This window comes from Lactuca virosa, chromosome 5, assembly GCF_052849685.1.
Source record: "Lactuca virosa cultivar CGN04683 chromosome 5, Lactuca_virosa_CGN04683_v6, whole genome shotgun sequence".
NCBI lineage: Eukaryota > Viridiplantae > Streptophyta > Magnoliopsida > Asterales > Asteraceae > Lactuca > Lactuca virosa.
In genome coordinates, this window is record NC_136430.1 from 396,243,590 (window position 1) to 396,315,678 (window position 72,089).

General features: G+C 37.9%; 1 protein-coding gene and 1 long non-coding RNA gene across 2 annotated transcripts; both read right to left on the minus strand.

Moving 5' to 3' along the window:
• Positions 1-22,650: 22,650 nt before the first annotated feature.
• Positions 22,651-27,578, minus strand: LOC145110863 (putative serine/threonine-protein kinase WNK5). The gene is made up of 7 exons (XM_079047180.1): positions 26,834-27,578; positions 25,345-25,610; positions 24,600-24,823; positions 24,362-24,519; positions 23,850-24,174; positions 23,372-23,752; positions 22,651-23,268 (listed from the first exon to the last, which is right to left on the minus strand). Exons 1-7 carry the CDS (start codon positions 26,921-26,923, stop codon positions 22,898-22,900), a joined length of 1,815 nt encoding a protein of 604 aa, XP_078903306.1. The 5' UTR covers positions 26,924-27,578; the 3' UTR covers positions 22,651-22,897.
• Positions 27,579-48,955: 21,377 nt separating this feature from the next.
• On the minus strand, positions 48,956-50,080 carry LOC145113281 (uncharacterized). The gene is made up of 2 exons (XR_013710756.1): positions 49,676-50,080; positions 48,956-49,144 (listed from the first exon to the last, which is right to left on the minus strand). It is a non-coding gene; the product is annotated as an uncharacterized LOC145113281 (long non-coding RNA).
• Positions 50,081-72,089: the final 22,009 nt, after the last annotated feature.

Genomic DNA, 72,089 nt, shown 5'->3' on the forward strand with positions numbered 1-72,089 from the left:
GTTTCTCCCGTGGATTTAATGAGTGGACTCGACGAGTCCGAGGAGAGGGACTCGCCGAGTAGGCGCTGATTAGAGAAACCCTAATTTCCGGGGTTTGGGACCTATTTAAAGGCACTTATAGCCTCATTTGCGGCCACCCTTTTCCCTGGAAGCAAACCCTAAAGGTCATTTGAGCTAGAAAGTGAGAGAGAAACTATCTTGGAGTAAACTAGTGCATCTTTTGAGGAAAAGGGGAGATCACCCATCAAGGGAGCTAGAGAATCAGTGGATCTGGTGTAACTTCGTGCAAGGGCTTGAGTAAGAGCTAAAAGCTTGCACCTTTCTTGTTGTTTTGCTTAGATCTTATAGATATGGAAGATTAGGGTTTCTTCCACCATTGTTGGGACCTTGTGTGCATAAGGTCTCTCATGAGGCCTAGACTTCAGATCTGGACCTTGTGAGGTCCAGAGAGTCCAAAGATTATAGCTTTAGTTAACCATGGAAGAGTTATTGTGGTTAATCATCCTTGTTAGAGTTATATTGGCATTATGAGCTTTATATGCCATGTTTAAACGTAAAGCTTGCAGCTTTACATGACAATCGACCCTCAGGATGGTAGATCTAGTGTTTGGGGTGATGGATCTGCCTTAAATCGTCTGAATGAACATTTGGTCTGAATGAACTCGTCGAGTCGATGAGCCGACTCGACGAGTTGGTTAGGGTTTGTCCCGAGGAACTGAATCAGGCGATAGCTCGACGAGTTGGGGGTCAACTCGACGAGCTGAGCTGGACTGCCACGAGATTTCTGAGGAAAGTAAGTAGACTCGACGAGTCGCAAGGGTGCACTCGGCAAGTCGGGTCAAACATGGACTGTTGACTCGAGTTTGACTTCTGTTGACTTTGGGGCTTGGATCAACATAAGTAGTAGAGACCATGGAGGGGTAAAATGGTCTTTTATCCACTTCAAAGAGTTAAAGAGAGGAAGAATAGCATTCAGTCATTAGAGTTGTGATTAGAGTATCACTTAGAGATATTCATCCCTTGTGTTAGGTGGAGGCTAGTTCGAGATTCGGGAGCAGGGTCTTTACTTGCTGCTGGTCAGGTGAGTCTTCTCACTATACTTTACCTTGAGTGGTAATTAGAGTTATGTGACGGAGTATCTTGTATGCTATGTATGTGATGTGTTGCACCGCATTATTTCTATGTGATTTATGCTGTGTATATTCCAGAGTTTACAGAGTTAGGACCGGAAGGTCCATAGAGTTAGGACCAGAGGGTCCACAGAGTTAGGACCAGAGGGTCCACAGAGTTAGGGCCAGTAGGCCCACAGAGTTATAGCCTCAAGTGGCTAATATGTGTTATATGTGGTATTTTGGGGAACTCACTAAGCTTTGTGCTTACAGTGTTATGTGTTATGTGTTTCAGGTTTTCTCAGGATCGCGGGACGGCACCGGCTTGATTGTACACACCAGAGAAAGAGTTGTATTTTGAGGGTCCTAGATTATTAATGGAGTTGTGTTTGTATTTTGAATAAACGAGATTTCTATACAATATGTTATGAAAAGTATGCGATTTTGAAATGAAAAATCTGTTTGAAAAATTACGTTGTTACAAGTTGGTATCAGAGCCTTGGTTTGAGGGATTCGGATGCGCCTTCGGGTAAATCTGGACTCAAACTGAGGATTTGAGAAGAATTTTCAAATAAATGATTTTGCTAAAGCAAACAAGAGTTTCTAAGAGGAAACGAGAAGGAGCAGTGTGTACAATCAGCCAGAGCCCGACGGTGATTTCCCAAAATACCCTCATTTTATGTTGTGATATATTCTATGAGATATTATGCATGCTAGAGATAGGCTAGCTATTTTATATTTTAGGACTAGAGTGGCCTGATTTGTGATGCCTTAGCCTAGGAGTTGCGGTTATCTGTGATATGCTTTCGAGTATGTGCTGAGTAAGAGTATCCGGAGGGAATCCTTTTGAGAGAGGGATTCAGTAGAAGAGTAATCTAGGAGAGATACCTGGATGAGCATTCGTGGAATCCTCTGAGAGGATAGTCATAGGCTCACGTGGGGTGAAGTTGCTTGAGTTCGGTGATATCCTACGAGTATGAGGAGGGCAAGTAGGATAATAGCCTAGAGAGGTTTTATGAGGTTATTTGATGCCCGAATGCTGCTTGCTTCGTGCTTTATGGAACTCTCGATGATGGGAGTTAGCTACCAAGTGAATATGACGATATTCAGGAGGTAGATAGCTGGCATCATTAGTAGTTCTTCAGCAGCTGATGGCGGAAAGGTGTGAGAACCTAGGAAGAGCCTAGGAAAGGTTGACCGTGGTCAGATGAGTGCGCTGACAAGGTAGAGTATTTCGCAGAGGAGCGAACACGCATGAAGGGGTTGGTGATTAAGAAGGTTGAGCAGCTACTTAGGAACTCGGGGATGGTCCGTGTGGAAAGTATGGGTAGATGTGGCAGGTAGTATGGTCCCGTACTACTGAAATCAGAGGACACATACTCGATACAGGGAACATTCTGGAGGTTTTAAGTAGCAGATCGAGAGGTGATTTCATAGTTCGAGTACCATGATTTGCAGCAGATCGAGAGGTGATTTCATGGTTCGAGTAACATGATTTGCAGCAGATCGAGAGGTGATTTCATGGTTCGAGTACCATGATTTGCAGCAGATCGAGAGGTGATTTCATGGTTCGAGTACCATGATTTGCAGCAGATCGAGAGGTGATTTCATGGTTCGTGTACCATGATTCGTAGCGGATTGAGGAGAGATAACATGGTTCGGGTACCATGATTCGTAGCGGATTGAGAAGAGATAGCATGGTTCGGGTACCATGATTCATAGCAGATCGAGAGGTGGCCACATGGTTCGAGTACCATGACCCGTGGCAGTTAGTGTCATTGGTTCTACCAGTTATTCCGTGGTGATTGGTTAGACCGAGATCAGAGGTGAAAGAGTATCGGGCTAGAGGGCTATGATGAACGAGTTTTAGTGGAGCATCCCTTAAAAGGGAAATCGAGTTAGCTCCGAGGGATTGTTGGTGAGATGCCAGTTGGAGTCGCAAGACTCAGGGATAAGTAGGGATGGTGCGTTATGGGAGAATATGGTCTGGGCTGAGCGACCGGCCGATGATGGAGATGTCATTTTCTGTTACCTGAGCGGTGCTATTTCTGTTCCTGTGGGAAACAGGAGGGGTATTGAGATTTTCGGTTTCCAAGGTTGGGGGTGAGCCCTGTGGGGTAGCTTTGGTTACGATCTTTCATCAGAGTATTTGGGCAGTATGTCTGCCGAGTGGTAATGTTAGAGCATGATCAGGTTGTCAGCGGGGACTGAGATGATTAAGGACAAGGATACACCCTAATTGAGCATAGTAGGGCATGTATTAGCTGCAGCGGCAGACGATCAAGAAGAGGATATTGGAGCGGTGGCTCTTATTATCTATGATGAGTATCGAGTGTGGTAATGAGGACTCTACTCTTATTACAACCCACGTGATGGAACGTTGGTTGAAGAGTCAAGGATGAGGAAAATGTTAGTTCGTTAGTTCAGACTGAGAGTCAGGGTTGCGACTGGACAGTTGAGATGTCCGGTAGTGGGACGGTATGAGATTCTGAATGACTAGAGGAAGTCACAATGAGAAGTTTCTGAGGATTTCATCGGAGATTCGGGGTATTTGGAATTGCTCGACCTCCATCGGGGGGATTATCGAGCATTGCGTATCACCTTCCAAGAGTAGGTGCGATGTTATTGGTAAAAACAGTTTGTGGGCTAGATGGTTGGCGAACCAATTGGTGATGTTTCGAACCCTGAGTGGGGGAGGACCGGGTACTTTTGAGGAGATCAGAGATTTGTTCAAGAACGGTTAGAGAACTGGATAAAGAGGCCTGCGGTGCGGATTCCTGAGACCAGGGTTATTGGTGGTCAAGGAGAGGTGCAGAGTGAGATAGGGCATGTGGTACGTGTTTAAGAAAGGATGAGTGTCTCTACGGCAAGTGGCCGTTAGTCGGAGACCTTGTGGTGGTTAGGAATCCTTCAAGGTTAAAATGGTGAATTCAAGGTGGTTGGCTTGCGAGATTAGTTCGGCGGTTGAGAATTTCTAGCTCAGAGTATGGGCTATTATATGCAGTATGGGAAGGGAAGAAGTTGATTGGGCAACCAACTTCAGGGTCGTTATGAGTATTCTTGCATGAGTTCTGAGCAATAGAGAAGGAAGTTTCGGATTGTCAACTTCGTGTTCTGAGTCGTTGGCAATTTCTTCGTGTTTTAAATTGGGGGATGGAGTATTCCAGGGTTACAAGTGGCACGAGAGAAAGACCGGTTGTGAAGTTCCAAGGAAGCAATGCGGTATCTGAGTATGATGCCATGAGTATGGGATCAGTGGTAGAGTCAAGACGCTGCGAGGCGTTGTGATGGTATTCTGGAGTATCCGAGTTTAATGTCCTAAAATCTCGAATTGTTTTGAGTTTGAGTTTGAGATGTCGAGTGGTGTATCAAGTGTCTATGGTTCCGGTGGGGGCCCTTCAGCTAATTGACATCAAATGGATTTATTTGAGAATATGAATTGCAGCGAGAAAAAGAGGTTTTGTCACAACGGTGGTCGTCCGAAGTAGTGATGCTTAGCCCGGATAGGTGTGTGTGTGTACCTATCTATGCTGGGCCGCAGAGCATGAGTTAATGATCGTAGTATGGTGTCAACCTGAGGATGAGATTGTAAAGTGGTAAGAGTAAGTGCGGTAAGACTGCAGGGAGCTGCAGTTTCAATGAGTCAGTGCAGAGAGGTGTGGTGATGCTACGGGGAGCCGTAGTACTCACTATTCAGTGAGAGGTTGTGGTGATGCTACGGGGAGCCGTAGTACTCACTATTCAGTGAGAGGTTGTGGTGATGCTACGGGGAGCCGTAGTACTCACTATTCAGCGAGAGGTTGTGGTGATGCTACGGGGAGCCGTAGTACTCACTATTCAGTGAGGGGTGTGGTGATGCTATGGGGAGCCGTAGTACTCACTATTCAGTGAAGAGGTCATTGTGATACTGCGGGGAGCCGTAGTACCCACTAGTCAGTAAGAGGGCGTCACGGTGCGACAGGAAGCCGCGTTATTTGTTGATCAGAGCATGACGCAGGAGAGTTCTTAGGCTTGAGTAGCCTTATTTGGGTTGAGTATTCGGGAGCCTGAGGGCCAGATCAGGAAAGAGACGGAGGTCTCTATGTTTGTCGGGAAACGTTATACTCTGAATTGAGTTGTGGTTATCGCAACCCAAGGGAATTGGAGAAGCGGTTTACGCATGAGTTGCGGGTCTGGAGTCATGAGTTGAGTGGTTCGTTGGGACGAGTGGTTCCAATTCTGTGTCGGATCAGACTCTTGAGTTGAGTTCGATTCTAGTGGTGTATTGAGTAGACGGAATGAAATTCCAGATTCAGAGATGCACATCATTTGGAAGGGGTATTATTCCATCTGGTGTCTTAAACCGGAGTGGGTCAATTCGTTGGTATGAGAAAACCGCGAAACACATGGAACTAATAAGTAGTAGATGGCAGAGGTCGAGAGCGAGTCGAATTCCGTACTCGCTTGAGGTGAAGCGAACTTCGTGACTCGTGTGTCACACAGAGCCGAGATAGTTGCATTAATAAGGAAGTCAGTGAGGCGTGTTGGTACACGCAATGGGTAACCTTTGGAGGTTCAATTGCTGGGTCGGGAGATGACCTGGCGCTCAGTCTTGAAGGGGATATTGAGAAGGGAGCTGAGGTTTATGCTTGTCAGATGTCGGAGGACGCTTCCGAACAAGCATAGTCATTGTTCGTGTCGGAGGACAGGGTGTTGAGGGTTCGTTGTTCAGAGGGGTTGTGATTGCAGTACAGTGGATGAGTCTCTGGTGTGATGTGATCCTTCCATTCCTTGGTATATGATCTGGATTGTTTATCATGCCTGGGACGAGTGATCGGTAGCCAGTTTTGGGCATGGACTTGTTTTATCGGTTCCCACTAGAGAATCAGAGGATCAGTGTGATCGCTTGAGTAGGCGGTCTGGCGGCAGGTCAGGCCACTAGAGTTTCCGGATAGTGGGGAGAAGTATATTAGCGACGGAAGAGTTGGTTCAGTTCTGGTCTAGGGAGTTTTGTGTGGTTTCAAGTGTCCATAAAGAAAGATATCGGGGTAGTATAAGATCCTTTCGGTGGTGCCTTTTGGGTTGATGATTTCATTATGTGAGTGGTTAAGGAGTGATTTCGAGGGCGAAATCTAATTCAAGTGGGGGAGAATTGTAACATCCGGATTTTCAGAGGTATTATGGTGTAGGTTAATCTTGTGATTAAAGGATAGACTCGACGAGTTGAGGGTCCAACTCGTCGAGTCGAGTCGGGTTTCTCCCGTGGATTTAATGAGTGGACTCGACGAGTCCGAGGAGAGGGACTCGCCGAGTAGGCGCTGATTAGAGAAACCCTAATTTCCGGGGTTTGGGACCTATTTAAAGGCACTTATAGCCTCATTTGCGGCCACCCTTTTCCCTGGAAGCAAACCCTAAAGGTCATTTGAGCTAGAAAGTGAGAGAGAAGCTATCTTGGAGTAAACTAGTGCATCTTTTGAGGAAAAGAGGAGATCACCCATCAAGGGAGCTAGAGAATCAGTGGATCTGGTGTAACTTCGTGCAAGGGCTTGAGTAAGAGGTAAAAGCTTGCACCTTTCTTGTTGTTTTGCTTAGATCTTATAGATATGGAAGATTAGGGTTTCTTCCACCATTGTTGGGACCTTGTGTGCATAAGGTCTCTCATGAGGCCTAGACTTCAGATCTGGACCTTGTGAGGTCCAGAGAGTCCAAAGATTATAGCTTTAGTTAACCATGGAAGAGTTATTGTGGTCAATCATCCTTGTTAGAGTTATATTGGCATTATGAGCTTTATATGCCATGTTTAAACGTAAAGCTTGCAGCTTTACGTGACAATCGACCCTCAGGATGGTAGATCTAGTGTTTGGGGTGATGGATCTGCCTTAAATCGTCTGAATGAACATTTGGTCTGAATGAACTCGCCGAGTCGATGAGCCGACTCGACGAGTTGGTTAGGGTTTGTCCCGAGGAACTGAATCAGGCGATAGCTCGACGAGTTGGGGGTCAACTCGACGAGCTGAGCTGGACTGCCACGAGATTTCTGAGGAAAGTAAGTGGACTCAACGAGTCGCAAGGGTGCACTCGGCGAGTCGGGTCAAACATGGACTGTTGACTCGAGTTTGACTTCTGTTGACTTTGGGGCTTGGATCAACATAAGTAGTAGAGACCATGGAGGGGTAAAATGGTCCTTTATCCACTTCAAAGAGTTAAAGAGAGGAAGAATAGCCTTCGGTCATTAGAGTTGTGATTAGAGTATCACTTAGAGATATTCATCCCTTGTGTTAGGTGGAGGCTAGTTCGAGATTCGGGAGCAGGGTCTTTACTTGCTGCTGGTCAGGTGAGTCTTCTCACTATACTTTACCTTGAGTGGTAATTAGAGTTATGTGACAGAGTATCTTGTATGCTATGTATGTGATGTGTTGCACTGCATTATTTCTATGTGATTTATGTTGTGTGTATTCCAGAGTTTACAGAGTTAGGACCGGAAGGTCCACGGAGTTAGGACCAGAGGGTTCACAGAGTTAGGGCCAGTAGGCCCACAGAGTTATAGCCTCGAGTGGCTAATATGTGTTATATGTGGTATTTTGGGGAACTCACTAAGCTTTGTGCTTACAGTGTTATGTGTTATGTGTTTCAGGTTTTCTCAGGATCGCGGGACGGCACCGGCTTGATTGTACACACCAGAGAAAGAGTTGTATTTTGATGGTCTTGGATTATTAATGGAGTTGTGTTTGTATTTTGAATAAACGAGATTTCTATACAATATGTTATGAAAAGTATGCGATTTTGAAATGAAAAATCTGTTTGAAAAATTACAGTGTTACATTGAATCTCACTAAAGATCAATAGTTGTTGTCCTGACGAATCCCCGAGCTATCAGCACAAAATAACACCCAGTTAGCACTTGGGTTCCAAACCATATCCATAAGTGCATATTTACGGTAAAAGACCATTTTTCCCCTAACCTTGATTGGTCCAAGACTAAGGTCCAATCCCACAATATAAAAGGCTTAAAGTCAAATAATCCACTAAGGCCCAATTTTGGCCCAATTTCCATTAGGCCCAATCCCTTCCCATGGGTCTTAACCCAAGGCCGAATAATGTTCCTGGCCCAAAACTCCCTGAATTCAGATAGCCCCATTAACCCCGACCTTTTAAGCCCAACAGATGGCCCAAACTCAAAGCCCAAAATCAAAAAAGCCACGTAACTGAGTACGCGGGGTGTACTCATCTTGTACGTCAAGCGTACTGTCTAAAGGGCTTGTACATTACGCGTACAGGCTTGTACGGCCAGCGTACTCTTCTAGTTTAGCCACCTTCTAGCTTCAGCTCTTAACCCATTAAGACTTCACTCCAGAATATAGATTTGACTTCCTCGAGCTGGATTACCACGTAAAGTTGCTAAATTTACATCCATACATGGCTAAATGAAGCTCTTAAGCTCAACAAGGACTTAATGCATGCATGACGCCTTATACTCCATAAAGTTGGCACCTTTATGCTTAAGGTGCCCATAAAACACCTAGATCTGAAAGGATAAGTCCTTAGGACGTCTTAACTCAATAATCCACTCAATATAGGCCAAAAACATAACAAATCATCCCAATAGGAGATCTAAACAACTAGAAGTCAAGATAAGAACTTGATACCTCAAAAGCTTTCCAAAAAGGGTAGTGATTCTGGATCCAAGACCTCCTCTCCACGCTAAGCAATTTCAAGCTTCTTCAACTCCTTCAAAATGCACAAAATGAACACCAAATTCCTTTCAAGGGCTCAAACACTCAACAATAGAGGCTAAGACTCGTTTCTAGGGTTTTGCGGCTTTAGAGGCTAGTAAGGAGGCCATCCCTAATGAATAAGGATGATTATATAGGGTGCAAAACCCTCAATTAGGGTTTCATTAAAGTCCACGTAAGCCCAACGTACTCATACGTACGCCTAACGTACGTGACCTGGGTCCCTACTCACCACCAACTCAGTACGCTAAGCATACCAAGTGGTACGAACCACGTACTACTTCTGGGACTAAAATACATTTTTTGTAAATAAAAGGGTCATAAGCTACAAACCAGGGTTAAAGTGTTACATATTCTCTGCGCGAAAATTAACAACTCTCTCTTTCTCTCTCTCTCTCTCTCTCTCTCTCTTGGCAATTTCTTCCAGTTTCTAAGTATTCACTTTGCGTTTATCATTTTCCATTGTTGTTGAAAAATCGAAAAATCTGCATTAAATCTTAGGGTTTTACTGCATTTCTTACAACCTAGAAGTGAAGAAAAAACAGGATAGGAGTCTGATGTGCGCAGTTTTACGTTCGTCGCGATCATCTACAAACAGGTTGGTTTTACTTTATTGTTTCATGTAACGCCCTATTCCGAATCCATTCCTAATTCGAGGATGTGGCCCGAAGATTGATCATCATAAGGCTTAGGGTCTTTAAAAAGGTGAGATCTAGACCCGTTTGGGTGCGAGTAATGTAATTGAAGTGATCCGGGTGTTCGGTTTGTGTTTTGGAGGCTAAGGGTATTTCGGTAAATTGTTAGTTCGGGTTTTTGTGGAAATTGGATTTTTGTTCGGAAGGTCTTAAGGTTGGTATGATTTGATAGAAGTGTAGGGCTCCTCGTTACCTTTCTGTGAATATAAAGTTCATTGGAAACTGACTTATAACGAAAAAGTTATGGCCTTTGGAAGTTTGGTGGTTTTAAGGTTTAGCCGGGTACGTGGGGCGTACACAAAGGGTACGCGGGGAGTACCAGTGAAAAGACCAGTACGTGGGGCGTACCGTGGCGTACGCTGGGCATACTGACAAGGATGGTCGCGGGTGCTCTTCGGAGTACGTTGGGCGTACCATATGTACGTTGGGCGTACTCCAATCAGACCCAAACCCTATTTTAGGGTCTTAGACCCTATTTAAGCTCCTTATCTCATAACCTAACCCTAATATCTTCAGCCTCCATCCCTCTAAACCCTAGAAATCGACCCTTAGCCCCCAATTGAATGATTTTATAACTTCAAAGTGACTTATATGTGTTTTGGTGCTTGAGGAGGAAGAAGGAACTTCTTGAAGAGTCATTGCTTGGCTTAGAGCTTTTGGATCCAGGTTTTGTGCACCTAGATCTGGATTCTAGAGGTATAAAGTCTCAACCTTGGCAACTTTTTCTTGTAGATCTAGCTAGGTGGCAATTTGTTAGAATTTTGGTCCCTTTGAGGTGGTTCTTGTGAGTAGAATTACTCCAGAACCTTTGAACTTCATATTTGGCCTTTTTTGGGAGTTATGGAGTCATAAATCTTGGATCTTGATGAGTATTAACCTTCCATGCATGATTTGGTAGTCTTTTGGTGAAGCTTGGGACTTTAGGTTTTGATTTGGGTTCCATTAAGCCATGTTAAGTCATAAAGTCAGGAACTTTATGACTTAAGAAGTCCCTTTGAATCAGATCTAGAAGTTTGGACTAAGGTCTTAAGGTATTAAGAAGTTTTTAAGACATTTTGGAGTGATTTTGACCTTTGGAGTTCATCTTTGGTGTTGGGCTTCATTAAGCAATGCAAAGGCTTAAAGCCTTCGACTTTATGGATCAAGTCACATATATTTAGCTATTCTGAGGTTTTGGACGTCTTGGCTTAATGGATTAAGAGCTAGAATTGAGATTTTGTCAAACATGAGAAGTATGTTGGGGGTACAATCCTGTACGCACAGCGTACAAGCTCTTAAGCCAGTACGCTTAGTGTACAAGCTGAGTACGCCCCGCGTACTCAGAAGTGTGGGATTTCGATTTTTGGGCTTCGGTTTGGGCCATCTTTTGGCTTTGTTGTTTTAGGCCCTGTTGGGCCATCAGGTTTTGGGTTGATACTTATTGGTGGAGGCCCACTATGGATTTGGTCCCAATTTGGAGAATTGGGCCTTGGGTAGTTTTTGGTATTTGGGCCTTGTGGATTATTAGATTTGGGCCTAAGTCTTGATCTAAAAGTAGGTGAGGGTTAAATTGGTCATTTACCCTAGTAATGGATTTATGGTTATGGATTGGAACCCAACTGTTGATTGTGTGTTGTTTTGACCTAGATAGTTCGGGGATCTGTCAGCCAGCATCAAGGGATTTTTTATTTGATTCGGCACTGCGAGGTGAGTCTTCTCACTATATCCATACGTCGAAGGCACCAATGACGGCCCATTACGTGTTATGTGGTATTCTAGTTGTCTTTGTGATACTTGCATGAAAGACCCTAGGGGTAGCCTGTGGCACATGGATGTTAGACCATGGGGGAGCCCATGGCATACCTATGTAAAGACCATGGGGAGAGCCCATGGCATTCCAGTTAAAGACCATGGGGGATCCCATGGCAACTCTATGTATGTTGCATGATAAATTGTGGTTGTATGTTGTATGGTATTTTGGGAAACTCACTAAGCTTTGTGCTTACGGTTTTCAGTTTATATTTCAGGTACTCCGGTTTTCAATTGGAAGAGCTCGGGATGATTCCAGAGCACACACCGCATGTTTCCGCATTCTGTGAATTACTTTGATTTGATTATATTATGTTAAGTCTTGGTTACCTTGGTTTTGTGGGAAAAATATGTGTTAACGATTCATTAATCTAAAAACAAAAACATTCTGATCAACAACGAATATTTACCAGTATTTAAATTAGTTTAAATTCATAGTTATTACATAACATCATTAACTATGGGTGTTTAGAATAAACAAATGTTAATCATGGATTATATATATATATATATATATATATATATATATATATATAGTAATAGTAATAATGATGAAACATTCATACCAAGTATATTAATTCATAACTTTAAATAAAACTATTTAATGTTCCAAAATCCAAATACTAAAATTTACAATTCAAAATAAGCTTCTAGTGAAACGAAGTCCAGTGTATAGAACATGATCACCATGATTAACACGAAGAATGAACTTTCTAAACAAATATACCTTAATTTAATTTGTATGAACTTTAAGAATTGTGATTTCATTTGTGTCGACATAGCTAATGTAATGGAATTTCCATGAAATATGTTATCTCCTTTTAGCCAATTTTCGGTCCTTTTGCAAGTACCAAAGCACCAACATTGATAGTATATCTACATAGGGTTTTTAATGTTGGGGACTACACTTAATTCAACATTGAAATTCCTAATCCAAATAGGTTCATGAGTTGCCTCTTAGGCTTTACTATACTATGATTCTCTTGTAGACTACACAACTAGGCTCAACTTTGACCTACTCTAATCCATTGTTCTTCTATTCATAATGAAGATATGGTTGATCAATTAGGATCAAGAATAATCTCAATTAGTTTCTAAGCTTGCATTTGTGTAACACTTTACATTGCGCTCCTCATCGCAACCTACATAAACGAAGAACATATATTTAGTCCTTTGTAAGTACATAAGAATATTCTTGACATGAATCTATTGACATTCACCTGGATTGATATATACTATTCATGCTTAAAGCATACACCACATCCAGTCGAGTACATAAGATGACACATATGATGGATCCGATGGTAGAATCATAAAGGACTCCAATAAACGTGTTTCACTTTAGCAGTTTTTGTTGGATTAGTGTCTAAGCCCATAACTATAATTGGTATATAATTGACCCGACCCGGCATGGTCCATTTGGGTTGCATGGCATCGGAACATTTGGATAGACCTTTTGTGAGAAGAGGATATTTGTGACATATTAATATATTATAAGTTCTAATATATTAATATGAAATCATATTATTTAATTAGTATTGATCAAGAATTAATTTGGAATTAATTTAGTGATCAAAAGAGACTAATTAAATATATGGGGATTGATTGTGTAAATCATTCATTCTTATATATGTGGGCTTATGATCCATGATTCTTTATGTTGGGTTTAACCCATGTGGTGACCCATGGATACTCCATGGAAGTTAAAATCCATGGAGCATAAGGAATGGGTAAAGTCATGAGTTACATGGTGTAACCCTAATAGCCACACTATATAAAGATCCCATTGGTTGGTGAAATTGGCACTAGTGAATAATAAGGAGGGAAAGCCGATTTCATAGAGTAACAAGACTAGTATCTTCTTCTCATGGTTATTCCAAGATGTTGGTGATGTTGTGTGAACCATTTGAGGTGTCACACTTCAGGCACTAGGCTCTTAAGCTCCATGGAATCAAGCTACAACAAAGAGGTATGTATTCTATCTAGTTTTGGTATCCTAGTACATATGATTGTATGCTAGTTAGGGTAATACCTTGGAAAGTTGATATTTGCATGTATAATAGAGAAAACATAGATCCAAGGTATTTAGGGTTGCATGTACACCATAAGAGTGTTAGAATGCTCAAAACCCAACAGTTTTGTAGGACATTGCTCAGGGTTATGTCATGATGCATTGACAAGGTTCTATACTTGGAGTCTTTCATATTGAATCATTTCAAGATTTTTTTCAATGTATTTATGTAACAGCCCAAAATTTAGATAAAATTTTTCATTTAATATTAAAAAATTACAACCATATTTGTTTTTCCAAAATTTCATTACATAAACTCATGTCCAAAAGATCAGAGTATCCAAAACAATAAGTGCAGATATACTGGAGAGTGCATGCTGCTCCATCAAGCTAGGCCCTATCCCTTAGAACCAGAGGTACCTGAAACACCCAACATAACTGTAAGCAAACACTTAGTGATTTCCAAAAATACACAAAACGTATAACCACATAATGCCATGCAACATATATACATAGGATTTCCATCGACTCCCTCCATGGTCTTTACCAGAAATGCCATGGGCTACCCCCATGGTCTTACATCCAAGGGCCATGGGCTCCCTCATGGTCTTAACCAAGTGTCATGGGCTCCCCCCATGGTCTTCACACAAGTCATAACATGCCAAATAAAAAACCAATGCATATCTAACTATTGAAACCACATATCAAGTAATAGGCCGACATTGGTGCATTCGACCTATTGGTATAGTGAGAAGACTCTCCTCAGTCTGCTGAAAACAATAGATGCTCGACTATCAATCCAAATTCTCACACTGTAAGAATATACAAATAGCCCTAATTAGGATTATGACACAACCTAGACAAGGGCCCAAAATCCTAAGTCCAAGTCCCTCCATGATGGCCTAAAGGTATCTCTTTCCTTAATGGGCCCAACATCAAAGTCCAAAACCATAATGGGCCACAAGGCCCAAAAGGCCCAATCATGCCAACTATAGCCCAAACTAGAACAAAAGTCCGATAACTCTGAATGGGTCCGGGTCCAAGGCTGAATAGGGCCCAATAAGCTTATAAGCCCAACAAAGCCCAAACTCATCTGGGGTGCGTACGCCCAGCATACCACATCATTACGCTTAGCATACTGAGTCCTTTGGTCGTACGCGCAGCGTACGCATCCTTACGCCCGATGTACAAACAGCCCATGCACAAAAGTCCATTAAGTGCTTAATACTTGAGATATCCATGTCTAGTTCATGATCTTAGTCTATTAAGATGTCCTAGGGCATAAAGTTGGCAACTTTATACCCTTAAATGCCACATGGGACCCCAATACCTCATTTTTTCCATTAAGACCACTTTTAAGACCTTAAACTCATGCATGGTCCCAATACAACCTTCAAGATGGCATTTTTATGCATCAAGCATGACCAAGGAGATTAGATCTAACAAATCTAGCCTCTTAAGTTGCTCAAACTCGCAAGAGAGGGTCCATGAACCAAAAATGGACTTCATAACAAACCCTAACTCAAACTAGCAAAAGAGATGGCAAGGTCTAGACTTTTTACCTCCAGAAGTTCCTCAAGATGAACTAGATGCAGGATCTAGAAGCTCAATAACATCCAAGGCTTGATCACCACCTTCTCCTTCTTTTTAACCCACTAAAATGGCCACCAAAACACTTTTAAGCTCAAGGATTACACTCTCGTGCAAATCTAGGGATTTGGGACGATAATAAACTATGGAGGTTGTCTAGGGTAAGGTCCAAGCAACATAAGAGTATTTAAATAGGGGCCTTGCACTAAAATTAGGGTTTTAGTCTTGAGCCACGTAAGCCCCGTGTAATGCATGCTATGCCCCGCGTACGTGGTGCATGCCCGCTACCAGCCTTCCCTAGTACGCTAAACGTACACCTATGTACACCCAGTGTACGTAGGTACTCTTTTGCAAATAAAATTTGTTCTAAGGGGAAGAAAAGTAATTGCTTGAATTCCGACCATTACAAATCTCCCCCACTTGAATTAGACTTCGTCCTCGAAGTCTGCTGATGCGAATAGATCTGGGTAATGCTCCCTCATCTCGTCTTTTGGGTCCCAGGTACATTCGGAACCCCTCCGGTGCTGCCAATGCACCTTTACCAGCTTCACCACTTTGTTTCGAAGAGCTTTAGTTTTTCTATCCAAAACTGCATTAGACTTTTCAACATAGTTCAGGCTCTCATCCACCTAAATATCATCCAATGAAATAACTGCAACCCCATCTGATACACACTTCCGTAGCTGAGACACATGGAAGGTTTTGTGGATCTGACTCAACTCATCAGGGAGATCTAATCGATACGCAACCTTACCAACTCGGGCAGAGATCCTGAATGGACCAATGAATTAGGGTCCCAACTTGCCCCTCTTCCGAAAGAGGATGAAACCCTTCGAGGGCGACACCTTCAGCAGTATGAAATCCCCCAGCTGAAACTCGAGATCCAAATGATGTCGGTCAACACAGATTTTCTAACGACTCTGTGCGACTCGCAGCCTATCACACACCTGTTGAATCAACTCGGTGGTCTTAAGCACCATTTCGATGCTTCCCATGACTCGATGGCCAACCTCCCCCCAACAAACCGGAGTCTTACATCTCCTTCCATACAGCATCTCAAATGGGGGCCAGTCAATAGTAGCATGATAATTATTGTTGTAGGAAAACTCTACTAGTGGGAGGTAAGTATCCCAACTCCCTCCGAAGTCTAGAACGCATGCCCGAAGCATATGCTCGAGCGTCTGGATCGTCCGCTCGCTCTGCCCAGCGGTCTGGGGTGGTAAGTTGTGCTGAAATACAACTGAGTACCTAATTCCTCATGAAATTTCCTCTAGAACTGGAGGTGAATCGAACATCACGATCCGAGACCACAAATACCGTCACTCTATGCCTGACTACCACTTCTCGCACATAGATATCCGTTAATTTATCGGCGGATATACTCTCAGCAATCAGAATAAAATGAGCACTCTTGGCCAGCTTGTCCACAATAAACCAAATAGAGTCAACACCCCACGCTGTCCTAGGTAGCTTCATGATAAAGTCCATGGTGATATCCTCCCCTTTCAATATGGGGATGGGTAACGGCTAAACCTTTCCGTGAGGCCTCTAATGCTCGGCTTTAACCTTCCTGCAGGTCAAACACTGCTCAACAAACCAAGCAATTTCCCGCTTCATGCAGGGCCACCAATAGCTCAACCTCAGATCTCGGGACATCTTTGTGGCCTCTGGATGGATAGAAAACTTGGACTTATGTGCCTCCTCCAAAATCTTCTGCCTCACTCCCCCAATTGTCGAAACCCAAACCCTGCCACATTGAGTCAATAATCCCCGGCTGTCTCTGACAAACAATGGAATTTGCCCCCTAATCCGCTCAGTCTTCCAATTTTCCCTTCTCAATCCCTCTACTTGTGCCCCCTGGATCATATTCATCAATGGTGAGGTAACCGTCATCCTCAAGCAGACATCTCAGATCGACGCACTTTCCACCTTACGGCTCAAAGCATCGGCCACCACATTGGCCTTCCTAAGATGATACAGAATCTCGCAGTCATAATCTTTCACCATGTCTAACTACCTTCTCTGCCGCATATTTAGATTCGGCTGATCCATCAAATACTTCAAACTCTTGTGATTAGTGAAAATGGTGCATCGGACCCCATATAAGTAATGCCTCGAAATCTTGAGGGAAAATACCACCGCCCCCAATTCCAAATCATGAGTGGGGTAATTCGCCTCATGAGGCTTCAACTACCTCGAGGCGTAAGAAATCATGTGTCCCCTCTGCATAAGGACATCCCCCATACCCGAGATAGAAGCGTCACAATATACCACAAAATCATCTAATCCTGCGGGTAACGCCAGAATCGGGACCTCACAACAATTTCAGTCTCAAAGTCTCAAATGTCAACTGCTGATATGGACCCAACCGAAAGGTCACGCTCTTCTTGGTCAAGCGGGTCAAAGGTACTGCAATCTTGGAGAAGTCTCGGATAAATCTCCGATAATACCCCGCCAGACCCAAGAAACTCCGGATATCGGATGCGTTCTTCAGGACCTCCCAATGCATCACTGCCTCGATCTTGGCCGGATCCACCAAGATACCCTCTTGGTTGATGATGTGCCCTAGAAACTGCACCTCACGCAACCAAAACTCACATTTGGAGAATTTGTCATAAAGCCTCTCCCTCCTCAATGTCTCCAACACCTCCCTCAAATGTTGCTCGTGCTACTCCTTGGTCTTAGAGTAGACCAAGATATCATCAATAAAAACAATCACATATTGATCCAACATCGGCCTGCATAACCGGTTCATGAGATCCATGAACGCTGCTAGGGAATTAGTGAGCCCGAATGGCATCATTACGAACTCGTAATGATCATAACGAATTTTGAAGGCCATCTTCGGTATATCCTCATCCCTATTCCTCATCTGGTGATACCCCGACTGAAGATCAATCTTGGAAAACCAAGATGCACCCTGAAGCTGATCAAATAAATCGTCGATCATCGGAAGCGGGTAACGGTTCTTCACTGTCAGCTTGTTCAGTTCCCGATAATCCATACACATCCTGTGTGACCCATCCTTCTTTTTCACGAATATGATCGGTGCTCCCCACGGGGAACTGCTCGGACGAATAAATCCCATGTCTAGCAAGTCCTGCATCTCAGGCAGAGCTATTCGATACAGTTCCTTGGCTACCGGTGCCGTACCGGGCATCAAATCAATCCAAAACTCAACCTGCCTCTCGGGAGGCACCCCAGGCAACTCCTCAGGAAATACATCAGGAAAATCTTGCACAATAGGTACCCTGCTCAACTCTATCGTGGTCTTCACCTGTGAATTTGAGAAATATGCAAGAAACCCAGAACAACCCTGTTAAAGAAGTCTCCTAGCCCTCACATCCGAACAGAGGGTTGGCCCATGCGAGGCTCTCTCACCATGAATAACAAGTTCTCCCCCACCTGGGGTTCGAACCCTCACCAGCTACCACTCATAATCGATTATGGCCCCATTGGTCCCCAACCAGTCCATCCCAATGATTACTTTCAATCCGATCAAAGGAATCGGTACCAAATCGATAGGAAACCTCTCGCCGAACATGTTCAGCATACTCTTCTGGAATACCCTCGCAGTGCTCACAGTGCGGTCATCTGCAATCTCCACCTCAAGAGGGGAATGCAAAGTCCCTGGAGCATCTCGAAACTTCTTGCTAAGTGCAAGAGATACAAATGATCGGGTAGCCCAGAATAAAAAAGAACATGAGCCGACAATCCATTGACCAAAAGGTCCCTATACAATATCATAACAATATAAGCATAACAATAACATAAATAAGATAGAAATAGGTCGCATACCAGTCACGACGTCTGAAGCTGCTCGGGCCTCCTCTGTGGTCAGCTGGAATGCGCGACTCTTTACCGCAAGAGCATCCGTCTTGACCGGGCGGCCATCAGTAATCCTCATTGCGGCGGGGGCAGGCGCCGCCACTGCTCCTCCAGACAACCTCGGATAATCGACCTTTTATGACCGGTTTGGTTGCAGTGAAAACAAATCAAACCCTTCTTGGGGAAATCGCTGCTTATGTGGCTCGGCTGGCCACAAGCATAACATGCCGAGCCTGCTACCTAACAGGCTACATTGTGCGGATTTCTGCACTTGGCACAGCGGCCCTGGCCCTAGTGGCCCCTACTGGGAGGATCGGAGGTCTTAGGATTTTTATCCTGACATACTGCTGCCTGAACCTGCTCCGGATTCCGCTTCATCCTGAGCTCCAACTCAATTTCCCGTTCACGTGCCTTCTCCACCATGTCATTTAGGGTTTTGCACCCCGAAAAGCTCACGAACTCACGATATCATCCCTCAGCATGGAATGATACCTTGTCTTCTTCATATCCTCATCTGCAACGTACTGCGGAACCAACAGTGCCATCTCTATGAACTTGGCGGTGATGTCCGCCACAGTCTCTGTGGTCTGGTGAAGGTCATGGAACTCCCTCACCAAACACTGCACCTCAATGGCCGGTGGAAACTCTCGATCGAACCTCCGCACAAACTCCTCCCATGCGATCTTAGCCACCCCCGCCAATCCTAGCTCGTGGGTAACCTCCTCCCACCAGTCTCGCACCCGATTTCTCAGCATATAGGACGCGAACCATACTTTTTCCGCCTCAGGGCAAAAGCTCGTATGTTGGGCATTCTCCATGTCAGCAACCCAACGGCGACTAGTGATGGGGTCCCAAACCCCAAACTCAGGCACACCACACGCCTTGAACTCCTGGAACGAGGGAGTTCGAGTCCCAATCTGTCCCGCAACAATCTCGGCTCGGAAAGACCTGAGCCGCTCCTCCATAATCTCCATGATCCCCTCTTTGACGGTACCAAAGATCACCGGGGTAGCATCAAGGATGCCACGGGTAACCTCAGCCGCGATAAGCTCGCACAGTCTCTCATCAATTGGTTGTGTACCAGAGCCTGAACCTGATCCGGATCCTGAACCCGAACCAGAACCTTCTCGCATAATCATCACCATCCTCAACTGAAAATACAACATAAAGAGCAATTGATAAGTAAATTCGAAGGGATTCCTCCTCATCGGACTCCTCGGAGCTTCCCGGTCTGCCCTTATTTCGAGTACAGATCCTATGCTTTCAGTAGTACGAGCCCACTACAACCTTCCACACCAACCTGTACCATCCCCAAGGCCATACCTGATACTTCTAATTCACCCAACCACAGATAAACATGACCTTACAGAACACAGCACAAACGCAGATCCTAGCCTATCCTAGGATTTCTCAATCCTCACCGAACTAGAAACCTAAATCAATCATCGCAGGTTGCCCTTTGCATGCAAGTTATATACAAATAGAATCACATAGACTGTCAAATAAAGCTTCTACCCTAAAACCACAACCAAACAAGGAACAGGAAATAAGGCAGAATCCATCATTCTAGGGCTATGCAATCCTAGACATATACAACTTTGAAAGCATACACTTAGCAAATAACCAATCCAATCATCAATTCCAAAAATATATCACTAGCATGGCTAATACTTTGGGAACACTTACTTGAGATCGGCCGATTACGCGCATCACACTCTCCCCCTTTTATTTAGGAAAACGGTTTTCAGAAAAATTTAACTTTTGTTTCTTTTTGAAAAAGGGTTTACCATTTCCTCAGTTTGAGTTCTGACACAGGTGAGAGTGTGCCCGAATCCTTCAAACCAAGGCTCTAATACCAACTTGTAACAGCCCAAAATTCAGATAAAAAATTTCATTTAATATTTAGAAATTACAACCATATTTGTTTTTCCAAAATTCCATTACATAAACTCATGTCCAAAAGATCAGAGTATCCAAAATAATAAGTGCGGAAATATTGGAGAGTGCATGTTGCGCCATCAAGCCGGGCCCTTGCCCTTAGAACCAGAGGTACCTGAAACACCCAACATAACTGTAAGAAAACTCTTAGTGAGTTCCCAAAATACACAAAACATATAACCACATAATGGCATGCAACATATATACATAGGATTGCCATGGACTCCCTCCATGGTCTTCACCTGAAATGTCATGGGCTATCCCCATGGTCTTACATCCAAGGGCCATGGGCTCCCCCCATGGTCTTAACCAAGTGTCATGGGCTCCCCCATGGTCTTCGCAAAAGTCATAACATGCCAAATAACAAACCATTACATATCCAACTATTGAAACCACATATCAAGTAATGGGTCGGCATTGGTGCCTTCGACCCATCGGTATTGTGAGAATACTCACCTCAGTCTGATGAAATCAATAGCTGCTCGACTATCAATCCAAATTCTCACACTGTAAGAATATACAAATAGCCCTAATTAGAATTATGACACAACCTAGACAAGGGCCCAAAATCCTAAGTCCAGGTCCCTCCATGATGGCCCATAGGTCTCTCCTTCCTTAATGGGCCCAACATCAAAGTCCAAAACCATAATGGGCCACAACGCCTAAAAGGCCCAATCATGCCAACTATAGCCCAAACTAGAACAAAAGTCCAATAAATCTGATTGGGTCCAGGCCCAAGGCTGAATAAGACCAAATAAGCTTACAAGTCCAACGAAGCCCAAACTCATCTGGGGTGCGTACGCCCAGCGTACCACATCAGTACGCCTGGCATACTGAGTCCTTTGGACGTACACGCAGCGTACACATCCTTACACCCGGCGTACAAACAGCTCATGCATAAAAGTCCATTAAGTGCTTAATACTTGAGATCTCCACGTCTAATTCCAGATCTGAGTCTATTAAGATGTCCTAGGGCATAAAGTTGGCAACTTTATGCCCTTACATGCCACATGGGACCCCAATACCTTGTTTTCCCATTAAGACCACTTTTAAGACCTTAAACTCATGCATGGTGCCAATAAAACCTTCAAGATGGCATTTTTATGCATCAATCATGACCAAGGAGATTAGATCTAACAAATCTAGCCTCTTAAGTTGCTCAAACTCGCAAGAGAGGGTCCATGAACCAAAAATGGACTTCATAACAAACCCTAACTCAAACTAGCAAAATCGATGGCAAGGTCTAGACTTTTTACCTCCAGAAGTTCCTCAAGATGAACTAGATGCAGGATTTAGAAGCTCAATAACATCCAAGGCTTGATCACCACCTTCTCCTTCTTGTAAACCCACTAAAATTGCCACCAAAACACTTTTACGCTCAAGGATTACACTCTCATGAAAATCTAGGGATTTTGGACGATAATAAACTCTGGAGGCTGTCTAGGGTAAGGTCCAAGCAACATAAGAGTGTTTAAATAGGGGTCTTGCCCTAAAATTAGGGTTTTAGTCTTGAGCCACGTACGCCCCGCGTACGTGGTGCATGCCCGCGACCAACCTTCCCTAGTACGCTAAGCGTACACCTATGTATGCCCAGTGTACGTAGGGACCCTTTTGCAAAGAAAATTTATTCTAAGGGGAAGAAAAGTAATTACCTGAATTTCGACCGTTACAATTTAGTTTAACCGAGTCCAATTAGTGACTTAGATCTATCCTTATAGATCTTGATTCCAAGGATATATGGTGCTTCTCCTAGATTATTCAGAGTTCCAATCCAAGACTTCGATGTTATACTCTTTAGAGTATCATTAAGTATGAGTAGTATGTTGTTATCTACACACAAGATCAGGAAGACAACGGTGACTTGTCTCGTTAGCATGAGATGTCGACAAGGAGGGTGCACGGCATCTTTGAAGTCACCGCAAGATTCCAACAAGGTAAACAACATTGTGGTAGTTCAGATATCAAATGAAACATCGTAATTAAACATTACATATATCACAGTAATTTTATTGCATCAAAGTTTCATACTACATATGCCACTTCTGGTTGAAACTATTTGTATACATGTTCTCATGATTTACACACCATTAACATTACAAATATCACATCATTAATCAAATCCACAAATCTCACCCTTCAAACCTTTATTTCTTTGTACAACTTTATATTTGATTATAGTTTTCCTAGAAAAGTCGTTGTTGATCATCCAAAACCACTGCCCGGAACTCACCAAGCTGGCTCATGGTAGCCAATGTTCTCAATGGCAGCAACAGTCTTGAATAAACGACGCTTGTGAATTTCCTCTACTAGGGAACGGTGAAGCAATTGACTGCGAATATCGACCACTGATCTTGTCCTCCTTATATTCCTATGTTGGGTCGTTTCTTGGTGTACTTTTTGCCTACTGCATCTTGTGCTCACTCTCTCTTCACCACAAAACCTAGTAAAACTCTCCTTCCCAGCAAGTTGTTGGTCTTGTCTTATAGATGATCTCGAACCATATTCTTCTTCAATATCTGAGCAGTAAGTGAAGTTTGAGTAGTTACAAGAATTTAATGAGCTTTGAGAATCTGTATCATCACCATTGGTGGCATTACCTACATCCAGTTCGTAAAATTAGATATTGCCGAAACATATCTATCACAAGTCCCCTCAGCTAACCCCATCTTGTAAAGGTATTACATCAGAACTAGAGTTTACCTCGATTCCAATGATCAAGGGTTGAATAGATCATGGTATTATCCGCTCGATCATGTACTGCATCAAATCGTCTCAATAGGCTCTGGAGAGAAGATTGAGATGATGACTGTGAGGAAGAAGAATGGAAAGGGTGAGGGGTATTGTCTTCGTCGTCATCATCATTATCATCATCGTAGCAAAAGCTATGATGATGAAGGTTTTTTAGACACATGGGTTGTTTCTTCCAAGTCGGAATTAAAGTCACAATCTCTTTATCAATCATCTCAGCAATATCAAATGGATCCCAATCGTGAATCTCCAATTCCTTCACCATCTCAGTTGCAACATCATGTGCTGTGTCACTGGCAATATCAAAGGGAAAATATATATTCCTTGCTATACCTATAATTTCATATAAATATACATTTAATGATCCAATTAAGAAATTGTTGGTTTAGTATAATTAACCAAGAAACAACTAATCTCTTCTATTACATACCGTTTTTATCAGAAATGAGTACTTTGAGGAAGATAGAATCGTCTTCTGCATTCATGGTGCCCGTGATCGTCATATCAGTAGTCCTTATTGGAACAATATTGGGAAATGAAGAAATCACCTTTTCAGGTTTCTTTTCGATGAAAGTAGGATTTTGGGTAGAGATTGTTGAGTTATTCATCGGTTGATCGGTGTCTTCAACGAGAAGGAAAGGTTCCATCAAGAGATCTCTCGCGGATGGCCTACTTGATGCATTTTGTAGGCATTTTCCAACAAACCCTTGAGCTTCTGCATCTTCTATCTGATAGAATGCTTTCGGCAACTTTCCCTGACAGTTTGGAATGTTAATATTTCAGCATTTACGATTGAAATATGCTTATACACTTCAAAAGCCTATAGATGTTCTTTTATTTTCAAAATATGTGTTTTTTTCAAAAAGATTGGATTAAGACTCTTTTTTGGGAAAAGATGGAGTAACAAAGTGTCTGATTGTCGAAATCATATATCAATCATACCGAAGTGACTTTCTTATATATTTGAGCTGGGTTGGAGCATTCACTGTAAGGATATTCAGACGTAAGCATTTCCAACACACACATGCCAAATGAGTAAATGTCCACAAGCTCATCGTAATCTTCTTCATACATCTCAGGTGCCATAAATTCAGGCGTACCTGTTTCATGCATAAATAAAAGTTAGTAAATCTACAGGGAAGAAATAAGTAAGAGAAACAAGCATGTCAAGAAACTTTGCCTATAACACTGTGTGCATGTTGTGATTCACAAAGAGTGGCAGCTAACCCAAGATCCCCAATCTTTACTTGACCAAGATGGCCATTGATGAAGATGTTATCGCATTTTAGATCTCGATGGATGACCGGAGGATTGTAGTTGTGCAAATAAGCCAGGCCTTCTAGGATTTGGCGTGCCCAATCTTTAATTGCTTGTATGTGCACCCGCTTGTATTTCTGTCTATACCTGCAAAATTATGGTGTGGAGAATATTGAGGATGTTACACAAGCAATACAGGAGAAACAATAAAAAACGACACAGTGAATTAACATGGCTTAATCGACGTGATCCAAAAAATTTGTCACATAATGTGATCGACTAGGTATTTAACTTTGAGTACAATTTTGTCGAGTTTAATTAATTTATGCCAATTTATATCGGTCCTATATATATATATATATATATATATATATATATATATATATATATATATATATATATATATATATATATATATATATATATATATATATATATATGGGCGAATTTAAACATTTGAGGTTATCTTGACATGTAGTAATAGAAAATTTTGTTTGTGAGTTTTAAACTAGTAGAAGAAAAAGAAGAAAAGAACATTAATTAGAGCTTACAAATCCTAAAGAAATGTAGTTATTTTCACACTAATACTAAAAGTTACCATTAAAGAAATCAACTTCAAATTAAAAGTATTTTATATAAGTCATGTGATAAGGAAGTTTAGTGATTACTCTCTGAGGCTTCCGGCAGTGAACATCTCCGTTATGAAGTTAAAAGTCCTCCTATCAACATCGATCCAAGATGTGTGAAATCGCATTATGGATGTGTGATTGAGGTTTTTGAGGAGATGGACTTCTGAATATAGGCGTTGAAGGTCCTCCGGTGATCGGAAAATATCATTGAGTTTCACTTGGTTCCAAGCCACTTCGAGTGCTAAAACCTCATCAAATGCTTTGTAAACTGTTTTGGTTGCTCCTTTCCCAAGAACTTCCTTGAACTACAAACAACATTAATGCCTCTTTCAAACATTTACTATATAGAAATGTAATTATTTTTTACTTCTATGCAAAATTGAAAATGGCATTAATCAGGATTATAAAGATCGGATCCAATATAAAATCATTTTTGGATTTTGAAGATTGTGATGGTAACATCCTACCAAAATCATTATAAAACATATAAAATACATTTCCATGTAATAAATATATAACAAAATATAATTTAAAACATGAAAAATATGTCTACAATATACATGGTTTAACAATAAATAATTCAAATGTGTTTTCTAAGGTGCCCAAGACAAAATATTAAAAAAATAAAAATAATTAATAATAACAATCTTATGACCTACCTCTGATTTTACCCAAAAACGATCTAAGTATTATTGGGAATTGGGATCAATTTATTTAGGTGAGATTGTAGAATCGTACCATATTGCGATTAGGATCATGATTTTTAACAATTTTGGTGTTAATGTCCTGCTAGTTATTTATTATTAATGTTAGATGTTAGATAAGTTGATAAAAATTAAATAAAAGTAATCTAATTCGTATGATTTTTACCAGCATGTTTTTATAATCTTTTAACCTTTTTGTAGCTGCATTATTCGATAACCGGCTAATAAGTCTAAAAAAAAAAAAACCATGTCGACCCAACACGTATACATTCTAAATTAAATAAACAAAAAACTGTTCCTCTAATAAAATATTAACTTATTTTGTAATCTAATAGTAAACGTTAACATCTTCCTTACCCTGATAAAGTCATGGAGACACCGATTAATTAAATCCAAATAGGAAAGGAATAATATAAATAAAAAATGAAACTAGATTACTTATAATTATGCATTATTCTGACTATTAAAATGCTGGTCAACTTTCTAATGACATGAGCAAAAGAATTAAAATTAAAAAAAGTTAGTGCTGAAGCCAGCTTTTGATACCGTCCAACGGTTTTTTTTTTTTTAATTTCGAGTTGGTTATAAAAATTATAATCATTTTTTAAAAGAAACTAATGACTAAATCTTCAAAATTTTCATTAATATATAATAACATAAGATTAGTAACATTATCATGTTCGTATGTTAAGAGTTGAGCATTTACTTCAATATTGTGCTTATACAGTATGACTGTATGAGTAATTTATGTCTTGAAAAACACAAATCTATCATATTTCCTATGATAATTAATTAATCCAAATATAAAGAAAAAAAAAACTTACACGTCCATATCGACCCGATGGATCCGTTTCAGCGTACTCAAGTTGTGATTTTGCTCCACGGATGGAATCATTGCTTCGCGATCTGTACATGGTATCTTTTGAAGGTGATACAATGAACTATTTATTTGTAAAGTATCGAGTATTAATAACTAATCGTCCTTTAAACACTATAAAATTTAATTATTCCGAAAAAATAAATGAAAAGAAAAAAAAAACAGAATTTGCTGTAAATAGTAACGTAGATGATTAAAAAAACGATGGGTGATAAGTGCTAGATGATCGGAGGTCTCCCTTCATGGTTTTCATAAGGAAAAACACCAAAAACGAGCCAGAAAAGCATAGAGTAATCGATCCTAAGCATAATCCAAGCCATCACTGCAACTTCAGACCCAGAAATGTGTCCCTTAGAAGCCATTTAATCTGATTAATGAACCAAAAACGATGGAGAAAATATATATTTTCTATATATATAAGAAATAAACTGGCTTTTGATTGACGAAATATTAAAGATTTAAAAGCTTAAAAGTTGACAAGAAATCTGGCCCCTGAATTTGAAAAATCTGTGGCCACGTTTGGGGAATGCCATTTGTGATTATTGAGGAAAAAGAAAATGATTCAGAAGATTGAAATCTTGTAGAGATGAAAAGAGATTTGGAAGCCAAAGAGAAGGGGGGGAGAAAGAGCGGACTCTTTGAGTTGTTAACAAAATGAGTTTGGTAGGTTTGTGTTTGCAACGACTTGATATATCAACAAATGATGTTATTATAGAAGGCATAGGAAACCTACCGAAATTGACACAGATAATATATAATATAGAGAAAACTAGCTATTTGTTTATGCAAAGTCGATTGTGTAGTTTATCTTAGAGTGTAAAAGACAATATTATCCTTTGTATTAATTGTATAAAATATTCTAATGTCTTTGTGATCAAATAATCATTTCATATAGGCGGTTCATGCTTCTTTTAGGTTAGAGGCAAAAATAAAAAACCCCACAAAAAATATTTGATGTAAATTATAAAAGAAATTTATCAGTCATAAATGAAAATTAAACATTTTAACCAAATAATTAAACTTAAAAGTAAAAGAAAATAATAAATCTAGGTTTTAAATGTTGTTTCAAGCGGCGTTGCTTCTTTGTTACTAACTGGAGGTAGAACATTACACTCTCACTTTGGTATTCCTTTAAATCTTAATTAAATCTTAATGAAGATTATTTTTTTCTATAAAGCGAAACATCGATGCCTCCAAATTACTACAACAAACATCACTGATTATTTGGGATGAAGCACGGATGGTTCATAAACATGCATTTGAAGCCTTGGATCTGACTTTAAAGGATCTATTAAGTTCTGGTAATGTTAGCAACTCACATATACCATTTGGAGGAAAAGTAATAGTATTTGGAGGTGATTTCAAACAAATTCTACCATTTGTTTCCAATGGTAGCAAACAAGAAATTGTCGATGTGTCTTTAAGTTCTTCATATATATGGAGCAATTGCAAAGTACTAAAATTAACAAAGAGCGTGAGGTTAACTATTAGAAGTGATTCGTCTGAAATACAACAAACAAGGTTATTTGAAAATTGGTTGTTGGATATAAGAGAAGCAAATGTTTGTAGTTCTAATGATGGTGATGCGATTATTCATTTTCTTGACGAACTTCTTATTACTTAACCCTGCCATCCTATAGATGCATTAATTGATTTGTATATCCATCATTTCTTGAAAACTTCAACAATCCAAATTATATTGAAGAAAGAGTAATACTTGCACCAAAAAATGAAGTCGTTCAAGAAATAAACGATTTTCTGCTTTTATTGTTTCCTGGAGAAGAAAAAGAATACATCATTTCATATAGTACATGTCAATCAAAGTTTATTCACGATCAATTTGATGAGACTTTATACTCACCTGATGTTCCAAACCATAAGTTAAATTTAAAAGTCGGTGTTCCAGTTATGTTACTAAGAAACATCAACCATAAAAATGGTTTATGTAACGGGGCTAAACTTCAGGTGGTATCATTGGGTAATCATGTCATAGAAACAGTTGTCATAATGGAAGCAATATCGGACGTCGAACTTTTATTTCAAGATTGTCTTTAACACCTTCAGACAACAAAATTTCATTCAAAATAAAAGTGAGACAATTTCTCCTGATTGTTTGTTTTGCTATGACCATAAATAAAAGTCAAGGACAATCATTGTCAAATGTGGGTTTGTTTTTGCGAGAACTGGGTTTCATACACGGTCAGTTATATGTTGCTTTATCTAAAGTATATAGTAGAGAATGATTGAAGTTATTGATTTAGATAAAGATGGTAATTTGGCCAATAAAACTTCTAATGTTGTATACAAAGAAGTGTTCCAAAATCTATCTCAAAATATTATGTTTATTTTTTACTTATCACATTAATTTAGGTTTACTTACAATCCAAAATACGTTGTATTTGTAACGCCCCGTTCGAGGTACGCATTTAATCTATTAAAGTATTCATTTTGTAAGAGCTACTCGACGAGTTGGTAGCCCTAACTCGTCGAGTAGATGCCAGCTTGGTCACGGGATTTAAATGATCTACTCGGCGAGTCGAAGCCCTGACTCGACGAGTAGGTCTGTCAGGAGGAAACCCTATTTCCGGGGTTTTGCACCCTATTTAAGCCACTTAACCCCTTTTGGGCCTCCCTTACCAGCCTCCCTGTCCTCCAAAACCCTAATTCGTTGTGAGCTTCATCATTGAGAGATTATTGAGGTTTTGAGTGTGTTTTTGTGATATAGAAGAGAGTTGGAAGAGATTGGAGCCATCAAGCTTGTGGAGAAGACCAAGATCCAGGATTTCATCCATCTTTGGCAACCTTCTGAGGTAAAAAGCTCTTATCTTGATAACCCATTGCTTAGATCTCTTTTAGTGTTGATTTATGGGTCTTTTTGATCCCTTTGAGAAGGATAAGTTACTCTCCATGGGTTGTATGCCAAGCAATCCCTTTGTCCTATGATATTTAGCCTCTAGAACCATAAAAGAGGTCTTGAATCCGTTTTTGTCCAAGCAATGGTCATGTTCATGGAAGTAGGTTGTTATAACTTGAGTTTGGGTCCATTTGAGGTGTGCAAAGCCATCAAGTCTCCAACTTTATCGAAATGGACCATGGAAACGATCTGGATCTGTATTTTGGAGCCTTAGAAGTGTGAAAATAGTTGTTTAGGTTAGATCTGCAAGGGACTCGACGAGTTCATATGGGAACTCGGCGAGTCCGATCAAGGATCCTCGATGATGTTCATGAAACTGTTGGGTTTTTGAGCATTCTAACACTCCTAAGTGTACATGCAACCCTAAATACCTTGGATCTATGTTTTCTCTATTATACATGCAAATATGAATATTCCAAGGTTGCATCCTAACTAGCATATTATGAAGCACCTATACTACAAAGTTCTAGTTAGATGACATACATTTTGATGTAGCTTGATGTCTTCAAGCTTTAAAAGCTTAGCCCCAATAGTGTGGAAGCCTCAAATGGAATCACAAATCACCAAAACACCTTGGAAGAACTTGAGAGAATATGTATGCACACTAAAATCGGCCCACTCTTATTTTCACACACTTGTGCCAATTTTGTGAGCCAAGGACCCCTTTATATATTATGGAGGATTAGGGTTACATCCATGTAAACCCTAATACCCATGACCTTTCATTTACATAGGATCCATGGGTTAAAAGCTCCATGGACCATCCATGAAAGCTTAGCCCAACCTAAATGAACTTGGCCCATTCCATATATATAAGAGTCCATATTTAATTAGTTCTTTTTGATCACTTAATTAATTCTAAATTAATTCTTGATCAATACTAATTAAATAATATGATTCCATATTAATATATTAGAACTTATAATATATTAATATAAATCATAAATATACTATTCTCAAAAGACTATCCATATAAATTGTGTCGGTGAAGTGCAACCCAAATGGACCATGTCGCGTCGGGTCAAGTACATACCAAATATAGTTATGGACTTAGACATTAATCCAACAGTCTCCCACTTGGATAAGTCTAAAACTATTATTGAGTATGACTTCAAAACCTAACTGGCAATTGTAGCTCTTAAAGTCGCTGTCGAACTCTGACCTTGTCAATGACTTGTCCATTAGATAAGGGATCATATATTCCTCCATTCTAGATATCATATGGACTGAGACATGGATTATAATCATTCTCTCTGTCCATTTGTTGTTTCCCGATTTTCGATTTATGATGACTGACTGATTGAACAAATCAAATCAGTCCTGGCTTGGCCAAGCACTCACATGTGTCATCGCTAAATCATCGAGGGGCCCACAGATATCACTTTTATCCCGAAGGTAAAAGGAATGGATAAACTTCGACTCATATGGCTTGTTCTACTACTTGTTGAATCATACACAAAGGCACGTTTTATAACATCGAGTTACCAAATGTGTTTTCGTGCAATCAATGTATAACCAACTCATAGTAACAACTCATATCTCTAGGTTTGAAGAATATAAGATATTATCGTCTCATGATCACTCGTGATAAAATCCATGAAGTGATTCAAATGAGCGTGGGTTGAATCCAATACTCAGAACTTATGAGCACTCATGAGTGTTGTAGCACCACTTTGTCCACCAACTTGGACCTCTACAAACCAACCCATGACAGTCTTGATTCATATCTACTTCCAACATATGACCGACTGTGGATGGTTTGAATAACTTAATCATTCAGGAAGAGCGACTTAGTTATTTTGGAAGTCAAAACATGCAAAGTGAAACACAAGAATAAATGAATTAAATATGGTATCAAACCCTATGAATATAAATAAACACTTTTATTTATCACCATACTGATTACTTATTATTCATTGTTTCGGTTTTATCAACTTTATACTTGAATTAAAACACTAGTTGTCCCATGCTCCAAGCATGTACACTATGTTTTTCTTAAGCAATAGCTTTGCCATACACCAAGTACGTACTCTATGTTTGTCTATGATCCTTACTTTGTGAAATAAACCAATTAAACATAATTTCAATGATTCTAATTTCACACTCCCAAATCCTTATGGAAAAATGTGAGAATTTCAAATTCCTATCATTTATCGAAATCTGTTTAGATTTTAAACTTATATGCACTGACCCTCCTGTAATGAATATGTACAAAGTCACAAAGACTTGTCAACAGTCATTATAAGGTATTCCAATGGAGATCAACTCCATGGAAACTAAGTCTCATATTCAAAGTACATTGCTTTGGACATGCTTCTTGCATTAAGTTTTCTAATCTTACACATATAACTTCCACCTATGGAGACAACTCCATATTCTCATTTTGACTATAACTTCTGAATAAGAGATGCCTCTTTTCAGAATATGTCAATATGGTCCTTCCAAAATTAGCACTATACTTCCAACTGTCCCTGAGCAACCAATCTTTGGTAAACCTCAGATTGTCCTCGACAATTGCTTAATCATTTTAGTCATATCCAATTCTAGACCTTTTCCCTTCTTAATGCCTCTGGGCATTTGGAAAAATTTAGAAATGACAAATATTATAGCACATGCAATCGATCCTGTACCCAAAGCAAATGGTACACGATTCATGATGTCTCACATAAAGACATGATTCTAGACCAGTCTTTTGCTACAATATTTTTATTTGCCATGTTTTCAAAATTTGACTATGAAGAGGGATGCCGTAATCATAATCGAATTTTGAGAACGCAATATATAGAATTTCCTTAAGTTGAACCAATCCAACATGAAATTCATATATATATTCTTGACTAAAGACGATTAAGGTCTCAATCTAAGCCTTTAGAACTGAAATGAAGTATATCATCTCCCTTAATTATAGCAAAACAACTTTTTCAATCCCTGCAGCCTCACGAATTGAAACTTTTGTTTTCTATAATTAACATTGCTAACCTGCAACACTAACAATAATTATCATGCTCCCACTAACATGATGATTATTAGCATAACACTTATGCTCCCACTAGCTTTGACATGTACTCAGAAATCAGCTGGACTTCTAGAAATCAATACTTTATTGACTTTCTTACCAAAGTTCAGATTTCTGATACGAGATGCTTTGATAAAACTTTATCAAAATCATACACCTTTCCTTAGATAGCATGCATGTGTGTCTAAACAATTTCAGAACTATGAAAAGGGATGTCGTAATCATAGTCTCAATTGTTTAGACCTTTTGCCATCTGCTTCAAATCTACTTGGTGGAAGTGTTTCCTCACCATCATTTTCATGAATCGGAGAGAAACCTTATGACCCTTAGATTTTATGGTGTATGTGTTCTTATCCATGTGAATCGTCAAAACCATAGTCACAAGACAAGGATAATGACAAATCCAAACTCATATGGACTGAACTTATGCAATCTTAACTTCTTGCCACCTGGCAGTACAGGGCCTGCCATTGCTTCCAAGTTGTTATGCAACCAATTGAGAACTTTCAGAACTCCTATGCAAAGCCAACTTTAACTGGAATGGGCACAGAATATGTCAACACGATAGGTTATAAACCTCAAGTCGTGTGCTAGTGAAGAACCTCAGGTTTTATTCTTGATTAGTTCTTGAAATTCTTTTTAGGATCTTTAAGACTCCCACTATCCTCTTGACATATAAGACTATCTTGCCAAATATTCAAGAGATGGTGCGGATTCTTTATCAAGACAAACACTTCACACAATTGGCCTTAGTTGGTCTTTGTTTTATCCAAAACATCACAACTTACCAATTTCAAATGTACAAGAGTAGGACACTTTTACTCTTACATTTGACAAGTGTTTTAAACCTTTCTTTAAGATATGTCACTCAAGTTACAATCTTGGAGTATGACTCTAAGAATTGTTTTGGAACGAAGTATGACTCATCTTCCTGATCTAACCATTTTAACAATTCATGACTCCTCTTCTTAGTCATAAGAATGCACTAAGATGACCTTTAGAGGACTAATTGTGATATGATTTCTAAATCATTAAGATGATCACAAACATGATACTAAAGTACTCTCCCATCTTTTCAGATTTGAGAAACTTTTATCTTTCTGCCTAATTTGATTCTTCCCATTCGTTCTGCCATACATTGAGACTTTTCCAATGTTTCAGAATTATACTTAAACTTGTAAATATAACCATATTTACTAAACTTTAGTAAATCAAATAGTCTTAACGAGCTTTGTGGTGGACATGACCAGTGCATAAGAATGTGTACTCGATCCCTTTAGTCCTTCACTTGACTCACACATCCATGTGAACAAGTAATTAGTCTTGATTTTCCAATGCTTGAAAGTTCTCATTCATCATACTATTTAACTTGCATAATTCCAAGTTTCGGTCCAATTGAAACTTGGGCGATGAGGAACTTTCCTGATTTGGTAAATTTAGACACTACCACAAATGAAAGAATCAAATCCATTTTCCAATATTGCTGTCAGTGGAATCATATAAGCAATAATTTTCCACAAATGCCATTGTAAGGATACTTCAAATAAATAAAATTAAACAATTTTCTTTTATTTTAAAACTTTGCGGAAAAACTTATCCTTACAATCCATATGAAAACCTTGTTGTTATATATTCCTTAGCAATATATCATAACTCCTTAAGCAACTGCTCAAAATTCTGATGCGATCGAAATCCACCTTCGCGATCAGAATCAGCATATACTTCCTTTACGATTTCTCTCTATTCTTTGATTCTTAAAACATCAACATGTAACCCAGTCACATCATGTAATGAGGATCTCAGAATAGAACTTAACAGAGTTAGATAATAGGCTCTACCTGATGTAGAGTCAAACTTATTGACTTTAACATCCTTAGTTAAATTTGGCAGCTTTGCAATCAACGCCCCTTCCTTTGGCAAAATAAACATATGGACCCTTTGGTAATGGGACTATCTCAGACTTAGCCTTTCTCTTTACCATTTGGTCAACCGGGTTGACTATGGCCAATCCCTTTCCATTGGGAAGAGAACGCTTTTTCTGGATTTCCAGTGTCACCATTGTCACTGTCCATAAAGTTTTTGGGAAGTTGATCTTCTAATTAAATTTGCTTTACTATCGTTCCAAATCATTGCTGATTCAGCAGCACCAAGCAAATAGATATGATCATTAAGGTTCATGTCATAGTCTGTTTCATAGTAGTCCCAAAGGAACTCACTATGTGACTTAGAAAGTGATTGAACATCCAACTTTCTCAAGACTTTGACACCCAACTCTCCCGGCTTGTCAATATGTGACTTCATCTCTAAGATGTGATCACACATAGACCTTGTTTGCCATTAGGGCTTGAGTGACCTTGAACTTGTGGGTTAGGGAGAATAATTGGAGGAGGTGGAGGAAGTGAAGTTCCAAGAGATTTGGGAGGATCATAGATGTCTGAACCAGACATCTTTTGGGAGATATTCAAGATAGTTGATCTAAAGTCCTTAATATAACACCCAATATGAAATATTAAGGCTAGGACCCAACAAACTATTTTATAACTTGGAAGAGGGATGCCGTAATCCAAGCTATAAAATATTTGAAGGTAGGTGAATGACGATTCACCAATTTCCACCAAGATAAACGAAATGTATTATTAGGTTTTAATTGGTTTTGAAACTCCTAGATTCTTTTGAGATTCATTGAACTTTTCAAAGGCATGTTTCAATCTCGAGTGTGCCCTTCAGGTTTTGTGATTGGGATGCTGAGGATCACAAAACAAGGTGTGAATAACCATGCAAATATACTTGGTACCCTTAATATTTACCCCTCAATCGATGTGCCGGTTAACCACACACGCTCCACCGATACTATGATAAACATTAAGTTACCCTTTTCCTACCTTGTTAAATCAAGCTAGTGTGCCGGTTAACCACACACGCTCCACTAACTGACTTAAGCAAAGTGCAAAGTGTAATTTCATGGGTTAGCACCAAATTCACATTTTCCTAAGTAACTAAGATTGGGTATTAATAAGAGTTTAGTTACTTAGTATTTATCATTAATACTTTTAATGAAGGGAGAATTATAGTCCTTGTCCTACCCGTTCGGCTAACAACCCTCCACCGGTCAAGGAAGCGGTGGGTGAGAGTGGACACCCATTAAACTGCCATTTTATAGGCAGTAACCATATACCCCCCTTATAGACCGGCTTCGTGAATGATGCCTACTAATGGTAAGACGACTTTACTCTTATACATATATATAAATATTATTAACTTATAATATTATAAAGTATAAGGGTTGGATTTTAACTTTTAAAATTCTAAGGGCTTAACTTGGAATTAAAGTATTCATAAGTGAAAACTTTACAAATTCCAAAACTTGAGGGCAAGTTTTTGAAACTATTCAAACTTTTCATTTCATAACTTATGAGTTTAATGGTTCATTAAAATGAAGACTCTTCATTTTTTATGTAACCTCTTATTCTTTAATAACACTTTTAAAGAAGTGACTCTTACATAATACTATTTAATGAAAAAGACTCTTCATTTTTTATGTAACCTATGACACTTTTATGAGTTTTAAGATTCATAAATGTGACCTTTTATGTAACTTGAGGACAAGTTACAAGAACACATTTTATGAACTACCTCTAGATTAATTAGGATTGAAAAAACCTAAAACACAATTTTTTTTTCATTAATCTAAACTAACTCATAAATCAAGGAAACATAAAACTTTTGGTAATCCATAACTTATGGAGTTAAATGTTTGTTTTATGATGAAACTTTTCATGTTCCATAACTTAGGAATAAGTTATGAAATTCTTTAAAACATTAACACCAAATTTTGTAACTCCATAAAAACTTTGAATCAATTTTTTTTTAAAACCTTTTCATATCCATAACTTATGGAGGTTTCAAAAAAAGAACTCTTTAGATCAAACTTTTAAAACTAATAAAATAATCATATCATTTTATATTTTACTAAATTTAACATAATTCAACTCATATAGCAAATGATTCAAATTTTACAAACAATTAGTTTTTCACAAAAAAACAAGTAATTATCTTAAAATTTGACAAACGTCATGTTTTTTTCTTCCTTTTTTTTCAACTTTGAAAATAAAACATTTGCATGAATATAACATAAAACAACCCATGGCTCTGATACCACTGTTGGGTTTTTGAGCATTCTAACACTCCTAAGTGTACATGCAACCCTAAATACCTTGGATCTATGTTTTCTCTATTATACATGCAAATATGAATATTCCAAGGTTGCATCCTAACTAGCATATTATGAAGCACCTATACTACAAAGTTCTAGTTAGATGACATACCTTTTGATGTAGCTTGATGTCTTCAAGCTTTAAGAGCTTAGCCCCAATAGTGTGGAAGCCTCAAATGGAATCACAAATCACCAAAACACCTTGGAAGAACTTGAGAGAATATGTATGCACACTAAAATCGGCACACTCTTATTTTCACACACTTGTGCCAATTTTGTGAGCCAAGGACCCCTTTATATATTATGGAGGATTAGGGTTACATCCATGTAAACCCTAATACCCATGACCTTTCATTTACATAGGATCCATGGGTTAAAAGCTCCATGGACCATCCATGAAAGCTTAGCCCAACCTAAATGAACTTGGCTCATTCCATATATATAAGAGTCCATATTTAATTAGTTCTTTTTGATCACTTAATTAATTCTAAATTAATTCTTGATCAATACTAATTAAATAATATGATTCCATATTAATATATTAGAACTTATAATATATTAATATAAATCATAAATATACTATTCTTAAAAGACTATCCATATAAATTGTGCCGGTGAAGTGCAACCCAAATGGACCATGCCGGGTCGGGTCAAGTACATACCAAATATAGTTATGGACTTAGACATTAATCCAACAGAAACTCGGCGAGTTGTCAAGGAACTCGACGAGTTAGAGTATCTTGTCCCTTTTCTGACTATGCTAGGACTCGGCGAGTCTGAGGACGACTCGACAAGTCAGTTCGTCCAGTCGCGATGATGGGTAGCATGGGAACTCGACGAGTCGTAGGGTGACTCGGCGAGCCGAGTCGTGATTTTAGGGTTTCTGAGTTCTAGAACTCGACGAGTCAATAGGCTGACTCGGCGAGTTAGGTCAACCTGGAAGGTTGACTTTGACCAAAACGTTGACTTTGACCAGGGGTAAAATTGTCATTTTACCCTAAGTAAGATTTGCCAGATTTCTAACTAAGTATTATTATATAGTGGTAGTCGAGGAGTTGTGGGAGCAGCCATCAGAGATTCCTCACGTACGAGTTCAGCATTCAGTTTGAGAGGTGAGTCTTCTCCTATAGGAACGGGTCTAAGGCACCAAGGTCAGCCCGTTTATATGTGATTGTATGTGTCGGGGTTAGCCCGATGTAGATTTTATTTTCCGGACTTCGGTCTGATGTCGGGGCAAGCCCGAGGAAGTTAGTATGCTTGATGTCTTTGTGATTCTTGGCTTCTTGCATATGTCTGATTACGTGTTTCGGACTTTGGTCCGATGTCGGGGCAAGCCTGAGGAATGTTAGCTTTCATGTTCTGTTTATGTTTATGCTCATGTTATGATTGTTGATATGATATGTATACCGGACTTCGGTCCGATGCCGGGCGGGGCCCGATGCAGGGACTAGGCCCAAGTTATGTCGGACCTCGGTCCAATGCCGGGCGGGGCCCGATGCAGTGGGCTAGGCCCAGTATGTGATTATGTGTATAGTATGTGGTAGCTTGGGGGAACTCACTAAGCTTCGTGCTTACAGTTTTCAGTTTTGGTTTCAGGTACTTCCACTAGTAAAGGGAAGGGCTCGGGATGATCGCATGACACACACCACAGCTTCAGCCTAGGATGTTTAGACTCTGATATTTTCATATGATTTTGATACAGATTTTGACATGATGTTTTGAGATACACGATTATGGTTTTCTTTATGATGATGGATGACGTATGGTTTTGTTATAAATGATTTTTTTAAAAGAAATTTTTGGCCTATATTCTTGGGTTGTTTCAGTATTTTTTTTTTGACATTTAATATTTTTTTATATGTATAATAATTTTAAACATACCAACCGTGGTTTCCACGAGTTATAACTTAATATAATATAGAGAAAACTAGCTAGTTATTTATGCAAAGTCAATTGTGTAATGACAATATTATATTTTGTATTGTATAAAATATTCTAAATGTCTTTGTAATCAAATAATCATTTCATATAAATAGCTTAAGGGGTGGTTCATGCTTCTTTCAGGTTAGGGGCAAAAATAAAAAATCTCATGGAAAAATATTTGATGTAAATTATAAAAGAATATTATCGCCAAAAATGAAAATTAATGTTAACCAAATAAACTTAAAAGTAAAAGAAAATAACAAATTTAGCCACTTTAGCTGATTATTTATCACAATAGTGCCTATATTTTCCGTTATTCTTTAAAATAGTCATAGGTTTCGTAATGTTCACTAAAGTTACTACCATGCCGCCCCGTTTAAGACAATTTTAGACTTTTCATCATTATATAAAGTTTCGTTTTGTTGTAAAAATGGTTTTTAAAGATTTTTACAACAAAAAAAATGTTGTTGATCTGTATCACTGATATTATTTAAGTGTAATAAGATTAATTTATTGATCAATGTTGCATTGATAAATATTAGGGATGAGCATATGGACCGGGAAACCGGCCGGAACCGGAACCGGAACCCGATGGAACCGGTCGGGCCGGGACCGGGACGTTATTTTTGTGGATTTTTGGAACCGGGAACCGGTAGGAACCGGAACCGATATAACCGGAACCGGTAGAACCGGCAAAAACCGAAACCGTATGATGCTATTTTTCAAGGACCGGTTCCAACATTTGAAGACACGACAAGAACCAGTAGGAACCGGGAACCGGTAGAACCGCCGGGCCGGTTCGGTTCTTGATTTTGGCCGAAGCCGGTTCCCGGGTCGGGTCCGGTTCGAGCCGGTTCCGGCCGGTTCGGTCCTTTTGCTCATCCCTAATAAGTATTAAACAAGTTACGCTGGTGTTGAGTGCACATTTATTTAAGTTTATCTTAGTTGAAAGTACATTGTTATTTAGGTGCGAAGCCCCTAAACCAATGGGGTTCGTGGGCAGCGCCCCTGGAAGGGGGTCCAAGGGGTGACAATCCCTGGCCGGGTCCAAGTGGCAGAGTATGGAAATTCAAATTTGAGAAAATGATCCCGATTTTGTGATCCTAATTCTAGACCCGATTTTGTGGTAGTTTGTGACAGTTTGTATGATAGTTTTCAGACAGAAAGTTATATTCATGTAACTAACATTTAGCAGCTTTAGGACAAAAAGTTATGTTCCTGTTATATGATCATTTTCAAATTCAGATCGGTACATAGAATATCATATCTTCCTCATTTCTTTGTTTTTGAACTCTCAGTTTTATCCGATTAGAGATTTTTGAATGTACCTTCGAAATGCTTTAATCAGAAAGTGTTCTCACAACTCTCATTGATCCAAGCATTCTAATACCCCGATTTTCTAACAAAAAATGTCAAATAATTTGTTTTTTTGTTAGAATTTAAGATTTTTGGAATAAATATGAACAATTTCGTATTATGAAACATAATTTTATAATTTATTAAAAAAATCACTCGAAAGTGGAACCATACAAAAAACTAATTTGGCAACAAAAAATGTATTTTGCGATAGGGTATTATCCAAATTGATGACTCTTTTGAAAAACAAAAAGAAAAAATCTAGGCTTTCAACGGCAAACCTTTAAGGAAAGTAGTTAAAGAAGTTTTTCTTAAAATAGTTATTTCATATAGGAATAATCGCTACAAGAAAATTTTGATATAAGTACGAAAATTTCCTTAGCAAAAAGCTAAAAATCCACAGCTAAACTTGACTTTGCTATAAAATTTGACAATGAGATCCCATAGTTATATTTCTTGTATCAAAGTATTTTGCTATGTAATTGTAGTTTTTTTATCAATTTTCTAAGACTATTGCTACAACATCTATAATGTAACAATTTAACTACGACACAATTCAGTAAAATCCTATAGCAATGGGTTTAACTACGACACAATTCAATAAAATGTTATAGCAATGGGTTTTGTAGCTCAGTAGGCCAAAAACCAAAAAATCGAGAAAAACCGATAAAACCGAAATCGAATCAATAACTGATAGTGTTGGTTTTGATTTTATGTTCGGTTTTGCCATATAAACCCACTCACAAAAACCGAACCGACCCATAGATGAAAAACTGAAGGCAAAAACAACCCATAAACCCATAGAACCGACCCACTTCATTTATTTTGATTTAATTTAGATATCATTATATATCTATTGATTATTCAAAGCGTTACCCGTTTATCCCAAACTCTCAATTCCCGCTCCCGCTTAGTCTAAACCCTAGTAGAAGATGTGAAACCCAAAATTGAAAATCTAAATCGGTAAATCACAAAATCAAAGCTCGACATATTATCTTTGGTCTACACAATAGAGTCCCTGTGTTGACGAGACGATGGTGGACACTGACGAACACAAATTCTTCGGTTAAATATCATGTACACCAACTCATGAAGGCAGCATCACTTTTCAGTCATACTACTTTTCTACTTCACCTCGAAGGCCCGAAAAAAAAACACAAAACAAAACAAAACAAAAAAAAAATCATCAATTTTTAAAATTGAAAATCTATAAACCCAAACCAAAAAACCAACTCATACAGAAACCGAACCCATATGGGTGTAAAACCAAAAACCAAACTTTTATGGTTTGGTTTGGTTTAGTTTTATCCAAAAACCAACCCAACCCATGTTCATCCCTATCTCTAGCAAATTTCATAGCTATTTGTTCTGCAACAAATTTTGTAGTTATTTGTTATGCAGCGAATTCCGTAACTATTTGTTCTATAGCAAATTTAGAAGATGTGTTCTATAATAAAACTATAAATTACGTAGCAATATAATATTCAATAAAACCATTTATCCAATTATGATATTTGTAACAACATATAAAAATTCAATTAATATAGATTGAAATGTTTTGACAATTTTTTATAGAAACATAAATAAATATTCAATACATCAAAAGGTTAATCTAGTACAAAATAAAAATAAAAATAGCTAAAAAAATGTAAATAAATATTACATCTCAACACGTATAGAAACATGCCCTATGATGGATAATGGCCGATTTCTAAAAACAAAAAAGTAGCCACAACACACACACGTATATATATATATATATATATATATATATATATATATATATATATATATATATATATATATATATATATATATATATATATATATATATATAACAAGAGATGTTCGTAAGGGCCTGTATGAATTTGTTGAAGACAAAAATCATTGGGGTATAACCTAAGCTACATACAAAATTCTAATCAAGCATAACACAAACAATATATAACAAAGACTCCATATATGATGGTTGACCATATACAAGTACAAAGGACTTTGCCATTGCTTCTGGAAGACCATTTGATGCAATGATATTGCATAGATGATGGTTGAATCTAGATAAAAGTAAAAAAAAAAAAAAAAAAAAAACAAAACCCCTGTAACATCACCAACAACCATTAAATCAAGTAAAAAAACCTAGAAATTCAAATAATGGAATTCTCTCACCTAAAATATTCAGTACACATTCATTTGCATCTTCACCATCTATCGGTGACAGTCTTTCATCGATACCTTAAATCACAACTTTTAACCTACATCAAAAAGACTAAATATTTTGATTTCACACACAAACAGATATTGGATTCATCTATAAATATTAACTAGATTATGACCCGCGTTAAACGCGGGAGAATGCATAAATAAAATATAAATGTATATAGATATTGCAAAATAATTAAAAAAAAAACAGGGTTAGTAGTATTATTGAAATGTAAAGAAAATACATTGAAATCAGTAAATATATATAGTTGTTGAAGGACCTCTTTGTAGACAATATTTTTTTTATTGGCTGAACGATCTTCCTCGTCACAAAATAACTTCAGACCATTTTTACTTGTGACACGGGAAATAACTACATATAGCTTACCATGCGCGAAAACGGGTCTACGCAAGTATAATCCAACATTTGACAACGTACTTTTAAAATACATTGTTATTTTATGGCTATATTGTGAAATATAATTGTTTATTTCAAAAAATAGCAGCTTATTTATGTTCATTCGAAATGAACCGCATAAATCCCCCACAATATTAAATATAAAGAAACTCTAACTAATAAATATAAAAATAGTTATGTTTGCTCGATTTAGTTATTACTCGTGACTCATTGAAAATGTCAAAATATATAATTGGCACACAACTTACTTGTTATTATGATACAAATTAAACAATTTAAACACATGAGGATGTCTTTTTTTATTTTATGATAATGATAAAATAATGGAAAAAAGAATGCTTACTTCAAGACATATGCGGACGTTTGAGTAAGGTATGTGGTCTTAACTGTTGAGTATTCACATCTTTTAGATATAGCTATTAAAAAGGTTATCCAGGATGAATTAAAAGTTCATTGCTATTTCTTGTCGGTTTACAAGTATGTTTCGACCATTTTTGCATCAGATAAAAAACATATAGGTTCTTTTAGTATTACCGCAATCCTACTTTCATATAAAATTATTTTTTTCGCATCAGACCAAACTCGGTATTTTTTAGCATTATTATCATCCTATATTATACATTCTTGATAGTTTTGAAAAGTTTGTTGCAATTTCTCATTTCTTTTTGAAAGTTCGTTGTATATTGTTGTTACCGTTAAAAAACGAAGTTTTATTTTAAAATTAAAAGTTTTTTTTTCATGGTAAGTATGTTGCTATAATTTGTAAAATAAAACCACATAGCTATTGTAGTTTGTAGAGGTTGTTGAGGATCGAGTCCAAGTTAATAGGTTAAGCATTTAATATGAAAAGTTATACATTGTTGTTTTGTTTGACTTAATCTAGACTGAATGATGTAATGTGTTAAGCCAAAAAAACCTTATGTAATGTTTTATGAGATTTCAAAAATAGAAACATAATTTTGTTAGTCATAGAAAGCAATCTTTGAATGGTTGTATTTACTGTATAGAAATATATACAAATTAAAATAATTATAGTTTAACCCTTTCTAGATTAAATTGTTTATAAAATCCATCCACTTAATAGTGAATAAAAGATAAATTAAAAGTGACAGTTAAAACATGAAAAAACCACAACAGGTTACTGCTAAAAATGATATAACAATGTACTTTAAAAGTACATTCCTAAAAATGGTATAATATGAAGTTAGTATAGTCGACAATAAGGTTAGAAACAGTAACCAAGTTGAGACAATCAAACAAACAGAAATAGTAGCAACAACCGATTTGATCCATTTTTAAATTAAATTACTGATTTACCCTTTTGATGAACATTGACCATACTAAATTAATGATTTAGCCTTCGGAGAAAAAATGGAAGTATCATGCACAAAGAATCATTTTAGTACACGTGTCATCTCAATATCTATTGTTGAATTGCTTTTCCAGCCCAATGCTTTTCTAGTTTCCTAAGTCGAATTACCCGTTTGCCCTTATATTTCCTTACTTAAAGGTTTCATGCATATAATTGTAATCAAACTAAAATAAATCACATAAATTTAGGAGTTTATTGATACCTTCAAACGGTAAATTCGAATCTTCCTTCTTTATTCTATCCCAAATAAAATTACAGTTCTGCCCCTAAACCTTAAAATCATACTTAGCATTTAAAAAAAATCCATCCAACAATATCAATAACCTTTAGTTATGATTTCAATTTAAAGTTACAAATGTTGTAATTCAACCATCATATTAGGATATTAATTTACATTCAAACACTAAAAAAATATATCTTTATTCCTATTATACCCTTATCCTCCATTTTCCATTCGGTATTACCATATATTTATCTTAACAAATTATTTGAGTTCTATATAAATATTGCAATCCCTGTAATTCAGCCAGCAATTTAAGATATTATATACAATCAAAAACAGTAACCAAGTTGAGATAATCAAACAAACATAAATAGTAGCAGCTCATGATTTGATCAATGTTTAAATTAAATTACTGATTTACCATTCTGATGAACATTGTACATACTAAATTAATGATTTACTCTTCGGATAAAAAATGGAAGTATCATGCTAAACGAATACACAAAAAAATTGATTACAATGAACATGAAAACGGGTATGGTGCATTTGTCATTCCATCAAAGTACTTTGTTATATTGTGTTTTAACTGGTTTCCATCAAAGTACATTATTATTTTTTCTGGATTAAATGTATGTAATATATTTTCCTATTTATTTGAAAAGTTTCAGAAAAGTAGTTAACAGATTTCATGTAATTTGTGACAAAGAAAATCGAAATATATGAATACATATATTTGATACACAAACAAAAAAATAATCGAAAAAAATATAAAAAGACAGAATTTCGTATATGCCCCTCCTAAACCTCTAAATATCGTATTTACCCGACCTAAACTCTAAATATCGTATTCGCCATTTTTAATGTTTTTTAATATCATATATACCCAAATCTATTTTTTATTAATTTTTATTGATTTATAATCTTTTGTACCATTTTAAAATCATTAAAACTAAAAACAACAAGCTAATGGACAATATTACCCTTAGTGATGACAAAAATTGATCTGCAGTATTGCAATACAGAGCTATTTACTCAAAGCTGTTTTTATTTGAATCAATGAGATAAATGCAAACTTCCAAATCACGAGAGAGATTGAATAAGAAATTGTCAAGTGTTCGGAATTCGAGATGCCATCAAAAGATTTAGGAATGAATAGTTTAAGGTAGGGGTGCCAGCAATAAGGAAGATGCAGGAGGTTGTTTGGATTACGATGCCAATGGAAAGTGAATACATATGCTCCTGCAATTGTTTTTGCTTCATCTAAATGGAAGGTCAGTTCTTTTCCACTTTTCCATTGAATCTTTACGATTTGAAGCTAGGTTTTTTTTAGTGTATGTTTACTTATTGTTGATTTTACAACGATTAGATTTTGTTAAGAGTCATTTCCTGTTTTTGCATTTTTTTTGTCACTTAGATGATTAATGTTGTGATGAAACCTTAAACCTTGGTAGCAATCTGGTATATACTATATAGGGAAGAAGCGATCGTAATTAACTTCAAAAAAATGATTTGTTGTTTTGCAATTTACAACTAAGGGCAATATTGTCTATTTGGTTGTTTTTTTGGTTTAATGATTTTAAAATAGTAAAAAAGATTATGAATCAATAAAAATTACCAAAAAAATAGATTTTGGTATATACGATATTAAAAAATATTAAGAATGACAAATGCGATATTTAAAGTTTAGACCTGACAAATACGATATTTTGACGTTTAGCAAGGGTATATACGAAATTATGTCATATAAAAAAGTGAAAGAAAATATTGACCTTCTAGTGCACAATAACGAAGGTTTGAAGCAGCGAATGATGATGAAAGTTATAAACAATAAGAATGATGTTGTAGGAGAAGGTTTAAAGAAAAGCAACGATTGAAAATAAGTGTGAGTCGTGGATTCAGAGATTAATCGTATATGTATGTGATAATTTGAATCTGATTTTTTGGTATTAATGGTTTCCTAATAAAAATGGATTTTATATTAATGGTTTACTAATATAAACGGATTTATATTAATGGTTGATATTTAATGCTTTAATTGAAATTTTTTTAGTAATATGTTTTTAAAGTTGAACATTTTAAAAACTTTATAACCGAAAATTCAAGATTTAAAATTCGGTAAGCTTTTATTAGAATTAAATACATTCCATTTCAACTGATTTAAGATAATTTTGTGGAAAACTCTTATTGGAATAAAATACATTCCATTTGGGGAAGATGATGTCAACAATTTGATCTAAGGTTGGAAAACATAGGATTGAAATACAATCAAGGGCCCAGATTGTTTAAGATGTTGTCATAAGATTTTTGTTTTAATATATACTAAAGATAACATAATTATTAATATGCTTATTTAATGAATTTTTTAAAAAAGAAAAAAAAATCGGGTTTGAATTTTGAAACGAAAAGCTATAAATAAAGGAGTTAAATTATGAACAATATTAATTATGGTTAATGATGACATAGATCGTCAAAAGATGTCTTGAATGATATGCATGCTTCAGTTTGTAGAGATTTGTGTGAAGCCAAAACAAATGTGTGATAATTAGAGATGCAAAGAAGAGGCAATACGCAAATTCTAAGAATAAATGAGCAAAAAGGAACCATCTTATGGTGCTACATTCTGTTATGAACACACAAAGCATCAATTGAAGCATAACCATTGACATGAGGACAAAAAGTATTAGTGAATTATGGTTTAAGAGAAAAAAAATATAGGAGAAAGATGGGGCTTATATTCATGTTTTTTGGCCAGATTTATGGAGAAACCGATATCTCATATATAAATAGAATGATATGCTTTAATTGATAACATAATTGCTGATTTTAAAGATTCTATAATTAAATGTAATTGTGCTCGGATTGTGAAATATATTTTAGAAAATATGGATAGATTATATAATTAAATGTAATTATGTTTGAAATGTAATTGCTAAATTTAAAGATTCTATAATTAAATGTTTGGATTATATTTAGGGAAGATGATGTCAGCAATTTGATCTAAGAGTGGAAATCATAGGATTGCAATACATTCAAGGGCTCTGATTGCTTCATTGATGAATTTAGGGTTCTCTTTTAATAATATTTATAGATAAAGGTTTTGAACGTCATATAATAGTAAAAATAATATAAAATACGAATTGGATTATAAATCATAACCTCAAATAATTATAAAATATATAAGATACAAATTAGATCATAAAGGATAACCTCAAATAAATGAATAATAGCAAAAACAAATATTAAATCCAGCTGAGAATATGATTTCCTACATAGTATCACAACCTCAAATAATAGTAAAGAAAATAAGATACATATTAGATTATAAATCAAAAAGATTAAACTAACAATCTCCTGCTGAAAAGTAAGTTGATTGGGGTCCAGGGGTCGGAGTTCTTGTCTCGTTGATTCAGGATGCGGTTAGGGTTATTGGTTGTGTGACGGCTTCCTTGCCGATTTCTCATTTGGGTGTTGTATGTCTTGGACAAGTCTTTTGGGTCATTTTCTACATAGGCTTTTGTCTTGGAAAGCGAGATTGGGTTAATTGTGAGAGAGTCTTAGCAAGTAAAAAGGAAGGTGGGTTGTAGGGCTGTAAAAGAATCGAACGAACATAGACAATGGTTGTTCATATTCGTTCATTTAAGTTAGCCAAACAAACGAACGAACGAACACAAACAGATAAACGAACGAGTTGTCTTGTTCATGTTCGTTCAATTAAAAAATTACATTGTTCATATTCGTTCGTTTATGTTCATGAACATGCTAAACGAACAGAGATAAACAAACATAATTGAACATATATATGAACATAAACAAACATATAATAAAGTAATGTAATCAAATATAATTGAACATATATTAATATAAACGGAACTTAATAAACGAACATAAACGAACGTAAACGCACAACATAAACAAATGTTCATGAACAGAATTGAACAAACAAGACCATTGTTCATGTTCGTTCATTTAACTAAATGAACGATAATTTATGTTCATGTTCGTACATTTATTAAATAAATGCATAAATGAACTTCTCGCCGAACGGCTCACGAATGTTCGGTTCGTTTACAGCCCTAGTGGGTTGGGGGTTGGTAGTTTGTTTTCTTTCAATAGAGAGCCTTGCTTTTTAAATGGAGGTGGAGGTTTTTTCATTGTCCTCGTGCCTTACGGGTTAAGGCGGTCAAGGCCATTTATAGGATACTTTTATTGAGTTGATGCAGGGGGTGCAGCTTCGTGATCAGCCAGACAGATTGGGATGGACTTTAGATGTCTCAGGTTGTTTTTAGTGGCATCCTTCTTCCTTCGATCATGTGTCCAGTTTGTTCTACAATCTCTACTGATCACATTTTTACAGGGTGTCCAGAGTTGTTCATTTGTTCGACCACGGTAGAGACCAGTGAGTAGTGACTACACTAAACAATAAGTATCTAAATGATTTTCTAAACAATCGTGAAATATCTCTCAAAGTTGAAGTGACATGGTTTAATTCTGACAATAAGTACATAATTAGGATAAAAGTTTTCAAATAACTAAGAAAACGTGCATCTAAATATCTAATGCCCAAGCACCTGGATGTATTGCTGGCCCAATACTTTTAAGATCCACATCTTGAAGTAGCCCAAAGCTGTTTCAAATGTTGAGTTAGAGAGTCCCCAAATGATCTAAGTCTGTGAAGTTTGTAAAAACTTGAGAAATGTTCCATTAAATATGCATCTAATTTTGGAAGAAAGATTATAAAATGCTGGATAAACAGATAACAATCATAACATAACCACAAAAGCTCAAAATAAGTTTATTTAGATTGTTACGATTATAAAATGCTGGATAAACAGATAACAATCATAACATAACCACAAAAGCTCAAAATAAGTTTATTTAGATTGTTTCAACAACATTGAACACATGAACATTTAGCCTAAGAACATCTTGCCTATTAAATATTTTTGAAGGAAGTCAACAGCACCGAAGCTATGGTGCAACTATAACCTATACGAGCCTAGAGAATGAAATTAGGATTTTAGGGTTCCAATTGATCTAATTCGATTAGGAATTTAGGAATCAGTTTTGGGGAATTGGGGTTTCACCAGATTAGGGCACTGCATTAAAATTTTAGAACCTAATTAATTGGTAAGGTCAAAATGTTCAAAGAGTTTACCTCATCTTTTCGAAACGTAAATCACACAACCCGGCAGTCCATGAACAGGTTCTGACGGCAGCCAACTGCTCCGGCAACACCATTATCTCCGACAATGCCTTCCGTGTTAAAAACTAAGTGATTATCTTCAGCTGATCTGGATCAAACAACCATCTCTATGGCTCCTTGTATTGAGACGGAAAGCTTATTAACAACCTCTAATTTGTTCCTAAAATTTCATCATCGGCAGCCAATTTGGAAGTTGAATTTGACTTTCGCTGTGTGAGAAACCATTTGTAGTTCACGTCGGACTCGATCAGAGATCTCACCGTCGTCCATCACCATGGCTGCCTCCCCAGAGAAGCATAAAGCTCATTTTTCACCTTTTTTTTCTGCCAAACATCTTATTTTTCCTTTTGCTCTTCATTGATTCTTCAAAACTTAAAAAAATAATAGTTTTTCACTTCTTTTCATTTTATCACCAAAAAAATTAATTTAATTTTAAAAAAATTATAATTTAAAAAATAAACATAAGTAATTATAAAATAATTAATAAACACAAAAAATTAATAAAAATAAAAATATTTCATTAGTTAAAAAAAACAAATTACATAATAAAACCAATAAACCACAATTAAAATTTACATAATAAAAACAATAAAACATTATTAAAAACTATATCACTCTGAATCGTCTTCCAGATCGTCATTCGAATTCTCGCCCGAATCCTCTACGAACATATTCGGATCTTCATCGGATTCGTCAAAACAAATCATCGTGCCACTATCGACCTGAGACATGAGACGGTATGTTAGTCATATAAATATGTTCCACCAAATTAGCACCAAAGGAGTGATGAATGTCGCGGTTATGTACTTCTTTTATGTTTTCCCTATATTATTTCGTACCAAGAGCTACTCATTTTGTGGTTGACAAAACTTCATTTTCATCTATTGGCATATCGTTTTTCCTTCATCTTCTAAAATCATATTACGTAATATGATGTACGCATACAGTATGTTTTGCAACATTGCAACTTCATATGATCTTGTCCCGACTTGCAGCAATTGCCAACGCCTCTTAAGTATACCAAATGTTCGCTCCACATCTCCCTAGTTGATTCTTATGCTTGCTTAAACTTTATTTTTATTTTTTTCGTCGTTCAGACATGTGAATGATTTCATAAAACAAATAATTTAGGATATATCTCATCAGTAAGATAGTACCCACGCTTATATGCTACTCCATTTGATTGAAACGGTACATTATGCGTCTTTCCAATATAGATGTTGTTGAATACCGATGATTGGTCAAGAACATTGTTGCCATTATTTGCATTGGCAGAACCAAAGAATTGTATTCCATATCTAAAGTTTGTGGGACGCAATTGCTTAATCGTTGACTCTTTATGATCAATTCGCATTTATTGACCATGACATGTGTTATGGCACAATGCCCAAGACCAATACATGCAATTGATACTACTTAGCATTCCCGGAAACCCATGTTTTTTTCATGCATCGTGTATAGTTGGTGAACATCATTGATCGTGTAACGTCCCAAAATATAGAAAAAAATTTCATTTTTAAAACAAGTGAAACCATCCAATTCAAAATCCAAACAAGATAACCATAGTATAAGTTTAAGGTTTCAAAATAACATCAAAGTAAAATCATAAACATGATCGGGTGAGGACTCTTTTTTCGGTGAGGACTCGTGAGAACACCTTAAAAACAACTGAAAAAAATACAAATCATAAAATCGAGCATAGTACTATATCGGAGAGAAAAAAAATAGGAAAAAAATTTTGGATCATTAGAATTGAAGCATAGATCATTTTTATGATTCATGATTCACTTTTTATGATCCATGATTCAATTTTAATGATTCAATTATTTTTTTCCAATTTTTTTCTCTCTGATGTAGTACTATTGTAACACCCCAAATTTTCAAAACTTTTTCATGCTATGGTTTTAAAAACATTCGGGTGTTAACCCACATTTAACAAAAAAAACCGGTCTCACAAAAACATTTACAAATTTAAAACAGTGGGTGTAACCATTAAGCATCAATATAACCATAGCAAGCAAATAAGAATTACATCAATACAACTAATAAGGAACTTAACAAGTTCCACTCCATTCTCTATCACTTGACTTCTAACTTCCATCTATCATTCTCTCTCCTTAAGTGTAACCTGAGATACATAGCATTAAAAAGAGATACGTAAAACAATAATGTCTCGTGAGCTACGTGAGTTTGTGACCCAAAACATTTATCACTTTTTCATCAAAAACGTTTGATCTTTGCAAAACATAGTTTTAGACCATAAATCAGTTTCAAGCATTTTCAAGGAAAACTCGTTTTGTACGCATCATAAATATCATTTCATTTCATATCTTATCATTTCATTTCAAAAGACATATTTCCATATTCCATTTTATTTTATCATTAAGGCTAATTCTGGTATTAAACCGTTGCCATTTTTATACTTAGGGTCTACGTCCAATAAAGGAACCACTCCCAAGTCTAGACCAAGGTGGAAGAACAAATCAATCCACCAAGACATCATTTCTATTAAGACTTGTATCTCGCGAAGCGGAGGCGCCACCTCGATAGATTCCTCTAGTGCCTCTTACGAGGTATCATGGAACGGGCAGTTTTCATTTCATTACTTTCCAATTCCTTTCATTACTTTACATTCCTTTTCATTGCTTTACATTTCTTTTCATTACTTTCCATGCTTTATACATTTCATACATTAGTATTATAAAATCATTTCGAAAGTAAAACATCTATATTTCAAAATATTTCAATCATATTTTCAAAACATTCGATCTTCCAAAATGTTCTTTTCTTTCAAAAGCATTCTTGCCTTTAAGGCACTCTTTCAAAATACCATTTCCAAAAACATTTGACGCTTTCATTTCAAAACATGTCATATATCAAAGCATTGCATTTCATTATCATAAAATCATTTTTCCATTTACCCCAAAGTGGGAAAAATGCCAACATGTACTCACCTCAATCACACATAGGTTAGCTAGTGCTCTTCTAGTTCCTTTCCCTATATCAATCCTCTTCAAACACTACCTACACCATATATGAACATAATTCATTAAAATGACCAAAATACCCCTCAAAGGTTCAAATACTAAAATTTATTGCTTCATACTATTCCTCGTGCAAAAATATGAATGTAGGCGAAAACCGTGCGTAAATCCGAGTCTGTATGCAAAAGTTATGAAGAAAACAAGAAAATTTCTGAATCAGGGATTTACGCGGGCCGTGTAAATTAAAGCATTCATTTATACGGTCCGTGTTTTCATGTCTGGACACACCCAAAACTCAATTTTTCTCAAATAACACTATACTTTGCATAGTTATTGAAAACCCTTTTCCAAATCACTTTGTACCATTTATTTAGGTCCTCACACATGATTAGGAGGTGTTTTTATCATCCAAACACACCCCACTTAATCCATTAAGTGCTCATTGAAACCATTAAGGATATGATGATCCTTAAGTTCTATTGAAAGTGTAACTAGTCCAATTTCCAATTGTACATTCTAAAATTCACATAGTTTGTTCCTAACTCATTGAACACTCATATGAAAATTTTGAAGTACATCAAACCACATTAATCTCATTGTAAATACATAAACTAACAACGGAATCCTCAATTCCATTCCATGTTTTCCAAATTGCCCTTATAGCCAAACAATCACTAGAACCACTTATAGATCAATAGATCCTTCATGTTTATGTTTGAATATCATCTCTAGAGTGTCAATTCATGTTCGTGAATGTCATTCACTTCTTATATGTTAATCAATATATAATTATCCCTAGATTTCCCAAAATACCCTTATGACCAATTATTCCATATATCAATCTAGGAATCAAGCAACACCTTATGTTTTGATTACAAATCATTCCAAGAGTATCCATTCAAAATTATGAACTTCCTTTACCAATCAATCTCTCAACTACAAAGGACTCCACTGGTTTCATCATATTGTCCCCAAAACCATTTCAACCCTAACTTATACATGATTCTACCATCATCGATGTGTTTAAGAATTCTAATTGGATTCAATGTCATCTAACAAAATCTAGGTCATAGAATACAATCAGATTTCATCATCAATTGCAAAATCCTCAATTTGGGTTTCTAGGGTTCATGAGGGTTTTAACACAAATCCTCAAATCCATCAATGAGGTGATTGTATTAAGATTGGGATCATCAAAACAACTCAAGGGAGGTTAGAAACCAAAACCCTAACCCTTATAAGAAGCTAAATTCGACATTGGGGTCAAACCCACTTCACAAATCCGAATTCTAGGTGAAAAGGAGAAGAAATTATACCTTGAACCACTTGATTTCTTCACAACTTGCACCAAATGAACCAAGAAGGATCGAGATCGGACCATAGGGTTTCTATTGAGCTTGAATCACCATCCAACCTCCTCTATTCTCCTCCCATCGTTCTTGTTTGGCTGAAATGAAGAGGAAGCATTCTTATTTTTTGGATTTGTCATATTTGATCCTTCTAGTTTACATCTTTTTCCAAATTTACCATTTCTTCATTTATTTTCACATTTTCTTAAAAGGTTGACATAATGAGTCCTTGAGCATCCCATTCTTAACATTCCTCATACATTTAACCTCGGTGAGTTAACCCTTGGTCAAACATACTTTTCCAAAATTGACACTTTGGGTCCCTTAGCTTTGAAATGTTAACATCTCAACCTTTAACTTTGCAAGATTCATATCGACTAATGATATGATTATCATTAAAATGATTTAATTATGTAAATCCTCCTTTATTTAAATATCTTAATTAACTTAAGACCCTTATCTTAAATTTTAGGATGTTACAACTATGCTCAATTTTATGATTTGTATTTTTTTTTCAATTTTTTTAAGGTGTCCTCACGAGTCCTCATCGAAAAATGAGTGTGTGTGTGTGTGTGTATATATATATATATATATATATATATATGATGTATATTATGTATAACAAAATTGTAACGCCCGGTTCCCGGTACATATTTTAAATTTAAAGATTGTATGTTTTACACTGGGACTCGGCGAGTTGGAAGCCCAACTCTTCGAGTAGACAAGACTGTGGATGCGGGTTTTAAGTAACCTACTCGACGAGTCGGGAGCCCGACTCGGCGAGTAGGACTGTCTGGATGAAACCCTAATATTTAGGGTTTGCACCCTATTTAAACGCCTTAACTTGTCCCAACCCAGCCTCCATTGTCCCTCCCAGTCCAGAAAAGCCCTAACTCGAACCCTAATCAATTATTGAGTGTTCTTGATCTTCTTGGTGCCTTTTGTGTGTATTTGAAGTTAGAGAAGAAGAAGGAAGCTTGAGAGATTAAGAGGAGGCAAGAAGATCCAAAGGTTTTGGCACATTTCCAACTCACTTGAGGTATAAAGCTGAAACCTTGACCATCTATCTCTTAGATCTCTAGTTAGAGTTCATTTATACCTTTTCTAAGCCTTAGAAGTGCCATTCTCGGGATTTTGTGGTTATATAGTGTGACATCCCCTAATTTCTCGGCCAGAAAAGACCGATTGAATTTATGCTTTTTAAAATAAAATCAGAGAAATCTTTTTAAAAGATGTTGCGGAATTGGTCCCCAATACAAAATATGATAAAAGTTTGTCAAAACCTTTTTTTTAAGAAATATATAATTTCATTTCATATCAAAACCTCGGGATGTCATGTTCCGATACAGACCAAAAGCATAAACAAGACATTATAAGTCTTTCAACAGTTATATACAACTACTGGCCTATAATCCAAAAATCTCTCATCGTCCTCCGACTATGCTCGGGGTCCACTACCTGTAACATAAAAAACTGAGTGGGTCAGGCTTGGGAGCCTGGTGAGCATATAGGGTTTTCAACCCACAGTAATAATAAACTTATTAAGTTCACCAATCAACAATAACCCTGATTACCCGTTCCCGTTATCCTCACTTTACGTCCCTAAACACTTTTCACAAGGGACCTAGCCTAAAGAATATCATCGGGATGGACACTACTGCTAAGGGGTTTCCTCAGCCATACATGTCCTAAAGGCAACCATGAGGGGGATGGAGTACAACGAAAAAACACCCAAGTTTATTAACACCTACAGGTTGCGGGCCTGCTAATGTTTCCCACTGGACTGTCTAGAAAGTCCGTGGTCGTCATCCAAACTCCGCTAGATGACTGAATCACAAATCACATCGAGGCCTCTCATCACTTTATTTTATCACACACCAACTATCTACCCATGTTCTACCCAACATATTTGTAGATAAAAATACTTATACAGTTTAAAACTTGTATAAAACATCAACTCAACAGTCACCTCAAATAAACAATTAATATATTTACACATAGCACGTATTTTAAGGTAAATACTTCATATCTATGTGTAAAATGAAAGTGACTATACACTCACTTGTTTTGATGAAAATCGGGCAGCAATTCGTTTCCTAAAACGTTCGTTTCTAATAAAACCAGGAGTTTTATTCAGAAACCGGGCTCTGCGAGGGTCGGGCTTCGAAACCGAAAAGATAAATTTTCCGGGCTTCTCGGGATCTTCGTGGCGTATTCCGGGGGTTATAATCGATACCGGGGCTTTGGGGAATGGTAAGATGAAGAAAATATGGAAAAAGGGGTTAAAAGTGACAAAACTCCAAAACTACCTGAGAAGGCTCGCATGACCCTTCTATTTATAGGAGTCCGAAGTCGGTCTTAGAAGTGGGGAGTCATCAGGCGAGGACACGCGGCAGCAGGGCGAAGGCGCGCAGCACATGGCTCGCACGTGCGAGGGGCTCGGTGTCGGCCTCTGATTGGACCGCGGTCTAGTCCGAGGCTCGGAGTCGTGGCACCATTTGCGAAGCTCGGACGCGTCATAGAAAGGTACGAGGCAGCTCCTGATTGGTCGAGCCTTCGGTCCGAGGAGAAGGTGACACGCATCGACAGGTGGCCTCGGATGACTCAGCAGAATTTCGGATGACTCAGCCTTATTTCGGACACGTGGCACATGCGAGGCGAGGACACATGGCCGAAGTCCACCTATGCGAAATTCCTCGGTTTTTTGCGCCAAAACTTCTAAAATCCATAAATTTCGCCTACGAGCTCCATTTTTGACGTTCTTTATATGCACGCGTAGGTAAAATTACACTCTACAACTTTCGTTTAGACTTCGTCGGTTAATTTTGAATTTAATTTTTAAATTATTATTTTTAACAGACCGGGACAGGAAATCCGTTAAAAATTCATAACTTCTTCATCCGACGTCCATTTTCGTCAGACTTTTTACCGTTGTGCTACTAATGACGAGACCTTCGATTCTCGTTTAGGTCGTGTCGGCTAAAAATCACTCGATCTAAAATTCGAGTTTTTAGCTGTCTACTATTAGCTGAAATTTCGAAAAATCATAACTTCCTCATACGAAGTCAGATTTGGGCGTTCTTTTTATACCTACTCTCGGTTTAACGAACACTATGAGTTTCGTTTAGATCACTAAGGCCAAAAAGTAGTTTATCGAAAACTCACTTTTTACGACATTCGGCCCCGTGTCGGTTTGTCGCGAAACTTCGACAGGTCATAACTTCTTCGTTATAACTCGGATTTCGGCATTCTTTATATATCCGTAATCCTTGTCATGCCCACTATAAGATTCTTAATAGATATAGGCTTTATCTAAATTTTAATTTTGACGCTCATTTTTATTCTTAATTAATTAAACCCTAATAATTAAGCATAAAACACATAATTCACATAATATTCACATAATTCCTTTTCATTTATTCAAAATGAGTTACAAAGGTTAACCTAGACTATAATGTCAATATTAATGCCTAGTCTAGAAACACGGGCATTACAATTCTCTCCCCCTTAGGATGATTCCGTCCCCGGAATCACACATCAGCAAACAAATGCGGGTAGCGACTTATCATGTCACTCTCCGTTTCCCAAGTGAGATTTGGCCCATTCGTATGTTTCCAACGCACAAGCACTAAATCGACCATCTTGCGTCGCAACTTCTTAGTCTTACGGTCAACGATTGCCTCAGGTTCTTCGATCAACCTCTTGTTTTCGTCCAACCTTAACTCAGAAATCGGAATTATGTCGGGAACATCTCCCGTGAACTTTCTCAAATAGCACACATGAAAGGTATTATGAATACCCTCCAGTTCTTCCGGTAATTCTAGCTTGTAAGCTTGATTCCCGATCCTCTGAAGAACTTTAAATGGTCCAATAAACCTTGGACTCAACTTTCCTCTTTTACCAAATCTCATAAGTCCCTTCCACGGCGAGACTTTAAGTAAAACCGAATCTCCAACTTCGAAGGATATCGGTTGTCTTTTCTTGTCAGCATAACTCTTCTGTCAATCTTGAGCAGCTAACATCCTTTCCCTTATCACTTTTAACATTTCAGCAGTTTGATGGACTATCTCAGGTCCCATAAACTGCTTTTCCCCAGCTTGCAGACAGCATGATGGCGTTCGACACTTTTCCCCATACAAAGCGTGATAAGGTGCCATCTTGATGCTCGAGTGGAAACTATTATTATAGGAAAATTCTACTAGAGGTAAGTGTTCATCCCAATTACCTTGGAATTCTAGGGTACATGCTCTCAGCATATCCTCCAATGTTTGAATCGTTCATTCGCTCTGACCATCAGTTTGCGGATGGTAAGCTATACTCAAACACAACTTGGTACCCAATTCCTCTTGTAGACTCCTCCAAAACCTTGAGGTAAAACGGCTGTCACGATCGGATACAATCGTTAACGGAACACCGTGTAGCCTTACAATTTCCTTCAAATAAGAATTCACAAGTTTATCCATATACCATTTCTCGTTAGCGGCTATGAAATGCGCACTCTTAGTGAAGCGATCAACGACCACCCAAATCATGTCGTGACCGTTCCTTGTTCTGGGCAGTTTAGTCACAAAATCCATAGTGATATCTTCCCATTTACCCATGGGTACAGGTAAAGGTTCTAAACTCCCATACGGTTTCTGATGTTGTGCCTTAACCCTAGCACAAGTTACACATTCGGCCACATACTTAGCAACATCAAGCTTCATCGTCGGCCACCAGTAATAGGGTTTTAGGTCCCTATACATTTTCGTACTGCCGGGATGAAACGAGTACATGGTCTTGTGAGCTTCTTCTATCAGAAGATCTCTTACTCCTCCCGTCTTAGGTACCCAAATCCTATCTTTGAATACCTTCAATCCCTGACCGTTTGTATCAAACACCAACGTTTTTCCCAAACGTTCCTCCTTCCGGTCATTCTTTTCTAAAGCTTCCTCCTGAGCTTTCTTTATACTTTCCACAATTGTCGAGACGACTTCAATTCTCAGCGCTCTTGGCCTTCTCTTTTCAAGATTTACCTTCCGACTGAGAGCATCAGCAACAACATTCGTTTTACCAGGGTGGTAAAGTATCTTACAGTCGTAGTCCTTGAGTAATTCTAGCCAACGTCGTTGCCTCATGTTCAATTCCTTCTGATTAAAGAGATATTGAAGACTCTTATGATCAGTGAAAAGTTTGCATTTTGTACCGTAAAGATAGTGTTGGATATAGTGTCTAAGTCCATAACTATATTTGGTATGTACTTGACCCGACCCGGCATGGTCCATTTGGGTTGCACTTCACCCAAACAATTTATGGATAATCGTTTGAGAATAATATAAGCTATGATTTATTAATATATTATAAGTCCTAATATATTAATATAAAATCATATTATTTAATTAGTATTGATCTATAATTAATCTAGAATTAATTTAGAGATCAAAAGTATGACTAATTAAATATGGGCTCTTGTATTTATATAGTGTGGGCTAATGCTTATTTGGAATGGGCTAGGCTTGCATGGAAAGTCCATGGATACTCCGTGGAGCTTTAACCCATGGATCTCATGGAAATGAAAAGACATGGGTATTAGGGTTTACATGGATGTAACCCTAATCCACCACACTATATAAAGGAGGCTTTGGTTCTTGAAATGACACGAGTTGTGGTGAGTAAAGTAAGAGGGCCGATTTCAAGAAGGTGATTACTATTCTCTCAAAGTTCCAAGTTTGTGGTGATTTGTGATTTCCATTTGAGGCATCCACACTATTGGTGCTAGGCTCTAAAACTCCAAGCAATCAACTACAACTACAAGGTAAGTAATTCTTCTAGCTTTATTTGATTCAAGTTCCCCATGCCATGCTAGATAGGATAAGAACCTTGGAAAAATAATTATTTGCATGTATCATAGTCAAACATAGATCCAAGGTTTCTAGGGTTGCATGTACACCATAGGAGTGTTAGAATGCTTAAAACCCATCAGTGGTATCAGAGTCTGGTTTGTTTATTTGATACTTGATGCAAAAAAAAAAAAAAAAAAAAAAAAAAAAAAAAAAAAAACTTGAAAATCAAAGTTTTGTTCAAAAGCTCGTATCAAAATTTCAAGTTTTGTATATGTACTTACGATTCTTGAAATTTTTGATATGAACATTCATAAACATATGAGTTTAGAAGATCATAGAAATTATGTGCTAATAATTGATTAGATTAATTCTTGATCTTTATGTGTTTTAATGGAGTCCATAACTAGCTCTTAAGTTATGGATAACCAAAAGTCACATTTATAAATAACCATTAAAAGAACACATAGGTTACAAAAAATGAAGAGTCTTCATTTTTAATAACCATTAACTCATAAGTTATGAGAAATGAAAAGTTTTGAAAGTTTACAAAACTTGCCCTCAAGTTTTGGAACATGTAAAGTCATATTAAAAACTTTAGTTCCAACCCCTAGAATTTTAAAAAGTTAAAATTCAACCCTTATACTTTATAATATTATAAGTTTAATAATATTTATATATGTATAAGATCAAGTCGTCTTACCGCTAGTACGCCTCATTCACGAAGCCGGTCTATAAGGGGGGTATAAGGTTGTTGCCTATAAAATGGCAACTTAATGGGTGTCCACTCTCACCCACCGCTTACTTGATCGGTGGAGGGTCGTTAGCCGAATGGGTAGGACAAGGACTTATAAATTCTCATTAAAAGTATAATGATAATACTAAAGTAACTAAACTTTATTGAATTCCCAACCTTAGTTATTTTAGGAAAATGTGAATAAGGTGCTAATCCATGAAATTACACTTTACACTTTGTTTAAGTCGTTAGTAGAGCGTGTGTGGTTAACCGGCACACTAACTTGAACTTAACAAGGTAGGTAAAGGGTGACTTAATGTTTATCATAGTATCGATGGAGCGTGTGTGGTTAACCGGCACATCGATTGAGGGGTAATACATTAAGGGTACCAAGTAATTTGCATGGTTACTTCACACCTTGTTTTGTGATCCTCGGAATCCCAGTCACAAAACTTGAAGGGCACACTCGAGATTGAAACATGCCATTGAAGAAAGTTCAATGAATCTCAAAAAATCTAGGAGTTTCTAAACCAATTAAAACCTAATTAAATATTTCGTTTTTCATGGTGGAAATTGGTGAATCGTCATTCACCTACCTTCAAATATCTTATAGCTTAGATTACGGCATCCCTCTTCTAAGTTATAAAATATTGTGTTGGGTCCTAGCCTTAATATTACATTTGGGTGTTTTGTTAAGGACTATCTCTATATCTAATATAATCTATTCCCTCTTCTTTTCAGATGTCTTCCAATAACAATGCTTCTGGCTCAAACCCTACTAGCTCCTTCTCTCTCATGAATCTTTGTGGGAGAGTCATCTTTGATGGGTCCAACTTTACAGATTGGATCAGAAACATCAGGATGGTCACTCGGTATGAGAACAAAGAATATGGTCTCGACAAGGAGCTGAAGGTACTCGAGCCAACTGCTACTCCTGAAGAGCTTGCTGAATATGAGGTACATGAAAGAGATGCTACAAAAGTGGCATGCATCATGATGGCCACCATGACAGCCGAGCTCCAAAAGTCCTATGAGGACTATTATCCTTTTGAGATGCACCAGGACTTGATGGACCACTACCATCAAAGTGCTCGTCATGAGCGATATGAAATAATCTCCTCCATGATAACAACCCGAATGAAGGATGGTGAACCCATCACGGGCCACATGTAGAAAATGCAAAGGTATGTGGACCGTTTACTGAAACTGAATGTGAACTTCCCTGAGGAGTTAGCAATAGACATCATTTTGCACTCCTTGCCATCGTGTTATGATTAATTCTGCATGACATATCACATGAACAAGGAAGAAGTCACCCTCAGCAAACTTCAAGGACTCTTGAAAACCGCCGAAAGTGGTCTAAAGGGTAAGTCGGTTGTTACTACTCCTACTCCTACTCCAACTGCGGCCAATGTCTTGGCAATCGGGCATGGCAAAGGGAAGAAAAGAAAGAACCCTTCTAAGGGTACCAAGGGTAAGACCCTTGAAGGCTCCTCTTCAAGCAAAACCAAGAAAGGTTTTGTCACTCCTTCTGCTAACCCTAATGAGGCTGAATGCTTCTATTGCCATTAAAAGTCGCACTGGAAGCGAAACTGCCCAAAGTACCAGCAAGATTTGAAGGATGGGAAAGTAAAACCCAACCATGCAGGTATATACACTATATTGTCTAATAACTCACCTCATTCTAAGTCTTGGGTCCTTGATACAGGTTATGGTATTCACATATGTTGTGATTTGCAGGGACTAAAAAGAAGTGAGAATGTGGAGCAGGGAAAGATAAACTTGATCATGGGAAACAGGAAAGCTTCACCTGTCACCAAGATAGGAGTTTATTCCTTAGTGCTAAATAGTGGGTTTACATTAGATTTGAATAAATGTTATTATTCGCCAGAAATGGCAAGACATGTTATTTCCTTTCATGCATTGTATAAACATGGTTTTACCTTTTATTTTGATAATAATAATGGTAGTATTGATGCTTTCTTTAATAATGTTATTTATTTTAAAGCATTACCTTGTGATGGCGTGTATGAAACTGTATCTCTTGTAGATAGTCTAGGAAATAATGTATTGTGTATTAACTCTTCCACTAGCTTAGATAAAGCATCCTTATGGCATTGTCGTCTTGGACATGTAAGCAAGAAACGCATAGGCCAACTCCAAAAGGATGGAGTCTTGGAGTCATTTGACCTAAAGTCAGATGATAGTTGTGAATCTTGTTTGCTTGGTAAAATGACAAAGTCACCTTTTACTGGCACTTGTGCTAGGGGTGAAGGTTTGTTGGACCTCATACACACGGATGTGTGTGGACCCTTCAGAACCGCCACAAGAGATGCTAATCGGTTCTATGTGACTTTTACTGATGATTTTAGTAGATATGGATATGTCTACCTAATCAAGCATAAGTCAGAAACCTTTGAGAAATTCAAAGAGTTTAAGCAAGAAGTGGAGAATCAGTTGGGCAGGAACATTAAGATGCTTCGATCCGATCGTGGTGGTGAGTATCTTAGTACTGAGTTCCTTGACTATCTTAAGGAATGTGGGATTGTCTCACAATTGACACCTCCTAGGACACCACAGTTGAATGGTGTAGCTGAGAGGCGCAATCGGACCTTGTTGGACATGGTTCGTTCCATGATGAGTTGAGCTTCGCTACCAATCTCATTTTGGGGGTATGCCTTAGAGACTGCCGCCCATATCCTTAATCTAGTCCCTACAAAGAAGGTTGCCAAAACACCTCACGAGGTGTGGACTGGAAAATTTCCCAATCTAGACCACATCAAGATTTGGGGTTGCGAGGCTTTCGTGAGACGCAAGACTCACGATAAGCTCGAACCCCGAAGCGAAAGGTGTATTTTCATTGGCTACCCACAGAAATCCTTTGGTTACATCTTCTACAGACCCAGTGATAATGTGGTCTTTGTAGCAAGAAGAGGATTCTTTCGAGAGAGAGAATTCATGAGCCAAGGAGACAGTGGGAGGCAAATTGACCTTGAGGAAATTCAAGAGTCAAGTGGTGAAGGAACTTCAAACCCTAGCCCTCAACCTGAGGAGGAAGTTCCTGTTGAGCCGAATGAAGAATCTATACCTCTGAGGCGTTCCACCAGAGTTAGGAATGCACCTGAGCATTATTATGGTTTTCATATTACTGCAGAAGGTGAGACACTTATCAGTGATAACACACTGGTAAATCTGGATGAGCCTAACAGCTACACGGAAGCCATGGCAGGCCCTGAGGCTGCTAAATGGAAAGAGGCTATGGATAGCGAGATACAGTCCATGTATGACAATCAAGTTTGGAACTTGGTTGACAATGTACCTGATCGTAAGATAGTTGGGTGCAAATGGATCTTCAAGAAGAAGACCGACATGGATGGTAATGTACACACTTATAAGGCACGACTGGTTGCAAAGGGTTATTCTCAAACTCCGGGAGTTGATTATGATGAGACCTTTTCACCAGTGGCCAAGATTAAGTCTATTAGGGTTCTGTTAGCCATTGCTGCATTTCATGATTATGAAATATGGCAAATGGATGTCAAAACCGCTTTCCTTAATGGAAAGTTGGCTGAAGATGTTTACATGGTTCAGCCAGAGGGTTTTGTCAGTACAGAGTACCCCAATAGAGTGTGTAAGCTCGAGAAATCCATTTATGGATTAAAACAGGCACCTCGCAGATGGAATCTTTGCTTTGATGAGAAAGTAAAGGAATTTGGCTTTTCAAGGAGTGAAGATGAATCGTGTGTCTATATCAAGGCTAGTGGGAGTATAGTCAGCTTTTTGGTACTGTATGTGGATGACATACTACTCATAGGAAATGACATCCCAACCCTGCAGGAAGTAAAGTCCTGGCTTGGGAAGTGTTTCGCTATGAAGGACCTTGGAGAAGCTGCCTATATCCTAGGGATAAGGATTTTGAGAAACAGGAGTAAAAGACTAATTGGACTTAGTCAAAGCACCTATGTGGACAAAGTGTTGAAAAGGTTCAACATGCATAACTCCAAGAAAGGAGAGTTACCCATCCAAAGTAACGCCAGATTGAGTAAGACACAAAGCCCTAGTACTGAGGCTGAGATAGCAGAAATGAGTCGAATACCTTATGCTTCAGCTGTAGGATCGATCATGTATGCTATGACGTGTACTCGACCTGATGTAGCCTTTGCTTTGAGCATGGTTAGTAGGTATCAGGGGAACCCTGGCAAGGCACACTGGACTGCGGTAAAGAATATCCTCAAATACCTACGGAGGACTAAGGACTGGGTCCTTACCCTCGGTGGCAGTGAGGACTTGAGAGTTGTAGGGTACAGTGATGCTAGTTTTCAAACTGACAGGGATAATTTCCGCTCTCAGTCGGGCTGGGTCTTTACTCTAAATGGAGCGGCAATTACTTGGAAAAGTTCCAAGCAGGAGACAGTGGCTGATTCCACTTGTGAATCAGAGTATATAGCAGCAAGCGAGGCAGCAAAGGAGGCTATATGGCTAAAGAACTTCATCGGAGACCTTGGAGTTGTACCAGCTATAAAGAAGTCAATGGAGATTTTCTGTGACAGCAATAGTGCGGTTGCCTTAGCCAAGGAACCAAGAGATCATGGGAGATCCAGACACATTGACAGAAAATATAACTTCATCAGACATCGAATAGAAGAAGGAATCCTCGTGGCAAAGAGGGTATCATCGGATGAGAACCCAGCAGATCCCCTCACGAAGGGACTGACTCGGGCTAAGCATCTCCAGCATGCTCGGAGCATAGGGCTGAAGGATGATATTAGTTTTAGTAATTAGATAATCTTGAAATTTGTAAAATGTAATTGACATTTGATGATAAATAAAAGCTGTTATTTATGAGTAAAGTGTTGCTATCTCTTGTCAATCGTTTACTATTATTTCTTTTTGCATGTTTTGACTTCCAGAATAATTATGTTATGGTTTATATCATATTATTCAAACTCTCCACAGTCGGTCATATGTTGGAAGTAGATATGAATCAAGACTGTCATGGGTTGGCTTGTAGAGGTCTAAGATGTTAGACAAAGCGGGGCTACAACACTCATGAGTGCTCATAAGTTCTGAGTATTGGATTCAACCCACACTCACTTGTATCACTTCATGGAATTTATCTCGAGTGATCGTGAGACGGTAATATCATATAAGTCTTCAAACCTAGAGATATGATTTGTTGCCTATGGGTTGGTTATGCATTGATTGCACGAAAATGCATTGGTAACTCGATGTTATAAACCGTGCCTTTGTGTGTAGTTCAACAAGTAGTAGAGCAAACATATGAGTCGAAGTTTATCTGTTCCTTCTAGGATTAGAAGCGATATTTGGGCCCCTCGATGATTTTGTTTTGAGCTATGTACCGGGCCCGGTCAGAACTAAATTGATGTGTTCAGTTAAGTTCTATGTCAAACAAATCAGAAATCGGGAAACAAATGCTGGACAATAAGCAAGACCATGTTCCATGTATTTGTCCGGCTGATATCTAGAACAGAGGATTATATGATCACTTATCTAAAATGACGCTTCATAGTTCAACAGAGTTTAAAGAGCTACGATTGCTGATCGGTTCCTGAAGTCATACTTGCAACTATAGTTATTAGACTTATCCAAGTGGGAGAGTGTTGGATATAGTGTCTAAGTCCATAACTATATTTGGTATGTACTTGACCCGACCCGGCATGGTCCATTTGGGTTGCACTTCACCCGAACAATTTATGGATAATCGTTTGAGAATAGTATAAGTTATGATTTATTAATATATTATAAGTCCTAATATATTAATATAAAATCATATTATTTAATTAGTATTGATCTATAATTAATCTAGAATTAATTTAGAGATCAAAAGTATGACTAATTAAATATGGGCTCTTGTATTTATATAGTGTGGGCTAATGCTTATTTGGAATGGGCTAGGCTTGCATGGAAAGTCCATGGATACTCCATGGAGCTTTAACCCATGGATCTCATGGAAATGAAAAGACATGGGTATTAGGGTTTACATGGATGTAACCCTAATCCACCACACTATATAAAGGAGGCTTTGGTTCTTGAAATGACACGAGTTGTGGTGAGTAAAGTAAGAGGGCCGATTTCAAGAAGGTGATTACTATTCTCTCAAAGTTCCAAGTTTGTGGTGATTTGTGATTTCCATTTGAGGCATCCACACTATTGGTGCTAGGCTCTAAAACTCCAAGCAATCAACTACAACTACAAGGTAAGTAATTCTTCTAGCTTTATTTGATTCAAGTTCCCCATGCCATGCTAGATAGGATAAGAACCTTGGAAAAATAATTATTTGCATGTATCATAGTCAAACATAGATCTAAGGTTTCTAGGGTTGCATGTACATCATAGGAGTGTTAGAATGCTTAAAACCCATCAGTGGTATTAGAGTCTGGTTTGTTATGCTTTTCATTCCAAGCATAAGTAGCTCCTTTGTGGGTCAAAGCTGTTAATGGAGTAGCGATCAAAGAAAAGCCTTTGATAAATCTTCGATAATATCCAACTAATCCTAAAAAGCTTCTAATCTCCGTAGGACTTTTTGGTTGTTCCCACTTCATCACAGCTTCAATCTTTGCTGGGCCAACCATTATTCCTTCTTGGTTAACCACATGACCTAAAAATTGGACTTCTTGAATCCAAAATTCACATTTGGAGAACTTTGCATACAGCTTCTCCTTTTTCAGGACTTTTAGCACTTCACGCAGATGCTTTTCATGCTCCTGCTTGCTTTTCGAATAAATCAAGATATCATATATGAATACTATCACGGATTTATCAAGGTATGGTTTACAAACACTGTTCATCAAATCCATGAAAGCTGTTAGGGCATTGGTTAATCCGAACGACATAACCAAAAATTCATAGTGTCCATATCTTGTTCTGAACGCAGTCTTCTCGATATCCTGCTCCCTCACCTTTAGTTGATGGTATCCTGACCTAAGATCGATCTTCGAGAAATAGCTCGAACCTTGCAACTGGTCGAACATGTCATCGATTCTCGGCAACGGATACTTGTTCTTTATTGTCGCTTTATTCAGCTCTCTGTAATCGATGCACATTCTCATGCTCCCGTCTTTCTTCTTTACAAATAACACAGGGGCTCCCCAGGGTGATGAACTAGGTCGAATGAAACCTTTGTATAATAACTCCTGAAGTTGTGTCATAAGTTCTTTCATCTCTGTTGGTGCTAATCGATACGGTGCTTTTGCTATCGGCGTCGTTCCTGGTAACAAGTCGATACGAAATTCTACTTGTCGATCAGGGGGCAATCCGGGAAGATCTGTGGGAAAGACTTCCGGATAATCACACACCACTGGAATATTTTGCACCTCCTTCTTCTCCTTCTTAGCATCGATCACGAACGCTGGATATGATGTACATCCCTTGGCTAAACACTTTCTGGCTTTCATTAGGGAAATGATTCCAGAGTTTACTCTGTGTTTATCTCCATACACCATAAACGAATCTCTCCCTGGCGGGTTTACTTTTACTATCTTCTTCCTACACAATATTTCGGCGTCATTGGCGCTAAGCCAATCCATTCCTAAAACTATGTCGAACCCATTTAACTCGATAGGCAATAATTCCTCGTGGAACTTATTCCCGTCCAAGTCAATGAGGATATTTTTCATACGATGGCTAACAGGTACAAACTTGCCACTAGCAATCTCGACTAATAAGGCATTAACTAGTCTATCTACAGGCAAAGCTAGTTTTCTACCAAATTCATGCGATATAAAGGAGTAATTGGCTCCAGAATCAAACAAAATTTGGGCAGGCAATTCGTTTACGAGAAACTGAAGCGACATCGGTTTCTTCTTTCGCGGCTTCAAGTGTCATCTGAAAGGCTCTCGCCTTTGGCTTTGGTGGTAGATTGGGCTTTGCTGCATCCTTCCTCTTTGGACAGTCTTTAAAAACATGCCCTTCTTCATGGCACTCAAAACATACCCTCTTGTCAGACGGACACACGTTGGCATAATACCCAGTCTTTCCACATTTGAAGCAAGTCACCTCCTCACTACATTTCCCAGAGTGCTTTTTCTTGCACTTCTCACACCATTTCACTTCACCTCCTCCTCCTCCAAACTTCTTGGACTTAGAAAATTTGCTTTTCTTATTGGAACCTGAAGTTCCTTCAAATTTTCTCTTTTCACCAACTTCTACCCTCTCCAGACCCTTCTCTCTGATCTGAACCTCAACATTCTTAGCATCCCAAATGGTGGCTTTCAAAGTGGTTGCTTGCTTAACCATCGGACCAAAGTCCGCTGGTAATCCGAGGGCAAACTTGTTAACCTTAGAGAGTTCAGTTGGAACTAGGTAAGGAACAAGCTTCATCTTTTCAGTAAAACTAGCAGCGTATTCAGTAATGCTCATCTTTCCCTTCTTTAAATTCTGGAACTCATTGTTGATTTCCAGAAGATCCTGCTCTGAGCAGTATTGCAATTTCAGTTGTACCACAAAATCTTCCCAAGATATCTTGCTAGCTTCTCCCTTGGGCATCGAATTAGCTAGTAACTTCCACCAGTTCAACACACCAGACTTTAACAGAGGAATTGCAAGTGCGGTCTTTTGTTTGTCGCTGCACTCACAACTTTCAAACATCGTCTCCATTTCGGAGATTCAATTCATGACTTCCACCGGTGTCGGACTTACAGATAGACATGGTGGTTTAGATGCCATGAAATCTTTGTATTTGCATCCGCGTCCATCAACTCCTCCATCCTGGTTGTTTTGTCTAACTATCGGTGGGTTGGCTTGACCAAGAGTCTCACTATAGTTCCCTCCTACTGATTGCCCTTCATTCAATACGGGTTGTTCAACAGGTATCGTAGTCTCTTCCCTATGATGTTGTAGTAATCGCCTTGTCTCCTCTATCTGGCGATCTAACATCATCTGCATCATTCCTTGTACCCCAGCCATCGTCATTGGCTCAGGTGCAGCTCCTACAACAGGTACTTGCTCAACTACTTGAGGTTGAGGCTGTTGATCCCTGTTTCCGTTTGCATTTGCAACTCCACTACGAGTTCTTGCCATTACAATCTATATACCGAATAAGGCGAATTTAGGTCTTTATCCTTGTTAGACATTTCAATTCCCTTATCACTCCGAAACGTTTACATGTTAGTTCTAATCTCGTAATTTATGGGTTTTGAGCATTCTAACACTTCCTAAGTGTACATGCAACCCTAATAACCTTGGATCTATGTTTGTCTAATTATCATGCAAAGTTGAATTCCAAGGTTATATTCCTATCTAGCATACATGGGGAACATTTTTAACTTGAATGAAAGATAGAATAACTTACCTTGTTGTTGATTATGATCCTTGAAACCTTGTGAGCCTAGCACCCCAAGTGTGATGCCTCAAATGCTTCACACAACACCAAATGCAAAGGAGTAAACTTTGAGAGAATCTTACACTTGCAAAATCGGCTCTAGCCCTCTTGATTCTTGTGTGCAACCAATTTTGGTGGAGCATGGGTTCTTTATATAGTGTTGACACATCTAGGGTTACACCATGTAAACCCTAATGTGTCATGACTCTTCATTTCCATGACCCATGGGTTTGTAACTCCCATGGAGCATCCTATGGGTTTAACCCAACTTGATAATCCATGGAGCCTCTTAGCCCACTATACAAGTTATGCATAATTTACATAATCAACCCATATATTTAATTAGTTATCTTTTGATCACTTAATTAATTCTAAATTAATTCTTGATCAAACTAATTAAATAATATTATTAATATATTAGAACTTATAATATATTAATAAACCATAAGTGTTATTTCTCTCATTTTAGTTTATCCAATTGCATGGTGCCATGCAACCCAAATGGACCATGCCGGGTCAGGTCAAGTACATACCAGAAATAGTTATGGACTTAGACACCTTATCCAACAGTCTCCCACTTGGATAAGTCAAATAACTATAACTGCAAGTATGACTTCAGGAACCGATCAGTAATCGTAGCTCTTTCAAGGTCTCTCGGAACTGAGAAGATGATGATACGTCATTTAAGATAAGTGATCATATAATCCTCTGTTCTAGATATCAGCCGGACAAATACATGGAACAATGTCTTACTTATTGTCCAGCAGTTTGTTTCCCGATTTCCGATTTGTTTGACAAAGAACTTAATTGAACACATCAACTTAGTTCTGACCGGGCCCGGTACATAGGTCAAAACAAAATCATCGAGGGGCCCAGATATCAGCTTCTAATCCAAGAAGGAACAGATAAACTTCGACTCATATGTTTGTTCTACTACTCATTGAATTATACACAAGAGCACGTTTTATAACATCGAGTTACCAATGTGTTTTCGTACAATCAATGCATAACCAACTCATAAGTAATAAATCATATATCTAGGTTTGAAGAATTATATGATATTACCGTCTCACGATCACTCGAGATAAATTCCATGAAGTGATTCCAGTGAGCGTGGGTTGAGTCCAATGCTCAGAACTTATGAGCACTCATGAGTGTTGTAGCCATGTCCAACAACTTAGACCTCTGCAACCAATCATGACAGTCTTGATTCATACCTACTTCCGACATATGACCGACTGTGGAGGTTCGAATAATATGATATACCAAACATAATTATTCTGGAAGTCAAAACATGCAAAAGAAATATAGTAAACGATCGACAAGAGATAGCAACACTTTACTCATAAATAAAACACCTTTTATTCATCATCTAATGTCAATTACACTTTACAAATTTCAAGGTTATCTAACTACTAAATCTAATATCATCCTTCAGCCCTATGCTCCGAGCATGCTGGAGATGCTTAACCCGAGTCAGTCCCTTCGTGAGGGGATCTGCTGGATTCTCATCTGATGATACCCTCTTTGCCACGAGGAGTCCTTCTTCTATTCGATGTCTGATGAAATGGTATTTTCTGTCGATGTGTCTGGATCTCCCGTGATCCCTTGGTTCCTTGGCTAAGGCAACTGCACTTTCACTATCACAGAAAATTTCCATTGGCTCTTTAACAGCTGGTACAACTCCAAGGTCTCCAATGAAGTTCTTCAGCCATATCGCCTCCTTTGCTGCCTCGCTAGCTGCTATATACTCTGATTCGCAAGTTGAATCAGCCACTGTCTCTTGCTTGGAACTCTTCCAAGAAATTGCTCCTCCGTTTAAGGTAAAGACCCAGCCTGACTGAGAGCGGAAATTATCCCTATCAGTCTGAAAGCTAGCATCACTATACCCTACAACTCTCAAGTCTTCACTCCCACCGAGAGTAAGGACCCAGTCCTTAGTCCTCCGTAGGTACTTGAGGATATTCTTTACCGCAGTCCAGTGTGCCTTGCCAGGGTTCCCCTGATACCTGCTAACCATGCTCAAAGCAAAGGCTACATCAGGTCGAGTACACGTCATAGCATACATGATCGATCCTACAGCCGAAGCATAAGGTATTCGACTCATTTCTGCTATCTCAGCTTCAATACTAGGGCTT

Coding starts and splice junctions, on each gene's coding strand:
- LOC145110863 (XM_079047180.1), bottom strand. CDS start 26,923: ATGTACAGATCGCGAAGCAATGATTCCATCCGTGGAGCAAAATCACAA. Junction 24,824..25,344: donor ACTGCCGGAAGCCTCAGAGA/GTAATCACTAAA, acceptor ATAATTTTGCAG/GTATAGACAGAAATACAAGC. Junction 24,520..24,599: donor ACATGCACACAGTGTTATAG/GCAAAGTTTCTT, acceptor TGCATGAAACAG/GTACGCCTGAATTTATGGCA.